The sequence below is a fragment of the Pteronotus mesoamericanus genome, unplaced genomic scaffold, assembly GCF_021234165.1.
Source record: "Pteronotus mesoamericanus isolate MK-2021 breed Mesoamerican mustached bat unplaced genomic scaffold, CSHL_Meso_final contig_350, whole genome shotgun sequence".
In the NCBI taxonomy this organism is placed as follows: Eukaryota; Metazoa; Chordata; class Mammalia; order Chiroptera; family Mormoopidae; genus Pteronotus; species Pteronotus mesoamericanus.
In genome coordinates this window covers 71-69381 of record NW_026555140.1, presented here as the reverse complement: position 1 = coordinate 69381, position 69311 = coordinate 71, and the positions used below count along the sequence as shown (strand labels likewise).

General features: G+C 48.8%; 5 protein-coding genes across 5 annotated transcripts; 2 read left to right on the top strand and 3 right to left on the bottom strand.

The window, feature by feature from the left end:
* Positions 1-470: 470 nt before the first annotated feature.
* On the bottom strand, positions 471-3486 carry LITAFD (LITAF domain containing). The gene is made up of 4 exons (XM_054576901.1): positions 3399-3486; positions 2160-2273; positions 769-913; positions 471-579 (listed from the first exon to the last, which is right to left on the bottom strand). The coding sequence occupies exons 1-4, from the start codon at positions 3484-3486 to the stop codon at positions 471-473; spliced, it is 456 nt and encodes a 151-aa protein (XP_054432876.1).
* A 17897-nt stretch (positions 3487-21383) lies between these two features.
* On the top strand, positions 21384-27239 carry CARHSP1 (calcium regulated heat stable protein 1). The gene is made up of 4 exons (XM_054576900.1): positions 21384-21470; positions 21716-21729; positions 23242-23364; positions 25167-27239. Exons 1-4 carry the CDS (start codon positions 21384-21386, stop codon positions 25327-25329), a joined length of 387 nt encoding a protein of 128 aa, XP_054432875.1. The 3' UTR covers positions 25330-27239.
* A 1532-nt stretch (positions 27240-28771) lies between these two features.
* PMM2 (phosphomannomutase 2) lies at positions 28772-46250 on the bottom strand. The gene is made up of 10 exons (XM_054576899.1): positions 46241-46250; positions 46122-46192; positions 45972-46070; positions 42227-42338; positions 41481-41557; positions 40717-40808; positions 37432-37531; positions 37246-37321; positions 35865-35980; positions 28772-30031 (listed from the first exon to the last, which is right to left on the bottom strand). Exons 1-10 carry the CDS (start codon positions 46248-46250, stop codon positions 29930-29932), a joined length of 855 nt encoding a protein of 284 aa, XP_054432874.1. The 3' UTR covers positions 28772-29929.
* A 14-nt stretch (positions 46251-46264) lies between these two features.
* TMEM186 (transmembrane protein 186) lies at positions 46265-49247 on the top strand. The gene is made up of 2 exons (XM_054576897.1): positions 46265-46305; positions 47546-49247. The coding sequence occupies exons 1-2, from the start codon at positions 46303-46305 to the stop codon at positions 48179-48181; spliced, it is 639 nt and encodes a 212-aa protein (XP_054432872.1). The 5' UTR covers positions 46265-46302; the 3' UTR covers positions 48182-49247.
* Positions 49248-56341: 7094 nt separating this feature from the next.
* On the bottom strand, positions 56342-68203 carry LOC129073203 (4-aminobutyrate aminotransferase, mitochondrial-like). The gene is made up of 6 exons (XM_054576898.1): positions 68180-68203; positions 67791-67928; positions 66813-66995; positions 65423-65569; positions 59644-59751; positions 56342-56512 (listed from the first exon to the last, which is right to left on the bottom strand). The coding sequence occupies exons 1-6, from the start codon at positions 68201-68203 to the stop codon at positions 56342-56344; spliced, it is 771 nt and encodes a 256-aa protein (XP_054432873.1).
* Between the last annotated feature and the right edge of the window lie 1108 nt (positions 68204-69311).

Below are 69311 nucleotides of genomic sequence, written 5' to 3'. Positions count from 1 at the left end.
AGTGTCCCATGGATGTTGGGTTTAGCAGCAGGAAGTCACCGGTCCAAGCAGGCAGGGCAGGGCCAGGTGTGGGCCTGGCTGCGGGTCCCAGAGTGAGTGGCAGGAGAGGATGTGTCAACGTTACAGTAAGTGCAGGTCTCCCCTGGCTGCGGCTGCAGAGCCATTGACACGAGGACGTAGAAGCTTGAGCTGATCGATGGACTGTGGTTTTTAAGGGGTAGGAAGAGCATGGGCCCTGAGAAGAAAGCGCGAGGCATAGTTCATTCACCCGGTGAGTGCTGGCTGAGCACCTACTATGGGCAGGTGGGGGTCCAAGCGCCAGCCTGACTGCATGGGGTGAGGAGAGCACTGGAAGGGAAGGGTGAGTGGCTCTTCATACCTTCCCAAAACAGTGATTGGGGTTGGGGAACTCCAAAAGGACAGACACAGGCAGGTAAAGGTCCCTTGATTAACTTTTATTTCTTAGAAGTTCACAGGCGACGGTAACGGAGGATTTTGTGCCCACATATAGGGCATGTGTGCTTCACGTCCATGAGACTCTCCACGCAGAAGGGGATGAGACAGCAACCCAGGAAACACCTGCAGCCTCGGGAGCAGCAGGTGGTGGGCTGGGGTGCAGGCTTTGGGAGGTGCAAAACTCGCCCCCCGACCCTGCTCTCTTAGGACAAGGCTTCCCCACTACCACCCCGGGTCCTGCCCTGCCCCCTCTGCCGGGCGTCCTCTGCACCCCGGAGGCCCTTCCCTACCGATGGTCAGGGCCCCACTCACCCAAACACGAAGAGGCTCGTGCACAACATCCAGGTGAGGACCCCCGGGACCGGGGTGGTCACCGTGAGGATGTAGTTTCCACAGTAGGGACAGGGGAACTGCATAGGCATGGCAGACGCCATCCTAGGCACACCGCTGTACACAGCTTGGGGACCGGGAGGGGAAAGCTCAGACCTCTCGGCCGCTCCTCCCACTCCCTGGTGCCCCCACTGGGCAGCCCCTGGCATGGCCTCGCGCCTCTGCAGGGGCTCCCCTGAGCAGCCCCGGCTGTCCACATGGGCCCCTGCGTCCCCCTGCAGCCCCTTCCCTACCCACCACCAGCCGTCAGGGCTCAGGGTCTGCCTCAGGCAAGACGCCTTGCCTTCCGTGGCCAAGGGACCCAGGGAATTGGGGAGCAGCTCTGGGTTCAAGCTCACACTTCACTTCCGTGTGTTCCCCAGGACATCCTGCCCATACATCCCCTTCCGGGTTTTGTTTAACTCAGCCAGAGCTGGTTTCTAACCCTGCAGTTTAAAAGCTCTGGCAGACACCCTCGGTAAAGCCGTCGCACTAAAAAGGACCACCACCACCACTACCAAAAACCCAAAAGCCTTCCGGGTGCCATTCTTGTCTCTCCCTGTTGCATTTGCACAGAGGGACCCAAAAGAGTGTGTTTTGCTCCTCTCAATACTGCAGCCATGTCCACAATCTTGGGTGTGCAGAGAAGGATGGGCTTTGGATTTACTGGCTGCGTTTGTTGTCAGGAAAACCCAGTTCCAGGGAGCTCTGGTGTTCTGGACTGAAGGCTCAGGGCCTCGTCTGGGTGGACTGTCCAGAGCCCTGAGGAGGGCTTATGGCCGCGACAGACTGGTTTCTTCTGGGGTCCAAGGTGAGGGGGTGCTGGAGTTGGAGAGCTGGAGCCAGGTGTGTGGGGGCGTAGACTCCTCAGCTTGGCAGAGAACTCAGGAAAGAACTACCGATGTCTAGAAGGGGGTGACCCACGGACTCTAATGGCCTTTGCAACAGCAGGATGCCATCTTCGTCCTGCTCATGGGAAGTTTACAACCGAGCCCAACAGCCTCCGCCTTCAGAGTGTTCCTGAGCTCCTTGGCAAGTGCGCTTAACAATCCAAAAGCCCAGGCCCCACCCTGGGGGGTCTGTATTCCCCTCATCTGTGGTTGGAGGTAGTGCCTTTGCAGGGTAGAGAAGAGGATTTTACTCCTGAGCGCCTACTGTGTACCAGCCCCCTGTGCCAGTGATTTCACATTGGAGCGACGTGCTCATGGCCATGGGCAAAGTGGCCACTGGTGGCTATGGGGTCAGGGAAGGAGGGCTTCCCAGAGGAGGTGCTGTTTGGGCAGAGTCCTGGTGGGTGGTCAGGTTAAGGAGGGGAGGCGTGCAGGATCACTCACGTGTGCGAACAGCTTGGGGGCCTTGGAAGTACATTGGAGGAGGTGGTTGACTTCTTGGAGGTGGAGGAGGAGGTGGTGGAGGAGGAACAGGGGGAGGCGGTGGTGGTGATCGCTCTTTGGGAGAAAGAAAGGAAAAGCACTCTCAGGTGTGATGGCCCACTTTGTGCCAGGCACTGAGCGGATATTTTGGTTAGCCTGAGGGAGAAGCCCATTTTACAGGAGAGAAAGCTGAGGCCTAGAGGAATGAATCGAGTTGCCCATAGGTGGAAGGCTGTTTGGACAAGAAATTCTGGGATCCTACATCTCTAGAAAGGTCTGAGGTAAGGAGGTCCTCGGGGTCCTCACCTGGATGCTGCGGTCTGAGAGAGGGGATGATGGGAGCCCCATAATTTTAACAACAATGTGGGCGATGGATGGAGGTCCCCATGTGTTTCATTGGGAACCACACGGGTGCTTTGCACAGGAACCTGACCCTCCCAGGAAAGGAGCCTCATGACTTGAGGGAGCCCCTGGTTTCTCCCCACCCAATGCCTTTCCCTGGAGCAGGAGCAACCAGAAAACAGGAGCCCCCGCCCCTGATCTCTGCCACCCGGACTGGACTCCTCGGGACAGGAAGAGGTTTTATACCTACTTGGTGCCCCCAGCAGCCCCACTGGGGGCTGTTTTTTGTACCCATTTTACAGATGACAAAACCGAAGTTCAGAAACTAAGTACCTAGTTGGGGCTGCGAGCTAGAAAGCCGTTCTGATCTCTTACTGAGTTAGCAACTGCCCGGCCCTATGACAATCATCTTATTTAATTCTTTCAACCATTTTTCAGATGAGAAAACAGATTCAAAGGGATTTGGTGACTTTCTCCAGCTGAGACCAGCATGGCCAGAACCCCCCCACCCCCCGCCTCACCCCATCAGCCTCGGTGTGTCTGTGGGGAGAGGAGGGCTGGCCATACCAGACATAGGGTAGTCATCAGCTTTGTTCCACGATTTCCTTGTGACACTGTGAGAGGGCACAGGATGTTCAAGACCTCACTTTGTCCCCATGGGGTCACATGGCCCCGGGTTTGTGGGGGACAGCGGGACTAGGGGGAGGTGAGGGCTGGAATCAGCCCCCAGCTCAGCAAGGGGACACACAGTCTTCTCTCGTGCTTCCCCGGGGCCCCACCTTCAGCCTGTCTCTGGCCTCTCCCGGCCCCGACACCTGAGGGCTCCCTCACCCTGGGGAGGAGTCCATGTTGGCACACCGGAGGTCTCTTGTTCCAGCAACGGCATCAAAGCAGCATCGAGTTCCGAGTTCTGAGCGGCTGAGCGCTTGTCTCCAGCAGCCCTCATTGCGGCCTGGTTGCCTGTGGACAGGAGTGCAGGCCGCCTCCGGTGCCTCTGGCTGGGCCTGGCTCAGGTGGAACAGCCATAGTGATTGTGTGTCCTCACAATGGCCAGAGGGGTGAGTGTCATCCCCATTCTCTGCAGAAGGGGGCGGGGCCTTCCAGGGCCCAGCTTGAGGAACCTCTGAAGATGGCCCTTCGCCACTTGTCCACAGCCCCACGCTGTGTGCTGTGAAGAAACTGGTACTGAGGTCACGAGGCAGGGTGGCAGAACCGGCCTGGAGCCTTCAAGACACGAATCTGATTAGAGCTAGCAATTCTGCTTTGAGGAATTTTATCCTGCTCCCTGCAAAGATCTAGCTGGGAGGATATTCATGTTCTCTTATTTGTTGGTAGGTGTTTATACATACATACACACACATATATACATATATGTGTGAGGTCCGTCTGAAAAAAGTCCAGCCATTGTTAATATAACGAGCACTGGTATGCGCGACATCAGTGTAACCTGGCAGCCAAGGCAGTGAACTGGAATGCACTTGTATGAACAATGATGATTTCACTGTATTAATCAGGTGGGCATATAGTAGTAGTCGGTTGGGGTGGTAAATGCCTTTGAGTAAGGATGTGTACTGTGTGGCTGCCGTATTACTAAAGACCAAGCGAGTAGAGCAATGAACCTGCATCAAATTTTGCATTGACTCTTTTTTTAAGTATATTTTATTGATTGTGCTATTACAGTTGTCCCCATGTTTTTCTTCCCTTTATCCCTCTCTGCTTTGCACCCCCCACCCCCGCCCCAGCATTCCTCCTTCTTAGTTCATGTCCATGTGTCATACATATAAGTTCTTTGGCTTCTCAGTTTCCTATACTATTCTTAATCACCCCCTGTCTTTTTTGTTCCTACCAATTATACTTCTCACTCCCTGTACCTATTCCCCCCATTCTCCTTCTGCCCATCCCCACTGATAACCCTTCATGTGATCTCCATTTCCATGATTCTGTTCCATGTTCTAGTTGTTTGCTTATTTTTTGTTTTATAGGTTCAGTTGATAGTTTTGAGTTTGTTGTCATTTTACTGTTCATTGTTTTTGATCTCCTTTTCTTAAATAAGTCCCTTTAACATTTCATATAAGGACTTGGTGATAATAAACTCCTTTAACTTTACTTTGTCTGGGAAGCACTTTATCTGCCCTTCCATTCTAAATGATAGTTTTGGTGCATAGAGTATTCTTGGATGTAGATCCTTGCCTTTCATGACTTTGAATACTTCTGTCCAGCCCTATCTTGCTTGTAAGGTTTCTTTTGAGAAATCAGAAACTTTGTGTTAACTCTCGAACATTCCTCTGTGGAAACTATTTGGATGATTCTGAAGACTTTTGGGGATAATACAGTGAGTACAGCACAAATAAAAGTGTGGCACAAATGCTTTAAATAAGGTTGAGAATCTGTTGAAAGGGATCTACATTCTGGAAGGCTGGCAACAAGCAGAACACCTGAGAATGTTGAATATATACAGGCTGCGATCAACAAAGAATGGTGACTGACAGAGCTAGAAGAGGAAGCTGATCTGGGGATTCCAAAAACTACTGTGTCTGAGATTTCAATGCAGGATCTTGTCATGAATCATGTTGTTGCAAAATTTGTTCTGTGGCTTCTGCTACCTGAGGAGAAGGAGCACATCGTGCTGCATAGTTGGTAATGACTTGATTCAAATTGTTACCGATAAACCACATTTCCTCAAGAAGGTCATAACCCAAGATGAGTCATGGCTTTACGGCTCTGACCTGGAAACAAAGACCCATTTGTCCCAATGGAAGTCACCTGGTTCTCCACACCCGAAGAAGGCACGATAAAGTCACAGCGAGATCAAGACCATGTTAACTGTGTTTTTTGATTGGGAAGGTGTTGTCCATAGGGATTATGCTCCTTCAGGCCAAACAATCAATTATGAGCACTAACTCAATGTCCTTCATCAGTGGAAAGGTGCAGTACAATGAAAATGGCTGCCGCTATGGGCAACTAGTGATTGGCAAGCTTCATCACGACAGTGCACCTACTCATGCATCACATCTCATGCAGAGTTTCATGGTGAAACATCGAATCACCCAGGTGACTCGACCCTCCTACAGCCCAGCTTTGGTGCTCTGAGACTTCTGGTTTGTCTCCAAACTAAAATCACCTTTGAAAAGGAAGAGATTTCAGACTGTTGATGAGATTCTGGAAAATACAATGTGGCAGCTGATGGCAATTCCAACAAAGGATTTGCAGTGTTGAACAGTGGGAGAACTGTGTGAGGTCCCAAGGTGCCTACTTTGAAGGGGACTGAAGCGTCATTGTCCTGTGTACAAAGTTTCTTGTACTTTATATCTTCTTCAATAAATGTGCCTATTTTTCCTATTATGTGGCTGGATACTTTCTGGACAGAACGTATATGCATGCATTATATGTGTATGCACATGTGTCTACATGTGTAGAGATCGCACAGATGTATGTATACACATATGTAAACATGTGCTACAGGCATGTGCACACATTTGTGTGTCTGCATATGTGTATCACAAGTTCGACTGTCTCTCCTGCTTATGTAGCTGTGTAAGTTCGGGCACGATCCTCACTTTCTCTAACCCTCCATCCCCTGGCTTACTCATCTGTAGAATGGGTAATAATAGCTACCTACAGGGTTGTTAGGAGATCAAATGATACAACCCAGGTAATGGATTCCGCCAGGTACAGCAGATGAAGCCCTCATTGTCCTTTTGAAGTGATGAGCGGCCTAAATAGCCCAGGATACATGCTCCCAATTGCAGAGGGTGGGCTCTGTGCGCAGGCTGGCTCAGTGCCATAGCGAGGCTCACAGCCAGGATCTGTGCGAACAAAGGCACGTGCCTGGGCCAGTACACTATATGGCTCCTCATGCCGCAAAATGTGGGGAACCATCCAGGATAGCCTGCTCGTCATTCAGTCTGGCAGCAACCACAAGTTCTGGTGAGTCGGGGCAGACGGGATTTGGTGATATCTAGCACAGTTACAGATGTGGGACCTGTGGAACCAGCACTACTCTTTCTAGATACCCATCCCCCAGAGAGACTGTCAAAAACATCAAATGATGTAAGCGCAAGGCTATTCAATGCAGCAGCAAAAACCAGACATAAAACAAATGTCTACCCATCTAGCTACGCTTCTGCTCCCAAAAATACAAGGAGGGAGGGGACTGAGGAAGGGAGAAAGAGACGGTGGGTAGTGAGAGGAAGGAGGAAAAAAAGAGAAAAGCTAAAAGAGGAAAATCTCCATGTATTGCTCATGTAGTTTCTCCGGGATATACTGATATATTGTTAAGAAAAACAAATATAAATTTCCCTGCTTTCTGTGTGGAGCTATATAATTTCCATAAAGAAATAAAGGAAGCATTAATAAAAAAACTAAAGTGGTTGACATTGAGGGAGACAAGGGTGAAAGCAGGCTTTCCCTGAATATACTTTGCTTTAGTGCTTTGGCTTTGGAACCATACCATTATTTTTTTCTAATTACAAAGAAAGTTTAAAAAAAAAGCAATGCTGAAAAATGGAAAGCATCCAACAACAGAGACATGTGATTACATATCAGGATTTCTTACCGGAGACACAAAGCACAAGCCATAAAAGAAAAACTCGAAAAAAGACTATCAGAGCTAAGAGTGCCAGCTCTTTAAAAGACACCACAGATAAAACAAAAGGCAAGCCATGGCTGAAAGAAAACATTTACAATCTATGTGTGTGACAAAACCGAGGTATCCAGAATATAAGAGAGCTCCTTCCACTCAATAATATGTATTTTAAAAAAATGCAATATGGCAGTGGGCAAAAGACCTGAACAGACACTTCACAAAAGAAAACATCGGAATGACCAATATACAAAAACAAAAAGCCATAGGTACCACTGGTATAAGTAAAAAAAACAACAAGAACAACACAGACAATCCCAGGTGTTGACAGTGTGGGGAGCAACTACCACCGCATACACTGCTGGTGTGAGTATAAAATGGTGAATTGCTTTGAAAAACTGACAGTTTCTCATTAAAGCAAACATACACTCACCTGTGACCACCAGTTTCATTCTGAGATTTGTACATAGGAGAAATAAAAACATATGTTGAAAAACAGACCCGTATGAGAAAATTTGTAATAGCCAAAATTTAGAAACAACCCAAATATTTGTCAACAGGTGAATGTGTAAACAGATTGTGTGTATTCACAGCAAAGACTACAGTGCAGCAATAAAAAGAATGAATTATTGATGTACTCAGCAAGCTGTATATATCTCAAAAGATGATATTAAGCAAAAGAAACCTGGCCTAAAAGACAACATCTTCTATGCTTGTGTTTATTTGAAGTCCTAACACAGGCTAAGCTGTGCGGTCTGATAAAAGGGAAGGTGCACCTGCAAAGGGAGAGAATCTGTGTGCAGGCAGGGGCGCCGGACAGAGCAAGTGCTACTCTTTCATCGACGCTGTGGATCTGCGCACTGTTACAACTGTTTTTCAGCTGAAGTGGAAGGAAGTGTCCTGAAGAATCTCCTTCCTGATTCCCACAAAGGTGTTGTCTTCCTAGGAAGATAAAATACCTGGCTCCAGCAGCACCCTTCTCTCAGCTGACACTCTAACCTCCTCTCCACTGCTTACCAATACCCACGGTGTCCACGCCCATACGCGTATTGGTGTCTGAGATTTAGTGCCTACTGCATCCTCGAGCACCAGCATGAAAGATGTGCTCAATAAAGACAGGTGCCAAAGAAATCAAGATGGTGGAGGAGTGGATGGAAGTCATGCTGACCTCCTCCCAGAACCAATCTGGAATTACAACTAAATTGTGGCGAAATCACCTGGAACAAACAACTGAACAATAGCGAGAGAGGAGCCATATAGCCCCGCACAGACAGAAGAATCAGCTTTAGCACAACCTAACTGGTAAGGAGTGCCGTAGTGACTAGAGAAGGTAGGCGGGGCACCCATGGGCGGCAGCACTAGAGGCTGTTGAAATGGCCAGTTGGATCGCCCTGAGAAGAGCGGGGTCTAAACCACAGCGGGAATCTCTAGCCTACAGCACCAGAGCCTTAAAAGTACACGGATAACAATCAGTTGCGAATAGCTGCAGGGTAGCTCTCTGCCAGAGATGGGCAGCTGGAGACGCAAAGAGCCTTTTCAAGGGCCAACGCATAAATTTTTATTTGCAGCCACTTACCCTGGGCTCCAGCAAAGGCAGGGGCAGAGTGGGCTAGAGATGCCTGAGGAGAGACTGGGGAAGGAGGCCTTGGGAAGAGAACTGAGAGAGTCACTGGCAGGATCCTGGTGCTGACTCATCCCACATATGGCAGCAGCCATCTGGCTCAGGCAGATCACTCCCCTGAGCGGCAGCAGCATGAGAGGACCCAATAACCCCACCCCCAGGAGGGACTCTGCCCTGCCCTGAGGTGTCTAAGCCTGACTGCTACTTGGGTCTCTGGCTAAGGCAGGGGCCAATTGGGCTAGAGGCTCCTGAGTGACTAGTTTAACAACTGAAGGAGACAGCCACAGACAGTAGATTCCTGGAAGTCTTGAACAGACTGCCTAAGGTTAGACGGGGTCAACATTTGACATCAGAGGCAGATCCAAAAAGAAAAAAAATCTGTCTCCTACTATAGAAGTTCACACCACAAAGTCAGGAAATGAAGACAGACAAATTTAAGAAGCAGAAGCAAAAAAGGAGTCTCAAAATAATGGGAAGACAAAGAAACACCCCCCGCCCCAATCAAAGGGAAAGGAAGAATCCCCAGAAAGAGAACTAAATGAAATAGAGGCAAGTAAACTATCAGATATGGAGTTCCAAACAATGGTTCTAAGGAAGCTCAATGCGCTCAGTGAACTCAGAGAGAATTACAAAAAACTATAGCGAAACTACAAGGAACTCACTGCAAGCTATATCAGCATGAAAAAGGACATAGAAACTATCAATAAGAGACGAGGAAATGAAGAGCAGAATTTCTGAATTGAAGAACACAGTAGAAGGACTGAAAAGCAGACTAGATGAAGCAGAGGATCGAATCAGTGAGCTTGAGGAGAAGGTAAAAAAAGCTCCCAGAAAGAGCAAGAAAATGAAAAAAGATTCAAAGAGAATGAAGAGGCGTTTAGGAAAATGCAAGAGAACCTGAAACATAATAATATCCATATAATAGGGATACCAGAAAAAGAAGAGGAGGAAGGAATAGGGAACCTGTTTGAAAAAGTAATGACGGAAAACTTCCCTAATTGGAGGTGAGAAAAAGTCACACAAGGCCAGGCAGCGCAGAGGGTCCCAATCAAGAAGAACCCAATGAGGCCTACCCCAAGACACATCATCAGTAAAACGGCAAATATCAAAGACAGAGAATCCTAAAGGCAATGAGGGGAAAAGGTAGTAACATGTAAGGGAGCCCCAATACAGCTAGCAGCTGACTTCTCAACAGAAAGACTACAAGCCAGAAGGGAATGGCAAGAAATATTCCAAGGAATCAAAAGCAAAGGCCTGCAACCAAGTCTGCTCTACCCAGCAAGGCTCTCAGTTAAACTGGAAGGCGAAATAAGGAGTTTCCCAGACAAAGAAAGGCTAAAAGAAGACACGTCCACCAAACCGGCATTGCAAAATATGCTAAAGAGGCTGCTATAAGATGAAGAAAAAGAGTCTGTGAATACCCAGTTCCTTTAACAGTCAGCAATACTTGATATTACCAATATTTTTAATACTGATTAATCTGATTGTGCCAATGATGTGCTGCTTTAATTACTTTATTATTTGTTGAAACTAAATCTGTTTTTGTACATTGGCAGGAAACTCTTAGATATCCCACGCAGCAATTTTTTCACTGATATGTCTCCTAAAGCAAGGGACATAAAGGAAAGGATAAACAAGTGGGACCTCATAAAAATAAGCAGCTTCTGCATGGCAAAAGAAAACATCAGCAAAATGAAAAGGGAGTCAGTCAACCGTATGGGAAAATATATTTGCTAATGATACATCAGATAGAGATTTGATCTTCAAGATATATAAAGAACTCACTCGACTCCACTCCAAGAAGACAAACGATCCAATCAAAAAATGGGCAAAGGACCTGGGTAGATGCTTTTCTAAGGAGGAGATACAGAGGGCCCAGAGGCATTTGAAAGGATGCTCAGCATCACTTAGCCATCAGAGAAATGCAGATCAAAACCACCATGAGGTACCACCTCACACCGGTCAGAATGGCCATCATAAACAGATCAACAAACAACAAGTGCTGGCGAGGCTGTGGAGAAAAGGGAACCCTAGTACGCTGTTGGTGGGAATGCAGACTGGTGCAGCCACCATGGAAAGCAGTGTGGAATTTCCTCAGAAAGCTGAAAATGGAACTGCCTTTTGATCCAGTGATTCCCCTGCTGGGACTATACCCTAAGAACACCAAAACGCCAATACGAAAGAACCTATGCACCCCAATGTTCATAGCAGCACAATTTACAATAGCCAAGTGTTGGAAGCAACCTAAATGCCCATCAGTAGATGATTGGATCAAAAAATTATGGTACATATACACAATGGAATACTACGCAGCAGAAAGAAAAAAAGAACTACTAAACTTCGCGACAGCATGGATGGAACTGGAGGGCATCATGCTAAGCGAAATAAGCCAGGGGGCGAAAGACAAAAATACCATATGATCTCACCTATAAGCGGAACCTAACCAACAATGCAAAGATGCAAGGAAAATATGACCAGCAACACTGAAAGGAAAAGAAATCAACAGAGACAAGAGGGAAGGGGGGGGGGCAGGGAAAGGGAAGGGAAGGGGAAAGTCAAGGAATATATAGCAAGGATTCATGGATAAAACCAAAGGGGAAGAGCTGAGGGAGGGAAGGAGGGAGGGGGCAAGGGAAAGTGGTTGGGGGAGGCTGAGACAAATGTATTTAAAAAGTAAATAAATTAAAATAATAATAAAAAAATCTGTTTTTGTATATTTCTTGCCAGTTTCTAGTATTTTTAAAAAAGTTTTAAATGACTTTTTGGTATTCTTTATCCATTTTTTGATTAAATGGTTGTAGAATTCTTTCCCCCCCCAAAACAACACAACTATTAACCCTTTTTTAGATGTGTTGCAAATACTTTCCTATTCTATTACTTGTGCTTTAACTTTTTTTATATTACTGTATAGTCTTTAATGTTTAATATAGTCATATTGTCAATATCCTACTTTATAGCTTCTGGGTTTGAATATTTTACTTCAGGGTAAGAAAAGTGCTATTTTGTATTGTCTCCTAAAACTCCTTAGATTTTACATACTGATTTTTAACTCACCTGAATATTTTTTTGTACAATGTGTGAAGTAGGGCTCTATATTTGTTTCATTTCAAGTGATGGTGGTCCATGCACCATATTTGTTGAATAAGCCTTATTTTCCCGATTAATTTGAAATATGGATTTAATCATATATTACATTGTTAGAAAGATATAGACCTTTGTTTCTAGAATGCTCATGTTATTTCATTGATCTACTTGATTATTTCTGTACTGTGTCATGTGGTTTTAATTGCAGAGACTTCATAATGGATTTAAATTTTTAAATATTTTATAATAGATTTTGACACTTAAAAAAATAAATAAATAAAATCAATCTGCATTTAAAAAAAAAGAAAAGAAAAAGGAACTCTTACCTTTTGCGAAAACGTGGGTGGAACTGGAGAATATTATACAAAGTGAAATAAGCCAGTCGGTGAAAGACAAATACCATACGATCTCAAGTATAAGTGGAATCCATTCAACAAAATAAACAAACTAAATAAACCACAGGCATGGAAACATGGAGCAGGCTGAAAATGACCTGAGAGGATGGGAAAAGAGGACAATGGTGGAAAGAAGGGGGAGGGACTAGAGAAAGAACATGTATGAATGACCCATGGACATGGACAACAAGAGTGGGAATTGACTGTGGGGGCGGAGGGTGGGAGTGGGATGGGCGGAGGAGGGCCAAGGGGGGAAAATTAGACAACTGTAATAGAATAAACATGTTTTTAAAAAGTATAAAGAAATACAAATTAAAAAAACATATAGGTTCATCGTGTAAGTGAATGAATGAGCTGCATGATCGCCACTCATGACAGCCCACCCCATTTAGCTTAGACTCCCCTGGGTATAGACTGAAGGTTGCACATCTGGGATGGGGTTGGAGACTGCCTTCGTCGGGGGATTTGAGGACAGCGATCCTGCTAACCCAGGGCCGGGATCCTGGCTGCCATGCCTGAAAGGGACACTGAGGGTGAATGAACCAAGGGGCCGATGAGCGGTGCGCTCGGGCGCCGACCACACCGGACATGGCCACCAGGGGGCAGCACGAGGCTGTGTGAGTCAGCCTCGCCTCACCTCTTGGGGCTCTGCTGGGCTGAGAGGTCCCCATCTTGGGCAGGGACAGAGACAGCAGGGCCGCCCCTGCCACCCTCCCGTTAAAGGTGCCCCCACTCTGCCCTGAGGCCGAGGAATGCTGTCCCACCCGTTCTCCTTCACGCCAGGCTGGAAGGAGTTAGGAGTCATAACAGAGGGCTTGAGGCCAGCACCACGCCACAGCGCCGCACCGTAGGGCCGTAGGGGAGTCAGGTGAGACCCCAGCCTCTCTGCACGCAGACCCGGGGCCCTTGGGGGAGCCGCGAGTCGTGGCTGTGCTCTTCCTGGGCTGCTGCTGTGAGGATTAGTTCTCTGGGAGGTTCAGGGCTCCTGGAGGTCTGTTGTGCTGTTCATTGTTTTAAAGCTTTGCATCCCCAAACTAAGGCCTGGCATAGAGGAGAAAGAAGGTGCTCAGAGCATGGGCTCTGTCACTCCCATCTGTGTGACCCCAGGCAGGCCTCAGTTTCCTCCTCTGCGAGTGGATCTAATGATAACGATCCATCCCGCTGAGAATGTTACGAAGATGCAGTGAGGCAGTCTTACCTTGCTGGCTGATCCTTCCCAGGTGCCTATTCTCTCTTCTTTGCACCCTGCCCCCCACCCCCCGGGCATCTCCACTTTCTGTTTCTGTGCCGGGAATGCCCTTTCCAGGATATCCCGTTTCATTGTCACCTTCAGTCTCTAAGCTCACATGCCACTGCTCACAGAGGGCTCCTGTAGATCTCTTGGCAAGAGGGGCCGGCCACACACTACCGTGCCACCTGGTCCAATTTTGACAACAGCTACCTCTGGAGTCAACTGGTGCATGTATTAGTTTACGTGGTCATTGTCCATTGCGCTTAAAACGTCCACTCCTCGAGGACAGGATCCTCATCCATCTTGTTCACAGCTCTCTCCCCCGTACCTAGCACAGTGCCTGGGGCAGAGAAGATGCTCAACAAAGATACGTTGAGTGAACAATGAATGAAAGAAATCCACGTGAAGCGCTTGGCCCTGTGCCTGGCATATAGAAACCTTGCAAGGAGTTAGCAACTAATAATAACCATGAGAATAATAAAGTAAGTAAGCAGAGTCATGAAAGCCACGGCAGCGGGCAGGCTGTCCTGGGAATGGGAGGAATCTGGAGTTTGGAGCCCTCTCTAGTTCTTCCCTGCTGTGTGACCCTGGGTACTTCGCTCACCCTCCCTAGGCTATGCTTTCTTTTGAGAAATAAGGGAGAGTCTGAAGCCAGGGCAGCTTAAGGGAAAAATGAGATGGGACATTCTTTTCCTTCCTGCTCAACCTCTCTGCTGAGAAGGGCCCAGCTCCCAGGGAGGCAATATGATAAGGAGGAAGGAATCCAGAAGAATGAATTGCCACAGAAATTATTGTGCATGTGTGTGGGGAGCGGGGCTGGTTGCTGAGGGTCCTGGGCTTTCGCAGGAGCCCTGCCTCCCTTCTCCCCTGCCCATCAGCGAGGTTGCGTGCGCTCCAGGCGCACAGGGAGCCGGGAGCCTGGAGCCCTGGGTGGGGAACTGCTAGGTCCTGACGGGACAGCCCCTAAGCTCTCAGGGAGGAACTTCCAGCTCCGTCAGCCACCCTGTCTGCTTTCTCTTCCTCCCAGTTTGAGGTGAGCTGGGAGTGAGGCGTGCGGGCTGCCGTAGGCGCCCCCACCCAAACCCGTCTGCTCACTCAGGGAGGGGGAGTGAAGGGAGCAGTTCTGACTTCGTGGGCGCCAGGGAGGCCCTTTCCCTGGCGACCAGGCCCCAGAGCAGACGGCAGAGGGAGACAGTTACCTCTCCTCTGGCATCCGCTGTCTGTCCCCTGCCTCAGAGCTGCGGACAGCGCCCCCGAGGCCTGCCTGGAGGTTGGGGGGCTGTTTCTAGACTGAGCAAGGTCTTGGGGTCTGGGGAGAACCCAGGACACTGTGATGGGAAGGTGTGAGATTATGCATGTTTCCACCTGTGGTGTTTGCGTGGGGCGGGTATGTGTGTGGGGAACTGTTGTATCTTGTCTGCTCAGGTGTGTGTGTGTCCATGAACATCTGTGCATGGGGTGCTCATGGGCGACGCAGTTATGTATATGGAGGAATGTGTGTGTGTGTGTGTGTGTGTGTGCGCGTGCGCGCACACCCGCGCAGCTTGTAGGGCTGTGTGTCTGTCTGTGTCCATGGGGGAGGGATGTGTGGATGGGGAATGTGGGTGTGGGGTGTGCCCGCACAGAGGACTCCTGGGTCCATCTTTTCCCCTCTGCAGCCAGCTGCCCTTGGACCTCCCCTGGAGCAGGTTCCAGCTTCAGGAGCTGCCCAGAGGGGTCAGCCCCAGTAGAGCAGGGCAGAGGGAACAATATCCCTCCCCTGTGCTCCCCACTAGGCCCAGTGTGAAGTGCCCGGCTCCCTCTCAGCTGTAGGCTCTTGCAGCACTGTTTTACAGAGGGGGAAGCCAAGTCATCTGCCTGGCCCCTCCTCGGTGACAGACCCTTGTTTCTTCAGCATGTGCATATTGAGCACCTACTATGTGCCAGGCCTACTAAACCACGCCTGCTCTGGGGAGCTCACATTTTAGTGGGGGAAGCAGATGCCAGACAAGGTCATATGGGGAGAAGGGTATAATGACAGTGACAGGGAGTGGACGGGACAGACTGATTGGAGGGGCAGCGCCTTTGGTTCCGGGGGGCAGAGGTTCCCCTAATTTGGTGTAATGACCAGAAAGAGGCATCGTGGGGAGCGTTCCCCAGACATGGATGTCGGCCTTCTGGTCACCTGCCAGCTGTCCCCAGAGTCGGCACACCCAGCTCAACACAGCTGGATGGGGTGCCTCCTCACCCCACTTGGCAAAATATGTGCCCGAAGATAAACAGTGGCTTCTCAAAACGATGAAAGAATTAGAAGGAAACAGGAAATGCTGCATAATACTTGTCTGACCTTGGCAGCAGGGCAAAACCCCAGAAGCTGAACAGGAACAGATGGAGCAGGTGGGCGTGCCTGTGGGCGCCAGGTGAGAATGATGTGTCACTGTGGGCTCATCCATGGTAACACATGTTCCTGGAGACACAGTAATAAAGATTCGTTTCTTTTTTAAAAAGATTTTCTTTCTGAGCAAAGTTCAGGCAGGCTCCTCCCAGTCCTCTCCTTGACTGGGCTTGATCTTGGGCTCCTGTCTTTGTCCTCATTGAGTCCAGCTTTAGCAAGAATCCCGTCAAGTGGTTTGGTGAGAATCCCTCACCTTCAGTATCTGATCACCCTTGGTATTTGACCAAATTCCTCATGTCCCACCAACCCCCGGGTCATGTCTGATCACTGTGGCCAGCCTTCTACAAGAATCCTGCTAGACCACTTTAGCCAGAATCTTCCCTGACCACCGATGTTTTCTCTTAGCCATCCCCCCTCCACCCTGTTCCATGGGTATAAATTCCCACTTTTCCTTGCTGTTATCTGGAATCAAGTGCAATTTCTTTCCCTTACTGCAAAACCCTATGTAGTGCCCCCTATACCTATCGCGATAGCCCTGAATAAGTCTGACTTACTGCTTTAACAAGTGTCACAAGTAATTTCTTCTTTAAAAATGGTTGTATTTTGGAAGATCATTCTGGCTGCTGCATAGAAAATTGGAGCGTGGGCATGAAACTAGCGGGAGGCAGAAGGATGGGTGGAGGCTGCTGTTCCTGGTGAGAGGGTGGAAGCCAAGTCACAGTGAGAAGAAATAGGGACAGGAGGTAGATAGGAGTTACACTTGAAGGGAAGAGTCTCCATTACATTCTGCTTTAAGCCCTTCCCTGGATCACTTTTTTTTTTAACCCCCACCCCAGAATGTGTTTATATGTTTTTTTTACTGATTTTAGAGAGAGAACATCGATGTGAAAAACACCGATCAGTTGCCTCATTTGTGCCCCGACCAGGGATTGAATCTGCAACCTAGGCATGTGCCCTGAATGGGAATCGAGCCCGCAAACTCTTGGTGTATGGGATGATGCTCTAACCAACTGGCGCACCGGCCAGGGCCTGGCTGCCATCGCTCTTAAAGATGAAGCTTCCTAATTGAGACCCATACATTTAGCCCTTTCTGGTAACTGGATCTCATTCCACGTGCCCTCTCACCTCAGGACCTTTGTACATGCTCTGTGTAACCTCTCTTGAGAATGTCCTTTCCTTTGATTAATTCCTGACCTTCTGGAAGACCTCAGGTCAATTAGCACTTTCCAGAGAAGCCTCTCCTGACTCCCCCAGCACAGTGATTGTTCCTGCTGTGGGTGCAGTGGGCTTTTATGCCGTTGTGTGGCCACCGACTTCACGTCTGCCTCCCCTAAGAGTGTAATACTCCAAGGCACAGGGCCAACGTGAGTTTTGTTTAGCCCAGGGCTTGGAACAGAGCTCATGGGCAACAAACATTTGTCAGGTGGCTGGTTGGCTGGCTGGCTGGTCCTTATCGGGCAGAGAGCTGAGGCCAGATTCTTCATTACGTGTTGGCTGAAAATCTTGCCACTGGGCTAGGGCTATCAGAAGGGGCCAGCATGGTGAACTGATGGCACTGGCTGCAGGAGGCTAAGCCATGGCACTTTGGGAGAGAACTCCTCCCTGAGAGCAGACTCGTCTGGCGGCCTGAGGATGGGACACTCACTGAGCAATGCCGGCGAATCCAGCCTACCACGAGACACCCTGGTCCTGGGTCACCGACCTGTCTGCAACTCCCTTGCAGGAGGAGACTGGGCGACCACGTTTTGTTTCTGGGGGCTCAGTGCCTGCCCAAAACGGAGCCTGGCATGGACAATACACCCAGCGAGTGATCATCACAAACCGCAATGGCACCAAACTAGTGTGAAATTCTAAGAGGCTTCAATTAGTTGAGAAAGAAGAAAAAGGCGCAGCCTTAGCTTCTTCCGACCGCCATGACGAACTACAACAAACTGCAGCTCAAACAACAGACATGTATCGCGCTCAGTTCTGGAGGCTCGGAAGTCCTAGATCAAGGTGCTGGCCAGCTTGCAGACAGCTGTCTTCTCACGTTGTCTTCAATGGACAGTGTGCTCCTGAGGTGGCACGAGGGGGAGAGGATGAGTGGCAGGCAGGGACCCGGGTGCCACTCCCACTCCTGGGCCCGGGGTCCCAGGACGCTTACAGGATACCTCCCCACTTCCCTGCCCTTCACTCACCAATCCGGGTCTGGGCCCAGGGCTGACTGCGTGTGTCGGGGGAGTGGGGGGGGGGGGGTCGCCTCTCCGCGCTTCAGCTTCCACTCCTGTAAAATGAAGGTAACGTCATTTACCTCCAGAGACAGAGGGGCCAAGGCGGGAGTGCAAATTAGGAATAAAATGAAACAAAAACAACTGTAAAAGAAAACAAATCGACGGCTTTCTCGCGTTTCAGTCTTGCAGTTCCTCCTTGTTTTCCTTTCCGCCCCTGCTGTCCTCCCTTCTCTTCTTTGCTTGTTTCCCCTCCGCCCTCTCTTCATTCCTCCCGGTCGTTCCCTGATCTCTGTCCGAGAGCGCCCCCGACCCATCGGATTCTGGAGCGAACGGCAGGCGGGGGACCGACCGACCCGGTGTGGTAGGGGAAGAACCTGCACAGGCGCGAAGACGGGATTCTCCTGCTTTTCAGGGAAGCTCCCTGACCGCGCGTGCTGCGCAGGCGGGCACTGCCCCCCGCCGCCGCTCGGAGGTAGGGGCCCTGCGTTCCGCGCTCCCGCCGGCCCTCCGGTCCTGCGCGCGCGGACACAAAGGTCCGTCGGAGCCGCCCCGCCCGTCCGGTTGCCGCCGCCCGGGGCTCCTACTCGGGCTCTATTGGCTGGAAGCTCCTCGGGGCGGGTCCTCGGCCGGCCCGCCCCGCGGACCGCGCCCCCTCCCTTCCTAAACTACCGCGGTCGGAAGCCGAGAGCTGGCGGAAAGGAGCGGATCCCGGGATAGGGATCCTCTCTGGGGATCGTAGGAGGGATGTGGCGGGATATTTCCGATCGGAGGGAAGCGGGCGGGTTGGGACTTCGGCGTTCTCTGCACTGTTGCCTCCGGTTAATCTGCTGATGCAGAGTCGGGTCTTCCATCTGGCGCCTTCACGCTCCGGGCTGGGACTCTAGGCCCCTGGAAACATCCAGGTCGCGGAGGCTTGTTTGGGGAGAGCGAGTTACTCATCCCTAGGGGGAGGGTGGGTGTGGCAGCAGCTGTAGAGATTGGGAACCGTCGTCGGTAGCACTTCCCGCCCGGCCATCTGTTTTCTGCGTGCAGGGAAGCCTCCCGTCACTCTCGTCCGTGCGCTGGAGCGTGGATGGGGTGGGTGACTTTTGTTGTGATGGGGCGAGACGCGGGGCGGGGAGCGCCGCTCCGGGCGTGGAGCCGGCCGCTCAGCTGTGGGTTCGGTGGCGGGACCTCGTCCAGGCCCTGGTGGGGGCGGTGTGGAAGTCGCCCTGGCACCGAGTGGTTGGCGGCCTGTGGGGAGGGAGCGTCGTATAGCGCTCGCCGAAAACTTCACCCGGGTCCGCAACCTCCCTCCCCCCTGGCTTCGCTGGCAGTACATTTGCAGGCCGGAACTGAACTGTTCTTTTTCATTTTCTGAAATGGGAGTCCCTGACCCCCACCGCATTTTTGGGATTAGACTGGATGTGTGTATTGGTGTTATCAAGGTCGACAAAACTGTAAGTGAGCAGACCCGCCGTCTACAAAGCGGCTTGGTGAACGATCCAACAATTAACGCTGGGAGGAGCAGGTCTTTATTTACAGCTGTCCAACCTTGGGGGAGGGGGAGAGGGCTCAGAGCACCTCAGCTCAGAGTCCTCCTTTCCCAGGAGACCCAACACTTCCCATGCTTCCCACCAGGATACTAGCCAAAAACATTCCTGAAAGTTTCCCATGTTCTTAAGCTAGCTGCGCAAACAGGTCTCCAGTCTCTCTGGAAGGTACCAAAGTTGCCATCCTCATGCAATAGTAGCATTCTCCTTCAGAATCTGGGATATGTGTTCATCAGCCTCCATGATAGTCCAGAATAGCATGTGCCCGTGTTACTCTGTATCATGGTGAAATTCAGGAAAAGGCATAGGTCTTTAAGTCCAGGTAAAATCCAGGTGCAGGAGGAAAGGATCTTGCAAGGAAGTGTGCTGCAGCTTGAGTCAGCAGCCATGTTTACTTCTCCCTCCTCGCTATCAAATCCCTTACTACAGACAGCCGGTCTCTTCCCTTGCTATTACTCCCCACATGGCCAGGAGTGTTGTTCCTTCCCAAGCCGCATGGCCAGAGAGTTCCGCAGAGCTGCTACATCCTGCTTTTCTTCTAAGCCGTGTGGCAGAGAGAACAAAAATGGTTGCATGCCTATTCTTTTAAATCCTGAAAGTCATGCCCACCTTCCTTTACATCAGACCTGAAAGCTCTCACCCAGGTACAGTAAGCACTCTCCACATCTCCTGCAATGAGCTACATCAGGAGTCTACCAATCTCCCTGGATCCAGGACAATGAGGCACTGCTACTTAGGATAGCCATAACACTGTCCAGCTGTTCTTGATATGCAGAGTACCTCTCCACTGGTAACTTCTGCTTCCCCATCTCTCCGCTGTGCCTGGTGAGGATTTGGGGCTTCTCAGCCTACTCTCTGTTCTGGGAGCATACATCAGCCTGCTCTTGCAGGCCCTCCGTTTCCCTAGGCAGTGGTGTCTCATTGCAAACTGGGAGGCCACAAACTGGGAGACCACAAACTGGGAGACCTCTCGGAGCCTCAGTTTCCCCTTCCATAGATTGGGAAATATCACTTTTTTTTTTTCTGTTATAGCTCTGCTTTAAAAAACTTTTTTTGAATTTATATTTTTATTGATTATGCTATTACAGTAGTGCCAATTTTTTGCCCTTTATCCCCCCTCCCTCCAGCACCCCCCACTCCCTCAGGCAGTCCCCACACCGTTGTTCATGTCTATGGGTCATGCATGTAAGTTCTTGGCTACTCCATTTCCTACACTGTACAGCCCTATGGCTGTTCTGTAACTACCTATTTGAACTTCTCAGTTGGGGACATAACTTTTCCTACTGTAATGCGATGTGTGAGAATAAAGGAGATGGTTAACCCCGCGCCAGGAGAAAGGTTAGTGACTGTTACATTCTTTACTTGCTATGTTGATATTTCTCAGTCTCTTAGCTCCCAGTCCTGCCCCTTCAATCTGTTGGCCAGGGGTAACTTGTAAAAACAACCATCTCAAATCTAGCCCAGACTTCAAATCATCCGCTGATATCCCCGATGCCGTTTAAGTGCCAAACTTCTCAACAGAGCTTTCTGTTGTCTTCCGCTTGGATCTTTCCCACTTCTGTCTGTGGCCTGTACCCCTCCCCCGGGGCCTTGGCCCCTGCAGGGCCCTCTGTCGGGAATGACTTCCTGGCTCCCGGGAATGACTTCCTGGCTCCCAAAGTGATCCTGCCCCTCCTCCAGGCCCGAGGCCTCCCCAGCTCTGCTGCTGCCCTGCTCCCTGGGGTCCTTGATGACCTCCGGTTCTCAGTGCTGTTCTGTCTGTCCTCGTCCCACCCCCTGCTGGCCCAGGAACCCCTTCAGGGCAAGATGACGTCATGGAACCAGGGCAGCATAAGAGCTGGGGTCCTAGCGAGCTGATCTGGGCCCAGGTTGGGCCCTGGGGTTTTGGCATGGGGTTGAGGGTAGGTTCCCTTGGGAGGGGACCGGTTTTTCTTTGTCCTGCTGAATGGCAAAGTCAGGGTGTTTGGTGTGTGTCCCATAGGCAGGGACAGGAATGGGAGCAGTCATTCTGGAAGGCCCCGTGCCTGAGAGTTCCAGGATGAGCGGCACAACCACTGCTGACCCAGCCCATTGTTGTTGGCACCGTCAGGTCTGGACAGAGCCCGTGGGCCTGGGAGGCCGCCACTGTTACTGTCCCATTTAACAGATGAGGAAGCTGAGGTGAGGGGCAGTGAGGCGACTTGTCGGGGTCACAGAGGGAGTGAAGAGCAGAGTCGGGCCTGAAACTCAGGTCTGCTGCCAGGGCCCGGGGGGCAAGGATGGAATACCTGGGTGTTTGCAGTGGCGGTGCTGGGGGTGCATAGTCAGCTTGTAGTTACCAGCGGGGGGGGCCCGGGGGGGGGGGGGGGGGGGCGGGGCTCCCGGGTGGTGGGGGGTTCGGGGCCCCCCTCTCGGGGGGGAGTGTTTCTGCCACAGGGGGGGGGGGGGGGGTTACAGTTAATGTATGTAAATGCAGGCTCAGACCCTGACACAGAAGTCGGTGGACAGTGGCCATCACACCCTCATTGACCCTGCCCCCCATAGTTCTCTAATAACCTCTCTCCTTCCATTGTGTGGGCTAGTACGCATCCTTGCCTGCCAGCAGTGGCTTTGCCCGGGGGCTGGAAGGTGTCTGGACTTGATGCCCAGCCCGGGCCTTCCCTAGCGAGGCACCCACAGAAGGCTCAAGACACTCCCACTTTTCAGAACTGGGAGCTTAGAACAAAACGTAGGCTTGGAGAGGTTTGGCTCTGATGAGCGCCATGCTGACTGAGAATGAAGCTCCCGACTTGAACCCAGCTCTCATTCTCCTGTCTTTATGCCCTTAAGGGTCTGAGAGCTACCAAGAATGGAGCCTTGTGAAATGAACTGCAAGCTTCCTCTCGCTAAAGTGTAAATGACTGATAGCTTTATGGCCAAGGCTCTCCTCCCTGGAGGAAGCAACTGGCTCTTTGGCTAAAGATAGACTTGAGTCCCTAGCCCACTGTCCACTACCAAACGAGGACCTACTATGCGTGAGTCTCGGGCGGGCTGGGGGAGGCTTCCACAGACTGGCCATCTCTGTGCCTCAGTGTCCCTGTTTGCCAGATGGGCAGACTTGTGGTTGGGGAAAGCGTGAGAAACTGGGAAGGTGCCTTGTGAACTCCGGAGGGCACTGCCGAGGCCCAGCGGAGCCTGTCACGAGCTGGGGGTGGAGGAGGGAGGTCACCCCAGGTGGGAAATCGCTGAGGTCTTAAATCATTGACCTTTAATGCACACAAGCCTTTTTTTGTTGTGAGACCTCAGCTTCCTCAGGGGGCAGCGGCAGGGTCGCACAGTGCTGCCAAGGCCCCACGCGGTGCCTGGCAGATGCAGTCCGCAGGCCCAAAGAACGCAGGCTGCTGCTCTTAGTAGTAACTGGCTGTTGGAGGGATGCTCAGAGAGCTCTTAGTCTAATACCCTCTTTTCCAATGGGGAAACTGAGTCCTGAGAAGATTGGCCAAGGTCATCCTAGGGTCACTGTTACCGGGTTCTGTGTGGATGGCTCCCAGAGTTGTGCGGCGCACGCCCTGCACGGCTGTACGTGGGGGCCGTGGCCAGGACCCCCGGGCACAGCTGTGGGCAGAGGCTTGGATGAGCGGGGCGTGCCCCCCGAGAGTGGGTGGCTGTCCTGGAGGGCAGGTGGGGCCTCTCACACTTTGTCCCCTCTATCAGGACGGTGAGGGCCTCGCAGGGTCCGGTCTACAAAGGAGTCTGCAAATGCTTCTGTCGATCTAAGGGCCACGGCTTCATCACCCCGGCAGACGGCGGCCCCGATATCTTCTTGCACATCTCCGAGTGAGTCAGTGGCTGGTCTGTGGGGTCAGGGGTTGGGGTGGGCACTGTCTGGTTGCTCAGTGGCAGAGAGAGTGTGTGACTCCGATCCGTGCTGGGTATGAGGGTGTGAGGCCAGGCGTGTGTGACCTGGGGTGACTGCGTTCAGAGCTGGGGTTGTGAGACTGCACTTGGTAGTGCTGGTGTGTCTGATGCTGCAGGCGACAGTGTGCCTGTGTGTGTGTGTGTGTGTGTGAGTGATGTGTGAGTTGGGAACCATTGGGGTGGCGCTGAGCAGCCATGTGGGTGGGGAGGGAACGCCCCTGTGAGCTGGGGAATCTGAGTTTGCCCTCTGGGAGGTTTCCTGCCCTGCCTGGCGAAGCGGCCTGATGCGGGTGGGGGCTTCCCGGCTCTACTGATCCAGGCAGTTTGGACCTTCCTCCAGCCACTCGCTCACTGACGTCCTTCCTTCCTGAGTATCTGGACCCTGGGAGGGCCGGGGTGGGGGCCCACGCAGTGTAGGCCCCGGCGCCCTGCAGCCTGTGTTTCACTTCTGGTGTTCAGGTGCCCGCAGATCGGAGGCGGCCTGATCGGGTGCCCCTGCGCCTGTGCGCTCCTTTGGCCTCAGCATCCCCTGAGTTTTCATTTCCATTGGAGGGACAGTCCTGGCAGTACAGACAGGAGCAAAAGTAGGTTTACAGTTGTGAGTATGGGAAGAAGAGTTTATTCTTGTATTATTAATTATTGTATTATTCTCCATATGAACAACTGTAAACCGGCTTTTACCCCACCCTGTATATAGAAACCATGTTTTTGGAACATGGGTCTATTGCAAATGTCTGCCATGATGGGAGAATTATCCCCCCCACCCCATTCTTACACATCAGGTCTTTAGGATAGAGCTAAGATGCTAAAGCAACGCATTTCGTGTGAGTACATACGTGGATGTGTATTTTCTCTTTCTAGAAAGGATTTGTAGTAGTTCACAAAGATATACCATGAAAAAAAAGTCGGCAAGGAAGCATGGGGGTGGGAGGGCCAATAAGAAAGACGGAGATGTGTGATGCCCAGTTCCGCTGCTGGAGGTGGCCGAGCCTGTCGGTGGTCGAGTCAAGCGGGAAGCTCCATTTGCTATGTGATCCCTCAGTCAAGGCAAACCAGTTCTGGGGGAGCCGGCAGGCCCTGGTGTTCAGCGCCGGAAGGGGATCTGTGGGGTCTCGTCAGGGGGGTGTTAAGAAGGGTACCTCGCTGTCATGGGGTGGGGGTGGTGACTCACATCACGCAGAAAGTAGGGGAATTTTCTGGCGGTGGTCCCAAGGGAGAGGGCCCTTCCGGGCACTAGCTTTGAGCTTTTACAAAAGGGTCTCTGCTGGAGGCTGACCAGGTTTCTGGGGAATGAAGAGCAGGGGTGCGTCCTGTTTTCTGGAGCCCCGGCCCAGGGCGGAGAGCGGCAGCTGCTCAGGAAACCTGCGCCACGTCATCCCTCACCTCCCGTGCGACCGCCTGGTTTCTGTCTCTGGCTCAGACCGGCTCCGCCTGCTCTTCCGTCCACAAGGCCCGCGGCACCCACGCTTAAGACGAAGCGTGGGCAACCCCGGGCGGCGGAGCTCTCTCTGACTGTCTCAGCACCAGAGGTCCCAGGGAAACCGCTGATGGGGCGGGCGCTCCTCGGCCGCGGTCGGAGGCTGAGGCCGCGTGGCGCCTCGGCAGCGTGGCTGCTCCCTGCGATGGCAGGGCAGGAGGGCATTCCTCGGAAACGGGGTGCCCTCTGGCCAGGGCTTTTCTGAGTGCTGGGCACTGAGTGCTTTTCTCCCCCTCCCCCGCAGTGTGGAAGGGGAGTACGTCCCGGTGGAAGGTGACGAGGTCACCTATAAGATGTGCTCCATCCCACCCAAGCACGAGAAGCTGCAGGCCGTGGAGGTGGTCATCACCCACCTGGCGCCGGGCACCAAGCACGAGACCTGGTCCGGCCACGTCATCAGCTCCTAGGAGAGGCCAGAAGCACCCCTCCTTCTGGGCTTGAGGGAGACTCTGTGGGGAGAAGGAGGCAGGACCAGACCGGACATGACATTCTACTGCCCCAGATACGCCTCAAAGTGGGGGAGCATGTTCCCTTTCAAGCGTCTCCTAGAGGAAGGGGTGTGGGGCAGGCACAGGGGTGTCTCGGCCACCGGCACAGTCTCTGACCGTCACAACAGCTTCACCATCTGAAAAGTATTAAAAGCATTGAACAAGGAGAGGCGCCGGCTGGTGGCTGAGTAGAGGGTCCAGCCCTCGCCCGGGGGTGGGTCGGGTGGTATTGCTCCAGCCCAGAGTCCCTCACCCCCAGCCCGCTGGGGATGGAGGCTCCAAATTCCGCTGGCTGGTGACATGGACCCTGTGTGTTTCCCCAGCGTGACTTCCCACCCAGGTGCCCTCTTCTTGTGTCTCCTTGGCCCTGGGCAGAGCAGGCTTTTTCGATTCTAGGCTTGGGTGGCTCCAGGCGAGCTGGCTTCAGGGGGTGGGGGGAGAGGGGTGGGAGTAGGGTCTTAGGTGCCTTTGTGTCAGGAGGTGTCACAGCTGAGTGTCGGGAAAAGTTTTTCCAAGAGCCCTTAGCCCTCCGCCTGGGAATGCCATGCTGAGAGCTGAATTCTAACCTTTGGGTTTTTCCCTTTTGTCCCCAAGATGCGTGATTATGGCTCAGCAGCCATTTCACATCCCCTGTGGCGTAGGTGGTGGGTGGGGGCGGGAGAAGGGAGTGGAGAAGGGAAGGTGTTTGTCGAAAAACAGACCTTTCTCCCTTCCAGAAAAGAGTAGGTAGCTTGCTTTCTGACAGCCTGGTAAAGTCAAACGTTGAAGGAGAAATACGCCTTTAGCGAAGGGGTTTTCTTGCAAACAGCTGTGAACAAATGCTTAGGAGTTTTTGTTTGTAGATAACTGAGGCTGTCACCGAGAGCCAGCTCTGCTTACATTTTGGTGAGGACATTGCGAACCTTTGTAGATAGTCCCAGTGAACAAATCTTTAGGATTTTATTTGCTGTGATTTGGTTTGGCTTTAGTTGTGATTTCAACATAGAAATCGCTGGGTAATGTGTTTTGAAATACGTGGCTTATATGTAGTCAAGAATCCATTTGTCATCACGGGGCGGTGAATCCTTCAAAGCTGGCTTTTGGAAAGACAAGGATGTTCCAGACAAAAGAGGGGACTTTGGATGCAGGAAGCAGTACCTGCCTTCATGAGGTGTCTTCAGCTTTGCCTTTCAGCCCGGGGACTGCTTTGTTGGGAGGCGCGGGGGGCGGTGGGGGAAGGCTGGAACCATTTTGGTGATGCGATGGCTGGTGCAGTTTTAAAACAGACAAATAAGTGTGTTGATGATGTGTGTGCAGTGAAACATCCCAGCCAAGGGACTTGATCCGCTTTTTCCTGGCCCATCATGTCCCTTGCAGGGTCCTCTACCCCCTGCGTCTGCCTTCGGCTGTGTCCAAGGTGGCCTTTTCCCCGCTGGCCTTGAATGTTCTCCAGGTGGTCCCTGAAGGCCTGTCTGTTGGGTAGAGAGCACACTTGCAGAGCCACTTCTGCCAAGAGCCGGCGTCTTTTGTGCGACTCCTCCAGACTTCGCCTGCCAGTGGGTTGGGAATTGGATCTGCTGTTCAGAGGTGACGTCTGTGTGGACAGGCATCCTTTGTAAATGGCTCTTGCAGTCCTTTGGTGGATGAGTTTTCTAGAACTGCAGGGTGTTAGAGCTGGGAGGGCGCCCTCCCCACTCAGAGTCTCAATATACAGACTCCTGGAGGCTCTGGGAGGACTTCTGTATGGTGTTGGCGACCCAGCTGGGAGCAGCGTTCAGGATTCCTAAATCCAGATCTTTCCTCCCGCAGGCTACCTTCCTCTCAATAAAGTTTGTTTTGTCCAAGGCTGTGTGTTGTTTGTTAAGTGGGAGGGGGAGAAGGGGAGGCTGGCTGTGAGGAAGCTTCTGGAAGCCAGCAGGTGAGGGTGTCTCCCCAGGCCAGGCTGACTCAGTCATCCCGCTTCCTAGTCTGGTGGTTACGGGGGATGGGTAAGAAAAATGGGAGCATCCTCTTCTTCTTAATGATCATTCGCAGGGTAGGAGAGCTTAGAGTTGAATGTGGCTTTGTGATAACAGAAAATGCCACTTACTTGGTCCCTTGTGGCTAGATTCCCTGTTGGTGCATTTCTACTTTGATTGTGTGAGGCTGAGCCATGAGAACAAGGCAGTCCAGACAGAAGGATGTTCGGGAGCGGGGGGTATGGAAGCCCAAGTTCTCAGTTCCCGGGAGGGCAGAGGGGGAAGAGGAGGCTGGGCCGGGAGCCAGGGCTGCTCTGGGAGGGTCTCTGCGTGTGTCAGGCTGGGAAGTGGTCCTGGGGTGGGGTTTCCCAGAGGAGGTAGAGAATGAGTTTTTGTGGTGCAGAGGTGAACATTTTTATTGTAAGAATACATTGATTTTCAAATTGTATTAGGAAAAACTAGAACTAGCCTATCTAACCTGTTTAGGGAGAGGCCAAAGTAAGCACTTAGCTGAAAAACATGAGGTTTGTGGACGTTTCACACCAAGTGGACATTACTCAGGTGGCATGAGGGAGGCCTAGGCAGCAAAATGCAGGTGAGGCTGGACATGAGCTGCAAGTGAGGGGCGTGGAATGAGTTCCAGAACGTGACGGCGGAGCGGCAGGGGGCACAGAGGTGCAAGGGTGGTCCAAGGCTCAGCTGCTCTGCTCAGGTGCCACCAGGGCTGAGATCAGGGGGCATTTGGGGGAAGAGGAAGAGGAAGCGGTTCTTGGAAAGGAAGTGATTCAAGGCCACCTACGCCCCGCCCTTCCTGAATCCACGTCTGCTCCACTCTTCCGGCCCCTCTGTCACTGCCCACTCAGATGTCAGACAGATCTTGAGTCTCCTGCAGTTCCTCCCTCAGGATCAGGTTCAGGTGCCACATGAGGTTCAGAAGGGCCTTCCCGGTGGCCTCAAACCCCAGGAGCCACCCGGCAGGCCCTCCGCACCGGCCTTTCCCCTGAGGCTTTTTAAGCCTGAGGGACCTTGAGTCCACGCTCAGCTTCTGCTGTGCTGGGCTGGGACTTGCTGTCCTATCCGCCCCAGGCTGCTCAGGGTGCAGCCTCCGTGCTTCCCTCTGGCTCAGCACTTAGCTGCCATGTTTACAGTTCTGGTGGTGGTGGTGTCTTTATCCTGCCCCTTCCCAAGGCTGAGGGAATGACTTCGCTCACCCTCTCTGAAAAGTAGGCCTAAGAGCCCTGCTTACAGGGTTCCTGGGGGGATACCTGAGTTAGCGATAGCTCGTGCACACCATTCCAAGGGCTTTACTGAAGCTATCTGTGTGGTAGGGACTGTATCCCATGCGATGGAAGAGCAGACAGGTTGGCATGAAAAAGCAATCAGAATGAGAGACAGGAAACAATAAAATCACTTTAATTTGCTACATTTTGAAAGGTCATGACAGTATCACTTGCAACATACCTTAACAAGGAAAGATGGTGTGGACGGCACGTCCTGGGAACCGCTCAGAAACATCAACCGCACGGTTCCGGGGGTGGGCAGAGCGACCCAGGTCTGACACGCCCAGCGCCAGGTTTGGGCGGGAAGCCGGGTTCCTCTGTGATGAAAGCACCTGGTGAGAGCACGCAGGTTGGGGCGGAGCACGTGGATTCAGGCCGCCGGGGGCCAGCAGAGGCCCGCCCCAGCGCCGTCTGGGGAGGCCTGGTGGGTCCCGACACTTCCAGATGCGAGAAAGTGACGTGTTAACCGTTGCCTTTGAAAGCAGTCTTCCACCGTGTTGTGGGCGAGGGCCTGGAGACACCTTTGTTTCGTGAGGACCTTGCAACATCTGGGAGGAGCAGCCAGCGTCCTAGGCCCCGCCACGGCTACTCCCAGCCCTGAGGTCAGAGTCGGGGTGAGGGCCGGGGTCAACATGCTTATTTTTTGAAAGATCTGCAGAGAAGCAGGGCAGCTTCAGCTGCTGATGACCAAGGCTTTCCCTGCATCCCTGAGAAACCTGAGGTAAATACGGCCCAGGGAAGCCAAGTGAGCACAGTAGGAGGTTTTTTTTGGTGAAGTGTGACACCCCTAGTGAGTCTGTCCAAGCCTGGGCCTAGAGGGGGCCCCTGGGGAAAGGCTGGGTGCCTGCTCTTTTCTCTGGCGCCTGTTGGTACCTACTTCCTCCCATCTTGATGGCTAGAGAAGCAGCTCCTCAATGTGCCGTGAATATGAGCTAAGCTGTGAACCAGGCTGGCAGAGGTGCAGACTCCTTCGGCTTAGCTGTCACCTGGTCAGCCAGCTGTCCGCAGGCCATGCTGAGGCCTGTGGCTCTCCAACTGGAAGTGAGGTGGGAACACAGCGTACACAGTCACTTAGCTGAACACTGCCTGATGGCCACAATGCCCCTGGTTTCAAAACTGCCACCAAGCCGACACTCAGCAGGTGCTTCATTTCAGGAAGTGCTTTAACATTTCTGTCCTGGGTTGGATGGTTGCAAGTGCCCTGGGGGCACGCGAGGGAGAGATCGGCATCTGGCCACGAAATGACCCTTTCAGGCTTGTGAGCTGCGCCTCCCTCCCCTCCCACGGAAGGGACAAGGGATGTTAGGGGAAGAGCTCTTCACAGATCCTGCGTGTGTCCTCGGGCGCCGTCACAGTGTAGCCCACGGTCCTCGGGTCTGTGAAGATCTCATGGTCATTTCCACCCTGCAAAGACACAAAGCAGACGCTGCCGCTGCTGCCGCCACAGCCCTGGCTGCCATTTCACTGGGCAGGGAGGGTTTCTTCGGTTACCTTGTTCCTCTGGAAACTAGGAGACAGTCCTCACTGAGAAAGGGTTTATCACCTTCTCCTGAACTGCAATTCAGCTGGGAACATGTAATTATGCTGAGGAAAGAACTCATGATGTTCTTGGGAAGTTCTAAGGCTTATTTTTCTATAAAGAAAGCAAGCACGGCACGTGACAGAATTCCCGGAGCCATCGATTTGTTTTCGCTGTGCCCAGGCTTCTGAGAAGGCACAGGCAGTGGGCAGGCCAGATATCCAGAGCGGCTCTGTTCTCAGAATTTTCTGTGCTGACAGAGGCCACTATTCGCATGTGACTAAGGAGCTCTGGCTCTGTGGCGAGGGTCTGAGCCAGGTGGCCTGGGTTTAGATCGTGGTTCGATCACTGACTAGGGGCGTGCTCTGGGCAACTCCCCGCCTGTGAAACGGGGAGCAATGGAGCTTCGCCTCGGCACTGTGGGCTTCGTTGAGGAGACCATGGGATCCGGGTGAGGCCCCTGGAAAGCGACCTGTGTCAGCAGCAGCAGCAGCTAATCCAACGTTCTGGTGTTTTCACACATTCTTTGATCTGCTGCGCCTCCAGGACTTGTGCGAGGGCACGGATCTGCCAGGGCCTGGGCACGCTGCCGGGGCAGGGGCGGTCTTCCCATGGCCATGGTCGCAGGTGAATGAGTCGGGCTTCCTGCCAAGAGTCTGTTGGGGGGCGGGCGGGGGAGTAGGGGAAGCCCCTGCTTTTCTTCTCTGGAATTTCCTATATTTTCCTCCTAAGACTGGATTAGCAGTCTAAGTCGTAATCTTGAAAAAATCAACTAGTTTATTATACAGTGAAAATAGCGGCTGAGAAAATGGGGTTTTTCTCAAAAGATTCTGTAGGAACACCTGACATCCGTTTAAAGGTTGGCTGATACCTGAAATTACTACTGTTCTCCTAACCCAGCCCCAAGCAGGTGGCTTTCCCAGGTGGAAGCGAAATTCAAGGTTTCTGGCTGGATTGCTGTGGGGCCCTACGTGTGCTGGGGGGAGGAGTCACGTTAGGAAGCCGTGACCTTGAAGCCATGAATGCCCTTTCCCAGGGCCGACTCGGGAGCCTGCTGTCCTCTGCTCATGCACAGGCCCTGAGTTCCATGGCCAGCGTCTGCCCCTTCAGCAAGTAAATGTGGAACCACTTCTACTAGTTCCTATGATTAAACAAAGAAAAAACACCACACCAGATTTCTCTTAGAAATGGCATGGTAGGTAAACACCACCGCTATGCTCAAAAGAAAACCAAACTCCCGCACTGTCCAGAAAAACCAATCATGTGTCTGGGATACGGTCAGTCCCTGTCACTCACAGACTTAGGAGGGAGGGGTTAGTATTAACCCAACAACCCTGGTGGAGCGACTGCTCCACGCCCGGCATGGTTTCAGCAACTGGAGATACACTGGGGGCAAAGAAAACCACAAAATGACAAAAGGGCCGCCTCCCAGCTCGGTGGGCCATGGGAAAGAGCTGCGAAGAACAGAGGGGAAGGGGGCCCTGGCCAGGTAGCTCAGCTGGATGGAGCGTCGTCCCAATACGCCAAGGTTGCGGGTTCAGCCTCTGGTGAGGGCACGTACAAGAAATCAGCCCATCAGTGCATAAATAGTGGAACAAATCAATTTTTAAAAATTCAAAAGAAAAAAATAAAAAAGAAAGAAAAAGAATAAGGGGGAGGGAACCCACAGTGACAAGAGAGGGGCCTCTGGGCAGAGACCTGAAGGAAGTGAGGGGACAAGCCATGTGGCTGGCTCTCCACGGGCAAGGCAGCTCAGCTCAGAACCTGCTCGGTCGGGGCCGGAAGGGCCAGCACCTAGACGGTATGGAACGTCTCGGTAGGCATCTGGGACTGCCTGTGAAGCCACCCGAAACCTGCAACCCAGGACGCAGTGAGATTCACCTACAGCAGGACCTTTCTGGAGAATGGATGGGGGACGAGGACCCAAAGGCCGAAGCAGAGTTGAGTTAGGAGGCTCCTGCGCCAGCCAGGGTGCAACGTGAGGACAGAAGCCAGTGGCCGGGGACAGTGACCTCTGAAACAAGGAGGGTTCACAGCTGCTACGCCTGCCCCTCCCCAGAGAGGATGTCACATTTGGGGGCAGACGTGTACCTGACAGATGCCTAGTCTGGCATGAGTCTCCCAGGGTCCTGCCGGGGTGGGGCTGGGAGCTACCATGTAACTCGCCCAACCCAAGTGGGCTGGGCCAGAGAACCCAAGCTTCCGCCATCCGGCCTGGGCTGCTCTGCCGCTCCACGTGCTTTCAGGGGGCAGCGAAACGTCTGCACCACAAACCCCATCAACCGCAACCACCCTTTCCCTCCTGCCTGGGGACCCGGCCTCCTCCTTTGCTCCTTTGTGCAGGTGGCTGCACAGAGCTTGCAAACCAGTCAGAGGGAGGACAGAAGGAGCAGAGCCAAAACACTAAGCTAGTGCGAGTGCGCCCTCTAGAATAAGGAGGCCTCAGACAACCAGAAACTTCAAACACTGGATTTGCATGCGAACCGAAGGTTACTTCACTCTGGCTGGGGCAACTCGGCTCCCAAGACCCAAAGCAAAACCTGGTTCTGAGAGAAGATAAAGGGAGTAAGGGGCAAAGGGATGAATAGCTAACTGATCATAGGCTTGTTAGAGTGTATGTGATGGGTCCAAAGGCGAGGCGACAGCTCAGTGCAAACTCCCACGGATAGTTCAATCCCCACCAGGCCGAGGCCTGGGGATGAAGCCACAGGCAGTGTCTGCAGTGTTCATACCAGGGGAGGGGGGCTGAGGAAAGGGTCCGGTCCCTACACCGCCCCAGCTCTGCATGCACTGTTGTAGATGTGAACCCTGAGTATCCCGATGTTGGAGACCGAGGGAACCAAGTTAAGAGTCAACAGTTATTAGAATGTTTTCACGAAGCCATTGCCTTAAAGCCAAGATGTTTTTTTTACAAAAACCATTTGACAAGCAGAAGTTTTCTTACCAGGGAGTTCAGAAAGGCTGGGGTAATGGGCTGGTGCAGCCCCTGGAAAGCCAGGCAGAGCACTTGGGGGCATGTCTTTCTGGGCCCTGGCCACCTCCCCCGCAGCAAACCAAGTCCCCGCCTCGAAGCTGAATTCAGAGCAGGGTTTTAACAGACCCTGGTTCTTGTGTCTGACGGGGAGAAGGAGGGGGATGCCAGGGCTGACTAGTATTTAGAAAAGCTCTTCTTTGCTCTCTGGAGGCGCTCAAAGCCGGCGGCACCCTCTGAGTAACATCCGATCCTGTCAGACAGAGGCTGTGTGCCAGGAGAGAGGAGGCGGTCAGGCAGGCCTCTGAGCCTGGAGTGCTGGGCAGGGAAATGGCTTCTGACTGACAGCTCTTAGCTCAGGTGCCAGTTCCCTGGAAGCCACCAAAAACATTTGCCTTGACACGCAGAGAGAGAACAGCTTTCAAAACGTCTACCCCCGAATATGAAGAAAAGTTGAAAGTCAGTATTTGAACCGCTCTGTGCCTAAAGTTTCAAGAATCAATATGTTGTTCAAAGGGTCACTCCCACTTCCAGGAAACCACTGACAAGAAGGATCAGAGATGAGGGCAAAGAATGATGCGAGAATGTGGATCAGTGTTAGTTACAACAGCAAAACAGCACAATCCACATGTACCTCTACTAGGGAAGGGGGTAAATGAACTCTGCCTAAATGATAAACTGTTACGCAGCCATTCCATCTTGTTTTCAAAGAAGACTCACTAACGTGGGGGAAATAAAATATGTTAAGAGAATAAAGGCAGCAAATAAGACAATGAACATGCAGGGGTCCCCCGTCTGGGATCATCGCTGTGCAGAGAGAAATGCCTGGGGCGCAAATCGGGTGTGACTACAAGTGACTTACACTTTCCTGTCCGTGCTCCTTCTGATTTCCTCCAATAAAAGCATATTCCTTAAGAGTGGGGTGGGAGATCTTCCCCTGAACAGTATCCATGTTTTAAAAGCAGGTAAGATTTAGAAAAACAGAATTGATGTGTGGTAATGTAGTGGTTAAACAGAATAAAAAGTAAATTCCCAAAAGAAGTCATTTCCTGATTCTCTCAAGAACTACACTCCGCCCCGACCTGTACGGCTCAGTTGGTTGGGTGCCGGCTCAAAGCGCAAGGGCGCCTGTTCGATTCCCGGCTGGGCACATGCCTGGGTTGTGGGTTCGGTCCGCAGCCGGGGCATGTACAAGAGGCAACTGATTGAGGTTTCCCACATGAATGGTTCTCTCCCTCTCTTCCTCCCTCTCTTCCTCTCTCTCGAAAAATAAATAAAATCTAAAAAACAAAACCAAAAAACTACGCTCCATTGTGTAGAGCCCCTCCTGAGGCTTCAGATGGCTATTTACACACAGGAAAAACATCATCTGTACAGGAAACTGTTTTAGCCTGTCTGATAGCTCCCTTTTTAGCCTGTATGAAATGGCACCAATTCGGAAGGACTGAAGAAGCTTCTGGCCATTCCTTACATCTTGAGTGTGATTCATTTCATTAGCGTACTTTTCCTAAAGACATCAAGTTTTTCAAAGCCTGAACTCCAGAGCACTGCAATGGAAGGATGGAATTATCAACCACTTCTCTCTGTCATTAAGAAAAAGGCCCACTCATAAGGCTTGACAAGCAGCATGTTCACTTGGGAATTAGACTCTTTCCCACCCGCTGGAGAGGGTTTGTGGACTGGAGAGTGTGCTCACTTAAACAGCAGGTAGTCTGTTCTGGTGCCACCAGCTCTTTCATTAGCTTGTGTGACCTTGGGCAAGTCACCCTTTCTGAACTCTAGTTACGTGATTTTGAAGGGAGGACACACAACTATATATCCAGAAGTCCCTTTCATGCTGAAAGGCAGGGCCACCCATTAGGCAGGTCTAATGACACAGGATAGACCTTAGCAGCAGGTATTGTGGCGCGGACCAGAGAATGAAGGGATAAAAACTCTCTGCAGGCAGCATTTTGATGCATCTGCTGGGCACGGTACAACCCAGGGTGCCTGGTGGCAAGAAAAGCAAAAGGGCACAGGGGGCGGGAGGAATTTGAAGGGAGCCGCTGAGCTGAGGTGAGGCCGTCAACACCTGGTGCTGAGCCTCTCCTTGGGCCTCACGAGGGCGGCCTCCTTGGGGACCCGCCTGTCCTAGGGAGAGCCTCGCTCTGCTGCCAGGCTGGCTCTGGGGAAGTTCCTCCTAGGGATCCCTCCTGCTGGCGCTGGCCTTGGACTCCAGGCTCTGCTCAGTTCCAGTCTGGAATCAGTCCCGGACTGGGGATTTGTGACACCTGCTGGGACAGCTCCTGTCCCCTCTGCGTGATGCCCAGGACTGACCCCTCACCTCCTAAGTGTCCCCAGTGCCTGCTCCTGAATTCCAGACTCCTCGTCCTCCTGGCCTTTAGCACTGCTAGTGCCCCGCCTGAATGAACGCCCCTGGGAAATAGAACACTGCAGAAAAAGAGTAAGGGTAAGGGCTCCAAGTGCGGAGAGGATCTGAAACCGCCTTGGGTCAGGTGTCCTGGAAGGGCTTGAGGGGGGCAATATTTAATTCAAAAGCCAAACCCAGAAGGCTCAATTCTCGCCTCCACTCAAGTGTCAGGTGTCTGAAGGAGGGGGGTCCTTAATCACCTGCTAGGACAGAAGCATCCTGTTTGAGCTGGGCCAGCGGGTAAGGCGTGCGGAATAGGAAGGAAGCCCCTTTGTCCGTTTCCCCGCTTCGAGCCCAAACCGAACAAGGAAACTGCAAAAAACACTTTCATACTCACTGGCAAGGTTTTGTCTCCAAAGAAATAAATGGTCTCATAACCGTCTTTTTCCACGTGTCCCAGGCAGTACCTCTTGTCCCATCCATCAGGAAAGACATCAAAGCTGATCTGGCCTCCTGCCAAGTGGGGAGAGAAAACGCAAAAGCTAAAGGTGAAAAGGAGGCTAATGACACATCCCTGGAAAAATGTGCCATTTACTTTCATAAGCAACTGGATTGCCACGGTTGATTTTTAATACTCTGGTTTGCTACTTACGCTACTTTAGGGATGTTCATTCCACCTTATGTGTTTTTCCAACATTATGATTTCATCTGAAATCTAAAAATGAGGGCTGGAGTATCAGCTCAGAACGAGGGATGTACGCACGCGGTGTGCATTTAGGTTCTCCATCACGCCAGTGGGTGGGAACAAAGCTGGGCGGGGCTGGGGCAGATCTGCTAAGACTCAGCTCTGCTTCCAGGCTCTCAGTGGGTGGTGCCTGGACGCGGGCTGCTCCCAGCTCGCCTTGCAGGGAAGATGAAAATCACACGGGAGGTGATTTACAGGCAGCTTTCACAGGCAACAGAAACCCTTTCACAGCTTTGTCAGAAAGACGTTCATCTCACAGTTCAAGAATACTTAAAAACCCACCCATTCATCTATTATACAGAATCCTCGTGCGTTTCCCTTGCCCCACGACCGCGCATTTATTAGAGCTCGTGAAGTGAAAGGGCTTCAGGTAATGACTCACAGACACTGACAGGAGAAAGCAGCTTGCTTAAAGCATTTGACAGGCATATTCTACCACAAGACAAGCCTGAGACAGCAGCGTTGAGGGAAGAAATCTGTATCAGCCACCAGAAAAGTTCGTGTGCTGGTCTGTCGTAGTTAATGGAAGGCTGGTGAGTCTAGACAAGTCCCTTGTTCCTTTCTGGGCCTCAGTTTCTTGATCTGTGGAACCAAGTGAGCTGGCTTCTAAGGTTCCTTGCCTTTTCCAAACAGTATGTGATTCCAGAATATATTCAGTCTAATTTATCTAGGAGGCTCACATCCTGTCTCTCTGTTATGGAGTTCACTAATGGTCCTGTCTTTTGCCCAAGGGTGTGAGGGTAAGTTCTTACTTGGCATTAAGCAAGACGCTCTTATTTTGACCAGGAGGAAAAATATAGGGAAGAAGACTCCTGCTGGGTAAGAACTCAGATCCAGGCCCAGCAGCCCAGAAGTCATTCCCTATGTGTGCAAGTCTCTACCACGTACTATTATAGACAGTGGTCTTCCCTAATTATGACTTCTCTTTAAATCCTCCTGCCCACCTTAAAACTGGACACAATCCAATTTCAAGCACCCACCAGCCCACCACAAACTGCTGTCAAAGCCTGAAATCCATTTGAATATACAATACCTATGGAAAACGTGAGGCCTTTTCCTGCAAACTCTTTCCGCAGATCTGCTACAAATTTTTGTCTTATATTTTCTTTCTGAGAAAAACAAAAAGATACCGATTGTCTATTGCACTGCACACTTTAACTATGGCCACAATGTAGCACCTCTTATCTTCACAAACCCAGGATACTTCAGAAAAACTCACTTTATCGAGTTCATAGAATTCAATGCGTTCTTCCTGGCTACAGCTTCTTCTAATAGGAGACACATTTAACGTTCCATTTCGGAACTCAATGAAAGTACCCCTGGAAAGAAAAAGGGGGCAGAGAGGCCCCAGAGGTACATTATTTATTTGGACAACATTATAGATAAATAGGCTAAAAAATTGGGGGACTCCAAAACAGAGGTTGGTGTGACCCACATTTCAGAGCTGTGCTGGGCCACAATGGCAACCATGAGCCACATGTGACTACTGTGCCTTGAAATGCACCTAATTGGAATTGAGATTAGATTTCAAAGACTTAGGGTAAAAAAGGAATGTACTCATCATTAATAATGTTTTATATTATGTTAAAATAATTACATTTTAAATATATGGGGTTAAATGAAACATTAAAATTAATTTCCCATTTCTTTTTTTTACCATGGTTACAGAAAATTTAAAATTGCTTGTGTGGCTCTGACTGGTGTGGCTCAGTGGGTTGAGAGTTGTCATGTAGACCAAAAGGTTTCCAGTTTGATTCCCGGTCAGGACACATCCCTGGGCTGCGGGCCAGGTATCTGGTTGAGGATGTGCAAGAGGCAACCGATTAGTTTCCCTCACTCATCGATGCTTCTCTCCCTCTATTCCCCTCTTTCTAAAAATAAATAAATACAGTCTTTATAGATACGGCATGTGTGGCTCATGTTATATTTCTGTTGGACAGTGCTGTCACTGGGCAGAGAATTTTATAGTTACTACAAAGCTATGAAGATGATGACCAGCTCTCCAAGTTCCCTGTGGAGTTTGAAAATGTCTCAACTTTGCTAGCGACCTCTTGAAGACACTGATTTTATTTACCAAGCAACATGACACAGGAAAAGGTATTGAGAATCACCCCATGAGCCTCTCTAACTGTGGAAACGCAAGTTACCCATTGGCAGAGTCTTATTAAAGCGGCTGATTTGACCACAGAAAACGAGAACAGCCTACTACTTTTTTAGTTACCTTAAATGAAGGTGTGTTGCTGTTGTTTTTAAAAACAAAACACTTTTCCCCACCATGTGTTCAGTTTTAGCCTCAAAAAGAGTTTCTTGAAAATTCAAATAACGTGTAAGCCACTTATCCTGAAAAATGCAACTGAAGTGTTTTGTGACAGACTATGTACTTACAAGCGTCTTGAGGTTCCAAACACTGATGCCCATGAGGCTCTGAAACATTCTCCCTGGACCCTTTCTGCTCTTTCAGTCACACAACCCTGATGTCCGGCCATCAGCCACTTGTAAGCACTGGGAGGACACAGGCCGACTGTGGAGCCGAGGACCCGTTCAAGGCCTACGCCACCTCTCACGAGGCTGTGTGACTCTGGGCCCCTCTCCGAGGCTCAGAAAGGGGCTATCGGCACTCGCTCTGGTTACCTCTGCAACGTCTTGTGAAAATCAAATGTTCCCATTTTTGTAAAAGTAATTTGTACCCTGGCAAACAGTGAATACTCATCAAGGAGAGTAAAAACAGCAAAACTGCAATCACCAAGTCCTTTCCCCCGCTGTGCTTCACTTGCAGAGATGGAAGCAAGGGACAGAACACGTGACCCTATGACACTTTCTCAAAATCCCCATCGGGTGGTGCTGGAGTTGGTACAGACCAGCCCTGTCCTCCACTCCTTCCACCTGTACGCCGGGCACGAGGGGCCCGGTGATCATTCCCAGGGCGACCCTAGGGCTGCAGGTCCTAAACGACCAGAAAAAGAGCTCAGTTATTTTTCCCCAACTCAAGGACACAGTATGAGTCTCATTCCCACAGTAGGGAGGCTGATGCGTCTGAGACAGCCTTCTGCTTTCAAACTCAGAATTAAGGCGGTTTCCCAGGAGTCGACTCCTCCCTGACGTCTCCCTGCACCTGCCAGACTTATGCGAGGCACACAGCTAGTACTGCTGAGAAATGAGGGCGAATGCTCAAAGGGGGGGGGTCTCAGTTCTGCCTCCAGGATTCACCAGGCAGACCACGCTCATTCAGAATCACAGCTCCACACACGGGTCTCCCTCATTTTACGATTTCCTTTTCTTTATCCTTCCTTAATGCTGAGTCTAAAGTAAAGACTAAGATGACCTGGGATATAAGATACAGTTTCACTTTTTACTGTGGAGAATTTCTAATATATTCAAAAGCAGACAGAGGAGGATAATGAGCCCCCCCGCCCCGCCCCCCTGTGCCCTCACCCAGCTGCAAGCTGCGTCCAGCCTGTCTCATCCTCTGGGACCGATTTGGGAAGGAAAGCCCTTTGCCCTCTGATTGGAGGTTCTGAGCAGTACTTGTTCCATCAATTCTTATAGTCACGAAAGTGCAGCATTATCCTGAAGTTTGCCATTTAAAAAATGTGTCTCCCTCTGATCACAGGTGTTACATATAAAAGGCAGAACACAGACAAGAAAATGAAAAGTATTTCAAAGAAACCACCTGTCTCCTCACCACCAAGAAATGGCCATTGTTAGCAGCTGTTCATTTCTTGCCAATCTTTTTTTTTTAATGCTCACATGAAGAGGTATGTTTATCGATTTTAGAGAGAGAGGGAGAGGGAGAAACATCGATCGGTTGCCTTCCATACGTGCCCCAACCAGGGATCGAACCCGCAACCTTTTTGTGCACGGGACGGTGCTCCAATTAGTTGAGCCGCCCGGCCAGGGCTTCTGCCAATCTTTCAATTGTGTGCATGTATGTACATTATGTTGTAATTTAAGAATGGGAATTGAGATGACAATTCAAGAGGGAAGTTCCCAAATGCAATGCCTACACAATCAGCGAAATGAGCCAAGTGGCTGTGAAAGACTGGAGGGGGTGGTGCTGCGTTGTGGAAACGGGCATCCATCTGTCAGGTCTTCAGATGCAACAGAAGCTAGCAATCCAGATATTTCGAAATGTAAAATCAGACTTTTAAATGACAGCAATCCATTCAGGTATGATTTAACGCTGTGGGACAACCAAACGGCTTTGTGTGGGATCTGGACTGCTGGCCCTCAGTTCGAGATTTCCCGGTCTGGGCTTTATGTTGCTTTTTTCACACCGCTGATTCACAGGCATTTCCCCAACCGGTCGCCTTTGAAAGCATATCGTTTTCAATTTCCATCAAGTGGACATGCGTCCTTTGTATAATCATTCTTCTACCACTGGCTTTGCAGAAGCTTTCCAGCGATTCTTTATTAAGCACTGGGACTTGGACTTAAATGAGCACCGACCCACCAAACGACGTCACTCCATGTGCCTTTGGAGCCTCTTTGCTAAAGGCAAACCCACCTCTTCTTCGGGAGTTTAATTTTCGCAATGTAGCTCAGACAGTAGTTGATTAAGTCTTGGATTAGGGCCTCACCCAAGTGGCCTTGAATATTCTAGGATAAAGAAAGTACTTGAGTTACTGGATACAGTGGGAGGCATTTTAAAACAGGTCCTCAGCCACTCCCAGTCCAGGGTCACCAGGCCAATGCAGCTGGGAGGTAGCCCCGCCCACCGCCGTTCTCCTTCTTTCCCTTCGTTCTCCAGCTGAAAACGTCAGTCAGACAGGAAAGAGCTTAGTCACAGCATTTCCAGCTTCATCGGTCAAGATTTTTGTATCCATTATCTTTCAAATGCTTAATGGAAGGCCTAAAGACCTTATTGCTGCTGCTTTTATTCAATCAAAATGTCTACTGAATCTGACAGAAAATGTATATATCCCACTTTGGCTTTCTCGTATATGTGACAGAACGATCCTAATACCAACCAGTAAGAGCTACCTAGTGTTTCTTAATATGCTTGTAGTGAGGCAGCTTCTCTCGTCTCTGCTATCATGAGAAATATTAGATCACTTATCCTTAAAAAACATTTATAAAAATATAGTTAACAGTTTGGAATAGCCCTATGGTCCAACAATCAAACTGCAAGAAATACAGGGTGAAGATTCATTCCCACCCTGTTCCTCAGCTCCCAGATACACTCCCCAGAGGCAGTCGGTGTCAAATATCTTTTTGGAAAACAATCTTACTAGTAGCAGACAGTAGTAGTTTGGATGCTCAAGAACCTACCTCTTTACACAAGAGCTTCCCATCTTTGTATGCTACCAAGCCATTTTCTGGAAACACATAATCGTATTTTTCAACCACTGCAACCAAAACAAAACTCAGAATGCAATGAATTGAAACTTGTTTCTATTTATTGATTAACATTTCTCACCAATAAAACTGCTAAACTCCAGTAAGGACTCTGAAGGAATACACCATCTTCACAGACTGGGAGAGTTGCTAAAATAGGTTTCCCAGACCCTGTAGACCCACTGAGTCAGAACCTGCAGTGAAAGGCCCATCGAAATCTTCCGCTCCCCAGGGGTCTTGCGCTGGCGATTAGGGTTCAGTAGGAGGGGGAGGAGCCTGGGTGATTTATGACTAAGGGAACTCTGGGAAACTCTGTGTTAGGGCAACAGTGGGAAGGCCCTTAGCCTCAGAGGGCACCCAACCCAATGCCTGGGTGAGAGCCAGGAGACAGGGCCTGAGCTTGAGGCCAGAAGGGCAGTGCACAGGGACAAGAAGTATTATAGGCAAGGACACAAGACATTCACCCTTCTAGGGTAACACTCAACCTTCTAGATGAGTCTACTAGCAACTCTATTATAGGATTAAAACAGAAGAAAATAAAGACAGTGAAAATGTTTCCCCAAACAAGGAAGCAACGATGGGAGTTCAGGGCTGCTTATGATACTTCACGGATACAGTTCTCAGTATCCTTATAAGAAGTTAATCTTTTACCAAAACGTAATTAGCAGTGTACAGTTTACCGTCATTTCCCAGTTGCTCCTGCACTTTCTCAAAGTCTGAGCCACCTACTACTCCGATTTTGACCTTCTGCCTCAATTTTTGTAGAAAGTCATCCATTTCTTTGGTAATTTTCTACATTTCAAAATGGAAAATACAAGAGTTATGAGCCATAAAGTATTCAGGAGTCTAAAATGACAAAAATAGAACCCTTACTTTCATATATGCCAATTCTGTTTTTAGGTCCATAGATAAATTCAAATATTCTAGCTATAATTTTGGGACATCCACCTTTTACCAGAAAAAACTTCTTAAAGTTTACTTAATTTTTAAACTCATTTTAAACACATGCTATATTAACAACTGTTGTGTACTGTTCCAGCTATTTTTTCTATGCATTTATATACTTGGCTATAAGCACATGCATATATAAATTGTCTTATTTCTTGAAACACAAGTGCATCAACCCATGTCTTGTGCAGTGACTTGACTTTTTTCATGTGGTGATCATTCCATGCCACACACACTGAGATGTAGTGCTTCCTTTCAAATGCTGCATTTCACTCCATTTACGGATTTAAATTGTTGACTTTAAACCAAAATAACATACTCAGATTAAAAAGGAAATTCAGAATTGATTTATTATAATTATACCAAAAAATAGCCTAAAAGATCACTGGATTGTTTTTATCTTTCCTAAAAGAAATGCCTCTTTCTGTAAACAGTGGATTCAATGGTATAATTTTATGCTCCTTAGATTGCAAACTAATTCAAAAGAAATTATAAACCAAGGTGAAAGGATATCCCTGTGTTAACATATAGCACACTGAATTCTTAAAAGTCTGATTTCATTACCTATAGCAATCTTATTTGTTGAAATTGTACACTTACAATGGAATATCTTTACAAATAAAGTTAACAGAAATTAAAAACAAAAGCAAAAACATATCATTTAGGTCAACCTGAATATATAACATCTAGAGTTCAATCCTCTAAAAATTCTTTAGAGTAGCACATAACATATGATTAATAAAATCGAATTGTACAGAATAAATAGACTGCACCCTTGTTATCATCTCCCAGTGGAATCTTGACTTCGTAGACAAAATCTAGAACTGCGATAGCAGCCTCTATGAGTCAATGACCATGAAAAGGAGTCCCTGAGTCCCCTAAGTGGTTTATTGAGTCTTGACGTCAGAATGAGGGGAAGTGGGAAAGACTCCTTTGATTGTAAAATATGGAATACTAACAATAATAGCCCCGTCAATACTTCCATCTTCAAAGAGAGGCCAACGGGGAAAATTTAATTTACCCCTGTGCATGCTGATAAGCTAAAGGGTATTGTGGTCAGCCATCAGACCTGTTCTGCAATGTGAATGGGTTGTAGAAGGTGCATTTTTACTTCCAAGGGGCAACAAATATTTTTTAATAGGGAATATGACCCAGCTGCTTGTGACCACAACAGAATGTTTCAGGGGTGTCTAGCCTTTTGGTGTCTCTGGGCCACAATGGAAGAAGAGTTGTCTTGGGCCACACATTAAATACACAAACACTAATGAAAACTGATGAGCAAAAAAAAAAGGGTTTTAAGTAAATTTACGATTTTGTGCTAGGCTGCCTTTATAGCTACCCTGGGCCGCATGCGGCCTGCGGTGTGTGGGTTGGATACCCCTGCACCCCACTGCAGGACAGATCTTTAGAGCAAAATTGTGATGTTCCCAAATAACGCTTGTGTTAATAATTACAAGGAATTCTTTATCAATTACCCTATACAAAATAAAAAACAGAGCAAGAACCAAAAACTTGAAATTAGGTTGGAAAAATGTAAAAACCTCACCTTCTGGAAAAAATAATCATAAAACAATTTTGGGAACAATTAAGGAAAACTGAGTGGAAAAGAGTAAGAGTCCAACAAAATAGGAACTATGGGCCACAGTAAGCCACTGTTTTTCTGTAAAGTCTGACGGAAACACAGCCATGACCACTCATTAACATAATATCTATAGCAACAACAGAGCTGAGTACCAGCAGTTGTGACAGAGACCACATGGCCTGCGACGCCCTGGCTATTTATTACCTGGCCTTTTACAGAAAAAACTTTGCCGGCCACTGGACTAGGGTATTTAATAATACTAAGGAATTGGTGAGTTTTCTTAGGTGTGATGATGATACGGTGGTTATGATAGATGTCCTGTCCTCAAGAGATGCAAGCTCAGCGTTTAGGAGTGAAGCACTCTGATGACGGCAGTTTAGGAAATGGTGCAGCAAAGATTTAAAAAAAAAAAGGAAGATAAAGTTAATGTAAATCATCGCTGAACGTAAGTGGAGGGGGTATGGCTATCCTGTGTACTATTTTTTCAGTGGTTTTGTATGTTTTAAATTTTTCATGACAGAAAGTTGGAAAAAAATTCACTGAGGTTTATGCCACCCCTCCCCCCCTTTTTGCAGGCTTTTGTTCTAAGTATCAACTGTTTTTAGATGAAGTGTCATATTTTGAGAAAGTACTAAGTACAACAAAACTCTATTGAAAGAGTGAAATGTGCAAAGCTCTGGACTCCATGCTAACTAGAATTAACCTGTTTAGGTCATATCCTGTTTCAGCAGCTTCAATAAAAGATAATCCATTTGATTTCCACATTGTATTGTGCTTGTCAATGTTTGAGAATACATTGAAGAGGAAGGGAAGGCTGGATAATGAGTAGATCTGTTGCTAAAATAAATATATACATTTATTTTATATATATTTATATATTGTTTTTTTACTTAGAGCACCCACCACACAGATACAATTTTCTTTTAAATTGCAGATTTTTTTGAGTGTTAAAATGATGTATGTACTTTGCAAAGAATATCATGCTTCCAATGTTTGTGGGCTGCATGGTTTCATTGCTATTTCATTCTTTATGCTTATATAACCTAATTCCTTCTGTGAATCAGAAGCACTTTCCTGAATAGTATACCCAGCAACCAGAATAGCTTCCACCTTAGAACAATGGCAGAAAATGGTAAACTTGGCAAATACAATGCCCTGAGGCCCGGAGACTGGTACAAGATCTGCTGTGTGAAATAAAGAGGATCTTGGTCTCAGTTTCCTTACGATTTCCTTACAAGGATAGTAAAAACTGTTACTAGCTGGGATGAAAAGTTGAGAGGGTCCAATGACTGTGTAGAAAGGCTTAGAATGTAAGCCCTAGACCATTATGACCAATGGGACAAATGGAGCAGCTGTGTGTTTTTGTAATACAGTTTAACGGGGACCCTGCCACGCTGTGTCTACAAATGGTCCAGGGCTGCTTTTGCATTAACGTTGAGTAGTTACTACAAACCATATGGTCAGCGAAGGCAAGAGTGCTTGTTATGTGACTCTTTACCTATGTTTTCTATACCCGGTCCAGGCGCTTACGAGAGGCAATCAATCAATGTTTCTCTTTTGTGCGCGTACAAGACACATCCCATAAGTGACAGAAGTGAGGAGGGCACATAGCTGCTAAGGGGGCTGAGCAGTGATTCAAAGCCGGGGCTTGCGGTGAGTCCAAAACCGCAAATTCCCAACCCAATACAAGTTTCTTACTTGTAAGAGATTTTCGGCACGTCCCATCCCCAAGCACCCTGAGGTCTTCCGGCTCATGCCTCCAAGGCACCCAGAACTGACTTTAGCCCTGCCAGAGGAAGTAGGCGGTCCTTAGCCGCCCCTCGGTGCCTGCCCTGGGTGGTCTTTAGTCCCGTGTGGGGACTGCAATAGACTCCTGCCAGCCCGTTCCCGCCTACCTGCCGCGGGGCCGTCAGGGTCCCGTCCACGTCGAACAGACAGAGCGACCTGGGTGGGGAGGGCTGGGCGCAAACAAGTCTCCAGATCCCATGCAGCACCTAACGTGACCCGTTGGCACCTAAAGGCCCGGGACTTCCGGGATCAGTCACTGCGCTGCGGGGCCCGTTGGTAGGAGGAGGATCCACTTCCACAGGGCCTGGGACAGCGTCCCCGATTCTCTCTGGACCACAAATCCCAGAAAGCAATGGGCCTCACGCAGGCCTGTTACGGCCGGGCATGCGCTCTTAGAGATCCCGAGTGCCGGCGGGATCGGTAGCAGGTATCCGGGCGATGGTAAGGAGGATGGTGGGGACTGAGGGAGGTGACGCGCTTTTGGGGTCGCAGCCACGCGTGAGGCCGGCAGGCAGATGCCTGAGGTTGTGATTTGGCGAACGTGCGGGAGGGCCCTCCGGGTGGGTTACGATATTTTATTGCCGGGCTTCCTGTGCGGTCCTGTCACGTGCGTCCACGACCCCGATACTAGAAGTGACCGAGCACTCACCGTGCATCAGGTCCATCAGGTACTCTCGAGGGCTCTAAAACCATCATCTCATTCAGTATATTCTGAATCCACATTTGAAAGATGAAACTGAGGTCTAGAGAGGGGGAGTAAATTCCCCGAGGATCCACAACTAGTGACTAGAAGTGGGGATTGGAACCCAGGCCTGTTCCAGAGCCGAAAGCAATTTTGTGCGACTCAAGGTGTGAAACTGTGCATCTAAAAAAAATCCTTGTGCTTCCGTTTGGCTCTTTGATCCCACTGTACTCCTCCAGCCTCCCCGCTCCCCGTAATTAGGCTAAGAAAACATCATTTCCCTTCAGGACTCAGATGACGCTCTAACCTGACAGAGATTCCGAAAGTTACTGTGCTAAATAGCTAACAGATTTGTTCTCCACTGGGACATTTCCTGCTTGGGGAAATACTCACCCAGTCTTATGGATTCAGGGCCCACCCCCGGGGTTGGCTCTCCCTAGCTTTCTTTTCTTTTGCCTTAAGATTTTGTTTATTTTTAGAGAGAGGGGAAGGGAGAAAGAGAGGGAAACATCCCGGTGCTAGAGAAACCTCGGTCGGTTTATTGCAGGCCCCCAACCGGGGACCTGGCCCGCAACCCCGGCATATGCTCTGACTGGGAATTGAACTGGAGACGTTTGAGTTCGAGTGGGGGCACTCAGTCCACTGAGTCACACCAGCGAGGGCGGTAGCTTTTTAATGAATGAAGGCTGTGCCTCCTTTCTATACTGACGTGGAGGAAGGAGCACCGGTGTGAGAGTCAGACAGTGTCCCACTCACTGGCTGTGTGTCCCTGGGGAAATTTCTTACCTTTTCTGGGCGTATATTTTTACTATTGCACACAGCTTTTGTGACGGTCACGTGAAGGAAAGCCTCCAGGTTCCCCTTTCCCTCCGTCTTTGGCAATAACGGTGACCTTACAAGATTGGCAGGAGCCTCCACGTAAGATGCTTTGCGGATGTTCAGTGTGTGAGTAGCACAGTTGAGTTCTTTGAGAGAAATGGTCTCTTGTCTCCTTTCCAGGCTGCTCTCCTCCGAGCTGTGCCGCGGTTGCCAGTGCCAGCTGTGTGGGGAAGGCCTCTCTACGGGCTTCAGTGCTGCAATGGGCAGGATTTTAGGAGGTGGGTGGGGAGTAGGTCACCCACCTTAAGAAAGAAACCAGCAGGCACAGAGGCAGAGAAATTCCAGATGATCTACCGGTTTGATGCTATCAGAGTGTTTAGGTACTTGTCTCAGCTGAAGGTGGCACAAACGGCCCTGACAGTGGTGGCCCTGCCGCCTGGCTTTTACTGGTATTCCCAGGGCCTTGTGACGTTGAACTCCCTGTGCCTTGCGGGTGGGATAGCTAGCTTCGCCCTGGCCATGCTGTGCTGGATGAGCTATTTCTTCCGGAGGCTAGTGGGTATCCTGTATGTGAATGAGTCAGGCACCGTGCTGCGGGTGGCCCACCTGACCTTCTGGGGCTGGCGGCAAGACACATACTGCCCGGTGGCTGACGTGATCCCTGTGACGGAAACCCAGGACCGGCCCCAGGAACTTTTCGTACGGATCCAGCAGTACAGTGGCAAGCAGACCTTCTACCTCACCCTGCGCTACGGACGCATCCTGGACAGAGAGCGTTTCACACAGGTGTTTGGGGTGCTGGACACACTGAAGTGAACACTGGGTACTGGGCTTCCGGGTACCTTGGGCCCCCTGGATCTCCGACAGAAGGCTGAAAGCGTGGGTGAGGCCAAAGATGGGGACCTATCAGCTGGAGACTTTGTCAGGGCTCTTGGGAAACTTGTCTTTTGGAATGAGAAAAGTCATGAGGCAGATGCTAGTGACCTCATTTAGAACAAAGGCCTTAGTGCAGATTCTTACCGCACATGTATATAACATTCATTTAGGAAATGGCCAGAAGTTTCTGTTGAGAGCCAGCTCTTGGAAGAAGCTGTGCCCAGGGCACACAAACAGTACAGTGCTGTGAAATGGGAAGACGGGTGTGGTGGGCAAACAGGATTTGGGTGGGAATACTTGGGTTTTGTTTGTCCTTAATTTCTGTCCTGGGGCAGGTAACTGAGTCTCTCTGAACCTTGTTTTTCACATTTGTAAAATGTAAACTCCTGCTGTGTCTTGGGATGAGTGTGAGAATAAATAATAAATGTCAAGTGCTTTGCAAACTGCGCAGGCAAGAGTAAACATTAAGTGTTAGTTCAGCGATGATGGAGTGGTAGACCCAGTAAGAGATGGGACTGGGATGAAACCTACAAGTGGGTCATTTCGTTTTCCCAGATAGTAATTTCATGACTGAGGCAGGAGTGTTATCCAGGCAAGCACAGCACCCTTGCCAAGACAGTGCTCACTACCCAGAGAACTCGGGGCTCTCACATCAGATGTCTTTGTGGACTGTGTGTGCCTGGGCCAATTTTTTGCCTAAAGAATAGGTTCTCAAACCTTGTGTCCATGTGCAGAATCACCTGGAGAGCATCTTAAAAATATCCTTACCCAGGCCTATGACCATGCCCTTCAGGTGGTTCACATGTGTAGCCTGTGTCAACAGTCACCGTGTGGAAGTCTCACTGCACTGGGACGTGAGAGCTGGGACTCTCACCAGCCTTGGAAGAAAGAGCTTCCAGGCCGATGCGTGGTTTGCTCTGTAGTACCAGCAGAGGGCACAGAGAGCAAATGCCTTATCCATTCCTTTATTCCTGAGCTAAAATCCTAGATCTCCATGTGACAATGGGAATCGAGTTAGGGCTTCTACAACATGTGTAGAGTGGCACCTGTGAACTGCAAAAATAATCCCAAGTCAACAAAGACAGCAAAACTTGCCCGTGTCCAACCCCTATAGAGTCTGGTAGAAACAGCATCTGTATTTTTATGCTTTCCAGGTAATTCCAAGGCACTCCAAGTGTTGAAAATCATTGTGTGGGGTTTGATGTTCTCCGAAATCAAGCAGCAGCTTCAGGTGGTAGATATACAGGTGATTACCCCTTTGATAACAATTCCAACAGTAATCTAATGGAAATACCCAGGCATACCCATGAGGATGTTCACTGAATGTAACAGCAAAACAAAACAATAGCATTAGCAAAACTGGAAATAAACTAAGTCCCTATTAGTAGACAACACGGTTAAATAAATGTTTGTAAACTGTAATTGAAAAATACAATGTTGGTAGATCTATACTATGGGATGTTACATGGCCCTTAACAGGAGATGGATTCATCTATATCTGCTGATGTAGAAAGAATTATTTGAAAAACAAGTCACAGAATGATATAGTTTTATATAATCTTAATTGTGTTTTAAGGAGTGCATATATTCCAAATTGTGACCAGTAATTACCTCTGGGGAGAGGTTTCAGGATAGGAGGGGGTGGATGACAGGAAGGGAAGACTTTCCTGTTTCAGCTTTGTAACCTAGTGTTTAAAACTTTCATGAGTTTGTCATGTCTTAACATGAAAAATGGTGTGATAAACACAGTCTCTTCCATCCTTTCCTCCTCACGTCACCTTTCTAGGTAAAGTTTCTCAACCGCGTGTTTCCACTGTGGACTTGGAAACTGAGCTGACAGTAGTAAACATTCAGTCACTGAAAGTGTCAGTGGGTCGTAACTGTGTCCCTTGTAGACAGGCTTTCTTTCCTGCCTCCTGAGAACATTGTGGGCTTTGTACCCCTCCATACAACCCCTGGGCTATATATAATTTAGGTGCAGGGAATGGTGGTGGTCTGTAGCATGTCAGTTTTCATATGGTAGTTGCTATGGACTGAGTTGTCCTCCCTAAAATCATATATTGAAACTGTAACCCCTAATGTGATGGTGTTTGGAGGTGGGGCCTTGGGAGGTGATTAGGGTTAGATGAGGACTTGAGGGTGGGGCCCTCAAGATGCAATTACTGCCCTTAAATGAAGTGGAAAAGACAGTGCCGTGAGGAAGGCCACGTGAGCATATAACCAGGACCAGACCTTCAGCAAGAACCTGTCCGTGGACTTCTACCCTCCAGAACTGAGCAGTAGTTGTTTGCTCTTTAGGCCGTCCAGTCTAAGGAACTGTTACAGCAGCCCGAGCTGACGAAGGGGCCTCCAGACCAGGGTGAGGTCAGCTCTAGCTGGGGACATTCACAAGGGGCACATCTGAGAGCTGTTGTCCTTTTTACACTGAAAGGCCAGTGGCCAGCTGTGAGTGTCTTGTTACCAAGAATGAGACCTTGTCATAGGGCCAGAAAGCCCACCCCAGCCCATCAGCAATGACCATGTTTAATGCAGTCCCTGGATCTGGTGTGCTTAGCTGCCCACAGGCCCAGCCGGGATGAATTGCCCGAACAACTAGGGTTGGAGCTTTCCTTTTACCGCTTCGTGATTTCAGGACTTGTGAGTCCCAGATGGAAAGCAGAGTTCCCTTTGACCCCAGGAAGAGTCCAACTTTTATGGCCTTGTTTTGATCCTGCAGCATTCTACTATAAAATCTTGGCTGATTAGAATTAGTCTAGCAGGGCTGAGGCCGTCTGGCCATGTTTGTACCAACTCTGGTGACAAAACATCCCTTTTACTTATTAACAGTTGAGATACATTCCAGGATTGGTTGTTTACCTTTTTTGGGAATTAGATTTAATATTCCCAACAAGTGGGAACTTAACTCTGACAGAAATATAATGTTGAGAACCATATGTGCAACACTATTCACAGAGATCAAATGTCAAAGGGCACTATCATGTACTAAGCACGTACTGTGTGCCCAGCAAACATCACATCATTTTATTTAAACCTTCGAGCAACTGTCCAAGTTGGAGAGCCAGAGAGAGGCAGTTGTATGCACATGGCTTTGAGGCAAGATGTGCTGCCTGCTGGAATCCCAGCCCTGGCACTTCCTAGCTGTGACCTTGGGCCAGTTATATAGCCCCTGTTTGGGCCTTGGTTTCTTCAATGATAAAAGCACCCACTTGGGATGGTTGAGGAGACCTGCTCACTAGACGAAAAGCCCTTAAAATAGTTTCTGGTCCAAGGGAGCACTCGTTAAGTGTTAGCTAGCATTACTGCTATCAACCTCATTTTGCAGATGAAGCTCTGAGAGGCGAAGTGACTTGCTCAAGGTCGTCCAGTTTGAAAGTAGCTGAGTTGGGTCGCCCTGCTGCCTTGTCCTGCTTCCCCAGCGAGGAAGTACAGAAAATAGAAAACAATTTTTTTTTTAACAAATAGTATTTGACTTTGAGGCTCTGGCACCTTCCACCCACCCACCTCAGGCCTGTATGTTTAGGATCTCACGTTATGCTGACCAGTTCAAGTCTACCTGCCAAGGCCAGTGGCCAGGCCAGCTGTGAGAAGGGTCACTGGTAGTCCCTATCCTTAACCAATCCCAAGATGACTCTATGCGTGCACATACAAACACACATTTGATTACACACACATGCCATCCTCATACATCTGTATCCTGGCTTCCAGGCTGTGATTTTGAGCTTCAATTTCCTCACATTAAAAACACATACAAGTACATAGCTTGTAGGTTTGTTGTGAAAATTAAAAAGCACTGGTAGGATGTGCTTGCACATTGTAGATACTCAGCAAATGCTAAGTATTACTATGTGTGATTTAAAAAATACATGTAATGGTAGATACTGCCTTTCAAGTCAATTGTTTCATAGACATGTCCGATGTCTGAGCTGGGAGATACCTTGGAAATCATGTCCAAGCCGTAGATTTTACAGGTGAGAACAATAAGGGTGATGGAAGGCCACTGAGACACCTGGGAGTGGAAATGAGAAAACCCACCATCCCTGCTTCCAGGGCAAGACACCAGAGGGATGTAGATCCAACTCACTTCTGCAGGCGCTTACTAAGCATCTCTTCTGAGCCTCCCTGTTGATTCCAGTCATTCATCAACTCATCACCTTAGTCGGCCATGGAGAGAATCTGACCTCACTGGTTTGGGGTAGGGCCCTAGCCTTAGGCTTGTTTAGAAAGCTTTCTGGGGCGACTCTAAAGTGCATCCAGCTTCGAAAGTCACTGCCCTGTGTGTTTTGGATTCTGTGCTTTTCCTTCTTTCTCCATCCATCCCATTAGTGTCCTAGTTAGGCTATCAAGTCATCTTGATGGTGGCAGTGGCCGGACCAGTCTCCCCACCTCCCTGTTTGTCATGGTGAACACGCAGGACAGTCTCTAAAATGCATGTTGGAATTACATGCTCCAAACCTTAGTGGCTCCATCACTGCGTCGAAGACCCATGCCCCACAGCACAGAAGGGCCTCTGGATTGGAGCCCTGCCCATTTCTTTTACCTCGTCTGTAAGCGGTTCTGGAATCCCTTCTGTAGTGATCTAGGCATCTGAACAATGGAGAGATGCCTTCTGCCTCCCCCTACCTTTGTACTTTCAGCTAGCTATCTCTTGATCTGATGCTTTCCCTCCCTCCTCTGAGTCCCTGAAGGGTTCCTGCTCAACCTTGAGGAGGAAACTCAGCGGCCCAAAATCCACCCCAACTTAGGTCCAGTCCTTTGTGCATGTATGGTATCGAAGGTCTTCCTGTATCCTGGTCCTTATGCTGAGTTAATGTGACCTTTACTCCACTGGAAGCTGAACTCAAAGTGAGGACCACAGCTTGTTGATCTCTATTACAGGGTACCTCCTTGATGAGCCCTGGAGAAATTAATGGCTCACACCCAATGCAGGCAGGATGTTCCCTGAAGACATCCCTAAGAGGTATATGTAATAGATGCTTAATAAGTACTTGCCAAATAATTATTTAAAACCATTTCCAACCAAAAAGGCCACAATCACTCTGATGTTTCCATTATAAATATATATATTTTATTTTAACAATACTGATTAATACAGGAAATATTTAATTCATGGAATTGTGCATGTGATCACCAGTTACATTGTCACGTTAATTCCTTTACCATTTATTGGCACTGTCAACAGAATACTGTAAACAAGGTCACTTTGTATGGGTAAGTTGGCGATGCTCCCTAGCTGTGGGTTTTCTACCATGAACTAATACACACACACACATACACACACACACACTAGATAGATAGACAGGTATAGATATATTAATGTGCACAACTTTGCATGGTTACTGAGTGTCAGTAAAAATTATTTTAAAACACCCATTTATAATAAAAGGGAGGATATGCTAAGACTTGCTATTACTGGACCTTATTTTCTGTAAGAATGGCAAGATTTTCTAGAGACGTTTACTAAACTCTATGGCGCTAATACATGATGGACCCATTTCCAGTCCCTCACCACAGAAGCACTTCTCCCTGGGCTCCGCCCTTCACGGTACCCTGTCCACTGTGACCCAGCCACCCCGAGTTTTCACCAACCTCTTCCAAGTTCCTATGATCTAGAGCTCTGCTGAGAATCCTTTTCCTTCACATTTCCCCATCTGACTCCTACCCCAAAAACAGGTGTATCAGGAACTCTCTGTGCCCCAAGCCAGTAAGAACTTGATAAGTGGCTTTAAAAGTTTTACAAGAGTAATTTCTCTTGGTAAGGAATGAGTAAATCTGGAAATGATTTTCTAGATGAAATGGTTTCATTTTTCTGTCAATGTCCTCTTGGGAGAAAACACATTAGAGCCACTCTCCGGCAAAGAGAGCCAAGTTTCCCGTTGTGCCTTAGTGTAAGACCCTCTGGACTCCAGGAACTCTTATTGTATGTTTGCATCCAGTGCTAAAGTGCTCAGGAGATACCATACTCATGCCAATAAATGAATGATGGTTTGGTTTGCATTTTGCTTGTTTGCTAAATAAGGCCTTGAATCCTGGGCTACTGCCTGTGGAATCTGGATCCCCAGTGAAAGGTGTGAGACCATGAACTGGTGGGCCTTTGCACGTGCTGTTCCCTTTCTGCGCACTCTTCCTTGCCTTGTCTGTTTGGTGAACTCCTGCTCATTCTGCAAAACCCTGCTCAAATGTCACTTTCTTCTTGAAACGTCCTCTGATGTGGATTGGGGCTCTCCCTCTGATTTCCTGATGCTCCTCTACCTACGCATTACAGCACTTGCCGCTCAGCTTTAACTGTTGGTTTAAGAGTCTGTTGTCCCCAATGGGATGTGAATCTCCTGAGAGCAAGGACCATGTTTTATTTCAGGTTTGTAATCCTGGTGTTTAGCACTAGGCCTGGGACAGCACATGTGTTTAATGAAGGAATGATTTAATAAACATACAAATGAGTGAAGGCTTGCAGACAGGGGGCGGCATACATCTCTGTTTAGTTGGCAGCGTAAATGGCCTTAAACACAGCAGAACTCCTTTAAAGCAATGGTGTAGCACTGACTGCGAGAATGCAAAGTGAGCAGGAACTCACAGGACTTGTCTGTGTGTTAGGCATGTTAGTGCCTTTCTTTCTCAACAAAAGCATGTCAAAGAGCAAGTCTGCTGAAGAGTGCCAGCTGAAAAAAAACCACTTCGAGATCTTTGGCTGATTATTAAAAGAGCGAAGTGCTGAATGGAGAACCTTGATATGTCCATCTTCCCAAAAGGGCAATCAAAGCATTGGAAGATGAAGTGGTTTCCTTTTGGAGAGAGAATACAACAACCCAGACTTTCTTCATCTCCCTACTAAACAGTCCCCAACGCTGTAGGACTACCAGCTGCGAACTTAAATCAGTTCCAAGGAAGTCTAGCCTTCAGCAGAGTACCCTTAGCCTCAGCCATAGTGCAGTTAAGCCTTTTAGTGCCTGGTAATCGCCACACTTGTTCAAATTAGAGAAACCTCTGATTTGCAGTGCCAAGGACAAGGAAACTGCCTTGAACCAACAGCCTTTTTTTTTTTTTTTTTTTTAACCTGCTTGGAGCTCTGGTGCCTTCAATTCATGATGCTTTGCTCAGGAAGAAATGTAGTTTAGCAACTGACTACAAAGCTATTCCTAGGGTTCGTCTGAAGTGGAGCAAAGAAGGGAGAGCCAAACCTAGAGAAAGAGCCTCCTGGGTGAGGAGTCCAAAAGGCAGACCCCAGGTGATTCAAAGACAGGAGGAAGTGATGTTGCTCCAGGCCTTGGGCTCATGCTCCAGGGAGACTGGCTTGTGCTTCTGAGCTTTCAGCTCACATGTGTCCCTGTGTGCACCCTTCTCAGGCTGCAGTTTTATTTTTTTATTTCCAGAGGCCTCAGTTGACATTTAATGGGGAGAGAACTTGGGGGAATGAGGACGGCAGTAGGAACCATCCATGATGCCACCTGGACAGTCTCCAAAAGCCCCATCAAGGACAGAAGTCACCGTTCAGAGAAATCTCCAGATGCACTAGGAGGAACGGCCCAAGTCTTGAGAAGACCCCTTCCCACACCCTTGTCTAATGTCCCTACAATCCTGCCTTCATATGATCTGTCCTGTCCTTCACTGATCTGTGCATGTGACATGCCCGGAGTTTCAGTGGTTGGGTGATGGGCGAGTGTGTTTCCGCAGGGCAAGGGAGCCAACATTTTTGATCACAGAATATGGCACTTGAGAGGGACTGCAACCCAGGAGTCCCAGCTACCCTTCTCACGAGCATGTGTCATTCCCTTGACTGGCTTTCAAAGAAATTGATGGGGTTCAGTATGGGCAGATATACAGCCCAGACCCTCAGGGCCAATCCTAAGAGTGCCTGGGGCCCAAGCAGAATTTCTGAGCTTAGACCAATGGGTACTATTGGCCCTGCAGGGAGGAAAACCTAAACCAGTCCCTCCAACCTCTCCCCTCCCCACAATCCACCAAAAACATCACCTCCCCACACACCACCCTTCAGCTTTGGCATTCACTTCTGATACTTTAAGTGAAAACATGAATTAGGCAAATTAATCAATTTGATAACTGTTGAGAACAGCGCTTTTCCAGAGTGTAGTGGAAATGGCTTCTTTACTTGAAGTCAGCTAAGATGTCACTGAAAATATTGAGGAACAGGTGCGCATGGTGATCCTTGAAGACCAGAGTGGGACGGAAACGAATGGACTTGTCCCCACAGCCCCCCAACACCATGCCTGAAAGAAATGGCAGGAGGTCGGTTAGGAGCTTGGGCTCAGCCACAGGCTGTGAGAGCCAGGAGGGTGGTTATGCACCGGGGCTAACCCCACCCACCCTTGTCATTTTTTCCATCTGGGTTTCAGGCTGTCCTTCCTTCCATCCATCTTCATTACCCCTCTCTCTTCCTTCATCCCCCCATCCATCATTCTTTTCCCTCCTGTCTTTCCAAGCCTAACTGCCTTCACTGCTGCCCCTGAACTATGTCTGGTGATAGAGAAATCTTGAGGGCCAAGATGGAGGCATAGGTAGATACACTTTGCATCTTCGCACAACCGAAAGGACAACACATTTAGAAAACAAAAAACAACCAGAACTGCCAGGAAATTCAACTGTATGGAAGTCCAACAACCACGGAGTTAAAGAAGAAACATTTATCCAGACTGTCAGGAGGGGCTGAGATGGGTGGCTGGGGTGGAGAAGATGTGTGGCAAAGTGATGGCTGGAGGACCAGGTGGGTGAGATGTCAGCTCTCAATCTCACATTTGCTTTTGGATAAACCAGTAGGAACAGCAGGGGAGACAGACCGTGCAACATGGTACCAGCATGGGAAAAGGAATCCTAAACACATCTGGCTGTAAAAACTTATGGGGGTTGTGGAGATGGGAGAAACTCCCAGCCTCACAGGAATGTAATTGGAGAGACCCACAGGGACTGGAATGTACCCAAACCCACCCACTTGGGAATCAGCACCAGAAGGGCCCAATGTACTTGTGGGTAGTTGGGGAAGTGACTGAAAACTGGAGGAGAGTTGAGCAACTGGCATTGTTCCACCTCTGACCCATTCCCCCACATACAGCACCACGATGCAGCTACATGAGTTGCCCTTCACTGGCCAATATCTAAGTCTCCACCCCTTAAAATGTAACAGGTGCCCTGAGACAAAGAAGTATGGCCGAAATGAAAGAACAGATCAAAACTCCAAAATAGGACTAAGTGATGAACAGATAGGCAACATTTCAGGGGCAGAGTTCAAAACACTGGTAATCAGGATGCTTACAGAAATGGTTGAATATGGTTGGAAAATAGAGGAAAAAGTGAAGGCTATGCAAAATGAAATTAAGAAAAATATACAGGGAACCAACAGTGGAGGGAAGGAAACTGGGATTCAAATCAATGATTTGGAGCAGAAGAAAGAAACACTCAACCAGGACAGAATGTAGAAAGAGTAATTCCAAAAAAGGAGAGGGCGAGGAACCTCTGGGACAACTTTAAACATGCCAACATCTGAATCTTAGGGGTGCCAGAAGGCAAAGAGAAAGAGCAAGAAATTGAAAACTTATTTGAAAAAATAATGAAGGAGAACTTCCTCAGTCTGGCAAAGGAAATAGACTTCCAGGAGATCCAGGAAGTTCAGAGAGTCCCCAAGAAGTTGGACCCAAGGAAGCACACACTGAGGCACATCATAATTACATTACCCAAGAATAAAGATAAGGAGAGAATCTTAAAAGCAGCAAGAGAAAAGCAGACAGTTACCTAAAAAAAGAATTCCCATAAGGCTATCAGCTGATTCTCAGAAGAAACCTTGCAGGAAAGAAGCATTCAAAGTCAGGAAAGGCAAGGACCTACATCCAAGATTACTCTATTCAGCAAAACAATCATTTAGAATGGAAGGACAGAAAAAGTGCTTCTCAGATGAGGAAAAGTTAAAGGAGTTCATAATCCCCAAGCCCTTATTATATGAAATGTTAAAGGGAGTTATCTAAGAAGGTAAAATTATTATCTAGAAGAAGAAAAGATCAAAACTGTTAAGAGTAAAATGACAACAAACTCACAACTATCAACAGCTATCCATAAGAAACAAAGACAAAAACAAAAACTAGGAAATCACTAGAACAGGAACAGAATCAAAAATGGAGATCACATGTAGGGTTATCAGTGGGGAGGTTGAGGGTAGAGAATGGGGGAAAAGTCACAGGGAATAAGATAACAAATTGTAGATACAAAATAGGCAGGAGGAGGTTAAGAATAGTATAGGAAGTGGAGAAGCCAAAGAACTTATATGTATGATGCCTGGATATGAACTAAGGGGCAGGGGGAATGCTGGTGGGAGAGGAGTTGCAGGGCAGAAGGGAATAAAGGTGAGAAAAAAATGGGACAACTGTAATAGTATAATCAATAAAATATACTTAAGAAAACAATCCTAATATAAAGTCCTTGCCTTCCAGAAACTCATGTTGTGGGGGAGAAAGAAAACATGTAAACAAGGAAATTAGAAAAAGTACGGCAGGTCAGAAGCATGCATATGGGGCACAGCTGTCACTCAAGAGGGATGGGCCCTTTATTTTAAAGGGTGACTTTACCATTGGCTTTCTGGGTGTCCTTGCCTTGGTTGCTTAGCATCTCTGAAACTCAGTTTTATTCTTAAAGGAGGAGGCAAATCATCCTTGCCCTTCAGGGGCTGGTCCATGGGTTCCATAAGATGGTACAAGTGAAAGACACCATGGCCGACACATAGTAGGGGCTTTCACCTCACCACTATATTCCCCCACTTAAAACTCTCCCATTGCTCCCACTGCTTTTAGGAAAATTCCTGAATCTAGAACCTGATCCACAGGCCAAAACAATGTGGGCCTGGTAGACCCATCTCTGCTCCATTCCTTCTTGCCCATTGGTCCCTAATCACACTCCGTTCTTTAGGTTTCTCCAGCTCTATCCTGCTTCAGCTAATTGTACATGCCCCTCCCTCTGCCCAGAATGCTCTTCCTGACCTTCTGCACTGAGCCAACCCCTGTCCATCCATCAAGGCACAGGGTAAAATGCCACTTCCTCAAGGAAGCTTTCCCTGATTTCTTGGACGTTTCCCCCTGCTATTCACTTCCTCTGTCCTAGAATTTATCAATGCAGCTGGTTGTTTATGAGATATTCTCTTTAATGTCACCTCTTCATGCTAGACTGTAAGCTCCTTGAAGAAAGGGACCCTTGTGGGCTTGTTCATCATTATGACTTCAGTGTTGGTGCCATCATTTTGGTGAATATTTGGTGAATGAATTAATGCATAAGGAAATCTCCCTAGTAACTTTATCTTCTTTTGAGAAAGGACATTCAGAGTGTCTTTGGTCCTGTGTACCATCTGCCCTCTCATGCCAGAGTAACATGGGGCACCGATTAAGCCCAGCTTCCACTTCCGGTCAACTTACCTTTGTTTCTATTAAAATGAGTTTATCCCGTATGGACTCATCTGGAGTGTCAAAGGAGCAGAAGGTGCCTCGTCCTCTTACTCTGCTGATGAACTGAGGGTACCAGGTCTGCAATGGGGGAAACAAGGCTGGCATCAAAGTCTGTTACCTATGTACCAACCAATTCAGTGGTTCGGGTTTCTCAGAAGACCCCCAAGATCTGGCCTTCAGGCCTCTGCATGGACTGGCAGGACCACTGTGGAGTTCAGAGCTCTGGCTCTAGAGACACTCAGTTGTGGCTTCAAAACGTGGGCCCCTTTCTCACCATACAACTTTGGGCAAGTCATTGAAGTGGCCTGTGTCTCAGTTTCCTCTTCCATAAACTGAAGGCTATAAATGCTGTTGATCTCAATGTGCTTTGGTAAGAATTAAGTGAGACCAGGTCCTAAGCCCAAGGCCTGGCATTTGGTAGGCACGCAACAGAAGTCAGCCATTTTTATTTACTAGAAATTCTAGAAAAGTGGTGATTGATTTTTCTAAGAAAAAAAGGCTCATACTCAAGGCTCTGAGGTTGGGAGTTGTAATGGGATGAATAATGAATGCCCCCTCTTCAAATCTGTCTTGACTTAGAACTTGTGAATATGACCTTGTTTGAAAATAGGGTCTTTGCTGATGTAATTAGGTTAAGATGAGGTTATACTGGAGTTAGGGTGGGCCCTAAATCCAGCAATTGATATCCTTATAAGAAAAGGGAAATTTGGTCACAGACACATACAGAGAGGGGAGAACTCCATGTGAGAACAGAAGCAGAGGTGATGACAGGAAAGCAGCTATGAGCCAACAAACACCAGGGACTGCCCACTGACCATGAGAAGGGAGTGGACTGGCCTGGGATGGATTCTCTCTCAGAGCCTCCGGAAAGTATCAGTGCTGCTGCTTTCTTGACTTCAGACTTCTGGCTTCCAGAATGATGAAGACAAATTCTCATCTTAAGCCACCCAGTTTGTAGTAATTTGTTACAGCGGCTCCAGGAAGCAAATACTGTCTCCCAGGGTAAAGGATCTCGGTTCCTCCCCACTCTCCATCGTCCACGTGAAGGACAGCAAATGGGGCTTGGATAACCTAAAGTATTTCGGGTACTGGGGGCAGAGATGGGGGCAAGCGTCATTTTGTTACAGCCCCTTGGTAGAAGCTGGGGTGATAACAAAGGCCCCAAAGATATGCTAGGAACTCTGCTAGGCACCTAGATGTGATTTTGAACCTCCACACCACTATTGTGGGACCCATTTTCGTCTCCACAGGCGACGAAACAAGGCACCAAAGTTACTCCAGCACTCACTCTATTCATCCTTACACTCGCTAATCGGCTGGGAACCAGTGATATGAGCACACTCCTGTCTCACATCAGAGTGTGGAGGCCAGGAACAAGGCCTCATCGATGTGGGCACTGCTTTGTGGCCCTTGTGACACACACAGTAACTGATTAATTAATGCGGGAGAGGAAATCCACATTTGCTCCTCACTGAATGGCTTTGAATGTTGCCTCTAGGCCTTTATATCTGCACGCATGCTTTTGTTTCACCCATTTGTCTAGTTCATTGTTTTAGGGCATTCCTGTAGTCTTACCTCCTTTTGCCTATAGCTTTGTAAGGCCCTGATAAGGATGCCTAACTGCTCTAATTTCTTCAAATGAGCCAGCTTAGCCTCCTAAAAGCAAGATGTCCATCTTAAGAGACTCTAGGATGTTTCTATGGAAGCCTGTTTCGTAGCACCATCCTGCATATGGAACCTACTGTGCACCCTGAGAAAAAAGACACCTACTAAGAAGGGCTCCTGGTGGCTAAGTTAACTCCAATAAAAAACGAAAAACCAAACAAACAAAGAAATTAACAGAACCAGAGCCTAGCAGCCATTTCTACACGGGCCTCTCACACAAAAACCTGGACGGAACTACCTGCCTGTGTACTGAATTGCCTGCTGGGACTCTGTTTCTGCCATCTAAGCCAGCCTTTACAAAGAAGTTTCTGGAATCCTGTTTCAACCAATGGGATTGAGGCTTTCCCCATCCAATCAGAGCTGCATAGATTTGACCAACCAGCGTGGCTCGATTCTGACCAATCAGGACAGTGCATTTGGACCAACCAAACTGTGAGGGTTTGGAGTCCTCATTCGCACTAGGATAGACCAGTCAGGAACCAGGGGTGGGGTCTTCTGTCTCTATAAATCAGCTTCTCTCTGGCTCTGGGAGTGCACTTTCCCTCTATGATCGTAGGCTGAACAGAGCAAGCAGAGAAGAGCTGTCTGGCTGGAAAGGGGCCTGGGCCCAGGGCTACCTCACAGCCATGCTGTGTCACAATTGAGATATTTTGCACTGAATGAAGTTTCCTTTTTCACTTCACTACAAATTGAGGGTTCTTGTTGGCAGCTGATTTGGTACCAAGGACTATCAGTGGACACCTCTTTGGGACACACTGTCTTCAGATCAGGACAGGGAGCAGCCATGTTTGTGACAGCCCAGAACAACCAGATCCACACCAAGCTGGGCCCTGGCTGCATCAACATCTGTAAGCAGGGCCCAAACATCGACCAGGGGAATAAAGGACACCAGTCATTTCAACTGCCCCACTGGAGGATGGTGATGGAGCACCCCAGCAGGAAGGAAGGGCCTGACCCATTGCAAGGCTTTTTCTAGTGCTTGTTTCTTCCCAACCTCGATTGAAATGCAAATCCACTGCAAGAAAAGAAAAAGAGGACTTCTGGTCAAGATGGTCGCATAAGTAGACATTGCTCGCTCGTTCACACAACCACATCAAAATTACAGCTAAATTATAGAACAACCGTCACTCACAACTGTAAGGAATTGAGCTGAAAGGAAGTCTGATGACTATGGAATTAAAGAAACTATGTCTACCCAGACTGGTAGGAGGGGCGCAGATGCAGAATGGGCTCATCTCACACCCGCATGTACTGAATAAAAATTTGGGAGGGATATATCAAGAGCAAGGAGTCCCAGACCTACACTGGGCCCCCAACCCAGGATTCCAGTGCCAGGAAGATAAGTCCCCACAACTTGAGGCTGTGAAAACAAGCGGGGATTGAATCGGTGGAAGAAACCACTTGAGCCCCAAGCAGTTGCCCTTAAAGAATCCACACACAATTGTACCTGCTCAGACTCCTTCTGTGCTTCAGTACTGTGGTAGCAGCTTGAAAAGTACCAGTGGCATACTGGGAGAGACTGAAGAGTCTGCAATCAATGCTAGCAGAGGCCATTGTCCCTTTGCTAAACTCTACCCCCACAGTCAGTAAGCTGGTGCCACATCTGAGACTCCATCAACCTGGCTAACACTGAATGACCCAATTTGGAGATCCGCAGAGTCTCTGCCCATCCCAATTAATGGGCCCACCCATCTGCTTTTCCATAAGAATGGTTGGTTCTGGCTCCTAAATCCTATCAAATAAGCAACAGCTGGCCTCAGTGAGCCCTGTGCCTGGCACTAACAGCAGTGAGCCTAGATTCACAGCTTGGCTTCACCTGGGAATTTCCAAGCCCACCACGAGTAGTAGCTATTTCAGATTGCTTTGCAATTCACGCAGGGTGGTCCCGGGCAAAACACAAGAGGGGGCTGACCTTGGCCTGCACCACCTGGGAAACCCCAGGGCCAGTGCACCTAGTGGACAGCTACAGACCATGTCAGAGCACCACGACCCTTGCCACTGCACAGCTGATCCTCCATGAGGGCAGAGGTTAGTGGTAAGTGGTCACAGCCAATCCTTGCAGCTGACTCGCCTGGGTATATTCCTCCCCTTGATGTGCCCATAGCAACCAAAGCTCAACTATTAGAGGAGGGTGTACTCAGCTCATACAAAAGGTGTGTCTTGAGTATTCATCTTGGGTGATAAGGGAGGCTGTGTCACTGGACACTACAGAATACCTACTACCCTAGGCCACACTACCAAGACATGGAGTCAAAGCAGCTCTACCTAATACGTAGAAACAAAAACAGGGAGGCTGCCAACATTAGGAGACAAAGAAACAAGGCCCAAATGAAAGAATAGAGCATAACTCCAGAAAGAGCTAAATGAAATGGAGATCAGTAATCTGTCAGATGCAGAGTTCAAAACCCTGGTTATAAGGATGCTCAAAGGACTCAGGACCTCAGCAGCATAAAAAAGATCCAGTCAGGAAAAAAGCATTCACACCTTGAAAAAAAGAACAATTTACAACAGTACAACAACAGGGAAACAACAGTAGAGTGGATGAAGCCGAGAATCAGATAAATGATTTGGAAAATAAGGAAGCAAAAAACAATTGGAACAAGAAAAAAGAAGAATCCAAAAAAAATGAGGGAAGTATAAGCAACCTCTGGGACAACTTCAAGGGGTCCAACATTCTGATTGTAGGGGTGTCAGAAGAAGAGAAATACCAGGAAATTGGAGCTGTATTTGAAGAAAAAATAATGAAAGAAAACTTCCCTAATTTGGAGAAGGAAATAGACATGCAAGTCCAGGAAGCATTGTGAGTTCCAAGATGGATGGGATGTGCTTTGTGAAATTGATGCAAAGAAGCCCACTCCAAGGCACATAATAATTAAAATGCAAAAGGTTAAAAAGATAAAGACAGAGTCTTAAAAGCAGCCAGAATAAAGTAGTTACTTACATGGGAGTTCCCATAAGACTATCAGCTCATTTCTCAAAAGAAATTTGCAGCCATGAAATATTCAAAGTCATGAAAAGCAGGGACATACAGCCAAGATTTCTTTACCCATCAAAATTATCATTTAGAATCAAAGGGCAGGTGGAGAGCTTCCCAGACAAGAAAAGACTAAAGGAGTTTATCATCACCAAACCATTATTACATGAAATGTTAAAAGGACTTATTTAAGAAAAAGAAGAGAAAATCTATGAACAATAAAATGGCAAAAAATACATACCTAACAACAATAGAATCCAAAAAACAAAGTAAGCAAACAAGAACAGAGACAAAATCATGGATGTGGATTGTTTTGATAGTTACCACACGGTAGGAGGTTGTGGGGGAATAGGTAGAGACATGAGAGAATAAAGAAGTACAAATAGGTAGTCACAGAATAGCCATGGGGGTGTAAAGTACAGTATAGGAAATGGAGTAGCCAAAGAACTTATGCGCATGACCCATGAACATGAACAACAGTAGGGGGATTAACTGAGGGAGTAGGCGTACTGGGTGAAGGAGGGTAAAAGGGGAATATTCAGGACAACTGTAATAGCATAATCAGTAAAATATAATTTAAAAAAAAGAAAAGAAAAAAAATTTTACCCAGAAGGTCTATGTTGTCTTTATAGGCGCACTAGTTTGCAATCAGGCATATCTGGGTTTAAAATCTGGCTCCTTTGCTGCTGCTCACCTTCCCAAACTGCCTTTTCACATGTAGAAAATGAAAATAATCATATCTTCCTAAGTTCAAATTGTTTTGAGTTAGGGTTGCCAGATAAAACATAGGGTGCCCAGTTAAATTTGATTTCAGATAAACAACTTAAACTTTTTAGTGTAAGTATGTGCAAAGATTGCCTGGGGTATACTTTTATGCTAAAACAAAGAAGTCGCTTGTTTTTAAAATTAAACTGGCGCCCTGTGTTGTCATTTGCTAAACCTGGCACCCCTGCCTGGGGGCAGGGGGTGGTCCCTGGAGCTCCTGCCTCTGCCCCCGCTGGAGGAGCAGGTGCGCTGCCATGCTGACGGGCTCAGATGCTGCCCTGGGGACCGTGGGAGCTATGGGTGGGGTCCTGAGAGAGCTGAGGTGTGACCGGGCTGGGTGGGTACCTGGAGATCCAGCAGCCCCGTGAGTAGGGCCTTCCCGGCATGGTCTGCGTTACTCAGCAGGTCCTCTCGCTTGATGACATTGATGACCCCGGCCAGCAGCAGGTTCTTGGATGGGTCTCCCAGCCAGGAGTTAAAGATCCGGTACGGCTGGAACAAGGCACAGGGTGTTGGAAAGGTTTACACATGGGCACACCCTTCAGGGGCCCACTCCCCCGAGGCACACCTTGTCCCCCAGTTAAGAGAGAAACTAACCCAATGAGCATCTACTAAGGGCTGAGGAGGATTATCTCATTGAATTCTCTCCATAACAGCAGTCCTGTAGGAGGTTTGATTATTAGTATGACTATCACAGAGACTGGTTCCTCGTGTGCCGGGAAACCCCTCTGTCCTGGGGAAATGAAGACACTTGGCTCTTAACTCTAATCGTTTTATAGAGGAGGAAGCTGAGGTTCTGAGAGGTTAAGCGATTCTTCCAGAAAAAAAATATAGCGCATAGGTGGTGGACTCAGGAGTGGATTGATGGCAGTCTGGCCCTCAAAGACCACCCAATTTATTCTTCCATGAATTATTCAGGGTGTCAGTGCAGTCAACTAAAACATACTTCCCAGCTTCTCTTGCAGCTAGGAGTGGCCATGTGACCAGAACTGAGTGACAGTGTTAGAAATAGAAGAGTTGTGGGATCTCTGGGAAAGCCACTAAAGGATAAGGAGAGTGTCACTTTGTGCTTCCCTCCTTTTTCCTTCTTACTGCCAAGAATGGGGATGTGAAGGTTGGAGCTCTAGTAGCCATTTTGGGACATGAAGCATCCTCAAGGATGGAAACTACATTCAGGAATGGTGGAAGGAAGGATCCTAAGTCCCTGGTAACTGCGTGTGTATGTGTATGAGAATCCATATTACACGTGGTAGTACAGCGTACTAGCTGAGAGCAGGGCTCTCTGGGTTTGAATCCTAGCTTATCAGTTAATGGGCTATGTGATCTTGGCCAACTTACTTAACCAATCTCTGCCGGATTCCTCATTAATGACATGGGAGAGAAAAATAACAACCACCTGGTTAGATTGTTGTAAAGATTAAAAGTACATGAAGAGTACTTAGAACTGGGCCAGGCACAGAGGAAGCGCCCAGTTTCCAGCAGCAGTTATTAACACACAGAACAATTAGAAGGCTGACAACAGACTGATATGAAGTCAGCCCTGCAGAGAACAGGAGTGATTGTAATCACTGGCTAAATAAATCGATAAGAATTGGGCCTTAGAAAACTTTGGTGACACATTAAGTCCACTCAGTGCCTGGTTTGTGAGAAAGGCGCAGTTTGGAGGAAGCAACGCTGCTTCACCTATCTGCCTCCCCTGTCCTGGAAAGGAGAGAAGGGTGGAGTTGGCACTCACAGCATTGGTCCCGAACTCCTCCTTGTGGAAGAAGCCCCCGGTCATCATCTTCTTCCTGAAGGTCGTCTGCAGGATGAAGATTCCATCTGCAGGGTCATCCAGGCCCCAGTGCTCGTGGGCCCAGAACTTGCCAGTGCAGCCCCCTCCTGTCTGGACCTCATCCACCAGGAAGGCACAGCCATGCTGGAGGGAGAGGAGGGATGGCCCATCCAGTCATCCAGCCAGAGTCCGTGCTTTCTAAACTGCAAGCTAAGTCCTTGTTTTGGGGCAAAATTAAACAAATGCTTAAGCAGGCAGTGCCACCAGAGCTGTGTCCGAACACTTCCTCCAGCTGCCGAGCCAGAGCCAAACCAGAATGTCGAACAGGCCCTGATGCAAAGCACGGCAGCATTCCGCTTGGCTTCAGTCCCTGAGCAAGCTGACCTACTCCGGAGGAATCGTGGCCCCGCAGTGAGTCCTGGCCCTGTCTCCCAAACATCTGCTGTCACGTTTGGCAGTTCTGCTCATCACCAGAACTGTCCTTTACTTAGCGTTTGTGTTTAAGTCAAGCCATGTCGTATAACCTTCATCTGTGAACTTGCTGGTTGGATGTACCATTTGTACATGTAAGACATTAAGGTAAACACGGTATTAACATAAAAGTCTGTTCACTTTGCCTCTGCTGCATGTGGGCCACACTGGGCTGAAAGGTGAGGGGGGTCTCTAGAAAGGAAGGGGTGGAGGCTGAGGCCTTCCCAGGAATATCTGGATTATAAAAAGCCACTGACAAAGGCTGCAGGCTGAATGGAGGCTGGTTTTGCAATAAGATTTCAGGGAAGAATTCTATGTCCTGTCCCCGTTCCTCTCCTCTCCCCGTGAGGCCAATAGGCAGCCTCTGAACATCTGAAAGTTTACAAGGATCCCAAAACTAACCCTTTGTTTTGGGAAACCAGCTGGAAATGGCCTGTGGCCCCATCCAGCCTTGGCCGGTGCACTGACCTTCCTGGAGATGTCTCTCAGCTTCCGGAAGAAATCGTCAGATGCGTGGTTGTCTCCCCCCTCAGACTGGATGGGCTCCACGATGATCCCAGCCACTGTCCTCTTCTTTTTCTGATATTTCACAATCAAATCCTCCACCTGGATTCGGAAGCGAGAAATGACAATGGGTGTGGAGGCTCCTGGAGCAGCACCCAAGGGTGGGCATGTGGGGTCCTGTGACTCCCTGGAAGTTATGTTGCAAAGTGTGTGTGAGCACTTCCAATGAGCACTGTGATATCCATTCCAAGCCACACATGTGGATGGGGATGTGTCCTGCTTAGGATTTGTGCTAGCCCCTGCGTGCGTACAGATTGCTAACTTGGAGCAAGTTATTTAATGTAGAGCCTCACTTTCCTGATCTGTACCATGGACATGCTGACAGAATCTATTGTTGTTATTGTTGTATTATTATTATTGGTAGCAGAGTCCTTTCTGTCCAGAAGCTGGGATGAATATTTGTTTAAAAAGCTGAGGCAAAACTCATCTATAGCGATAGAAATCCAAGCAGTGGTTGCGCAGAGTGGGGTTGGGGTGGGGTCCTGGACTGACTCTTCAGATGGATCCAAGGACATTTTCCAGGCTGATAAGATGCCCTTGATTGGAGTGATGGTGACATGAGCGTATTTATTTATTTGTCAAAACTTATCGAACTAGGCATTTAAATGACTGCATTTTATGACATAAATTATGTTAATAAAGTTGAAATTGATTTTCAATAAATCTGTTAACAATGATAGGGTTGTAAGTAAAGCACCTGATTATCTCTAAGTGGTTATAGTTCCTGAACTATGGTTCCTGCAATATGGGCATCATCTTGTACATCATTAAAAAGTAGTAACTGTGACACTATTAATAATTTAATAATTATACATAATTTAAAAACCCCAAACCATACACTTAGATAGGAGAACAAAGGACAGTCTTTCTGTGTTATGCAGAACTGAGGAAAAAACCTTCAGTTCAGATGATGTGATTTAGGCCTTGGTCTCCACCAGTCCCCCATGGGAGCTCTCGTCTTTGCTTTCAGAGATACATGTCTTTGCTTTCAGAGAGTCATTTGCAAGTTGTTGTTAGGTGCTTATTTTCTTGCTCGTTCAGTGCTTTGTTTCCTACTACTCTGCACTCTCCAATAAGATGGGCACAAGCCACGTGGGGCTACTGAGCACTTGTGATGTAACTGGTCCAAACTGAGATGTGTCTGAGTGTAAAACACACATGAGATTTCAAAGATTTAACATGAAGAATATAAAACTATCTCATCAATAATTTTTGAGTATTAATTACATGTTGATGTGATGCTATTTTTGCTGTATTGGGTTCCATAAAATGTTACTAAAATTAATTTCACCCTCTCCTTTTTACTTTTAAAAGATGTAAAAAGCTATAGACTAGAAAAGCTATAATGACATCTGTGGCCTGCCTTATCTTTCTATTGGACAGGCTGTACCAGACTCCATTATGTTGTCTCTTTTATTTACTATA

Coding starts and splice junctions, on each gene's coding strand:
- PMM2 (XM_054576899.1), bottom strand. Junction 35,981..37,245: donor AGGCCTCACGTTTTCCATAG/GTATTGTATATT, acceptor CCCACTTGGCAG/GAGGCCAGATCAGCTTTGAT. Junction 30,032..35,864: donor TTGGAGACAAAACCTTGCCA/GTGAGTATGAAA, acceptor GTGTCTTTGCAG/GGTGGAAATGACCATGAGAT.
- LOC129073203 (XM_054576898.1), bottom strand. CDS start 68,203: ATGTCCATGGTACAGATCAGGAAA. Junction 66,996..67,790: donor TGAGAGACATCTCCAGGAAG/GTCAGTGCACCG, acceptor CTCTCCCTCCAG/CATGGCTGTGCCTTCCTGGT. Junction 59,752..65,422: donor CGGGGCTGCTGGATCTCCAG/GTACCCACCCAG, acceptor CCCCCATTGCAG/ACCTGGTACCCTCAGTTCAT.
- CARHSP1 (XM_054576900.1), top strand. CDS start 21,384: ATGGAACCAGGGCAGCATAAGAGCTGGGGTCCTAGCGAGCTGATCTGG. Junction 23,365..25,166: donor ATCTTCTTGCACATCTCCGA/GTGAGTCAGTGG, acceptor CCTCCCCCGCAG/TGTGGAAGGGGAGTACGTCC.
- LITAFD (XM_054576901.1), bottom strand. CDS start 3,486: ATGAGGGCTGCTGGAGACAAGCGCTCAGCCGCTCAGAACTCGGAACTC. Junction 2,274..3,398: donor GCTGGAACAAGAGACCTCCG/GTGTGCCAACAT, acceptor TTTCTCCCAAAG/AGCGATCACCACCACCGCCT. Junction 580..768: donor ACGAGCCTCTTCGTGTTTGG/GTGAGTGGGGCC, acceptor CCGAGGCTGCAG/GTGTTTCCTGGGTTGCTGTC.